Raw genomic sequence first — 72,089 nt, 5'->3', positions numbered from 1 at the left:
ACGGCTCTTATCATGAACCAAAATTAGTTTGGATCCTTATTTCCCACTCCCTTGAACACAGGTAACTTTATCGTGCTTGCCATATTGCCTCACGGTGGTGGCGAAGGTGGTACAGATGAAGACGGAGGTGAAGGCAATGAAGGTGGTTGTGGTGTGGGTGGGGGTGGTATTCATGGAATTCTTTGCCTTGTTATATGGATCGCACTTTGCGGCAAGACCTTCGTGGGTTCTTCCTTGTCCCCTAGTGGAGGTGAAATCAAGGGGCTAGTTTCTGGTCCCTTATTTCCTTCATTCCTGTATGTTTTTCCACTTCGCGTAGCCCCAAACATCAAGGTAATTGCATAACCCTCTTTTCACACAATAACATTTTTATCTAAGTATTCAGGGACTTTACATACTTACCTCACGGTCCCTTGAGAAAGCATCGCTCTGCTTCACTATAACGGACCGAAGTATCTACCGCGAACTCAGTAATGAACCCTCCTATAATCCGATTGAGCCAGTGATCAAAAACATGCATGATCTAATCCTCCGATGCTTTCAATCTACGAACCAACTCTAGGGTTCACACAATAGGACCATCGAGCTTCCATCTTCCTTGGCTATCTTCTAGCTTCGCAATCCACTCATACAACTTAGTAGGGAAAGATGCAAAAAAAGATCTTGTGGATTTCTGTGTACAGGTAGCAGTCTAACCACTCTTCTTTTGTTAGTTGCAGATTCATGTTCTCCTGTGATGTGAACTCATGAATCCTCCCGTCCAACCAAACTTCAATTTCCTTCTTAGTTGGATTCCAATGATACGACATGAGACATCTCTATGCAAATTCTGGTCCCGGCAATGGAACCATTTTTTGGCTTGATGGGGCTTGACCCAGGTTTGGAGTTAATTATCCAAACAAATCCCTACACTACTGGCCCTTTCCGCATCATCCTGCGGTGAACGGATTGAACTCTCACCCGAAGCAGTATGGGGGAATGCTAGAACCAAGTTTTCGCACCCTGGAGATGTTTGAGGGGTAGATTTAGTCCAACTATGCCTACCTTCATGCAGGTTACTTCATGCACTATTCTGACTTGTGAGACCTTCGCAATTTGTTATAATCACCTGTGCATAGCCCTAAAAAAGAGCTGAGGGGCTTTTGTGCTGCTATGGTAGCGATCTGCGTTATTTCCCCAGATTACACTACGTATCTTACTTATCTTCTTACATATGTTAGTTAACTTCGCATAAATAGATAATTTATCTCACATTTACTTAATCAACACAATCATATATGTTTGTGCATCATATAAACAATAGAAATGTAATTCATACCCAATACATTCAATGCAGAAAATAGTAAATGGATACGTAGGAATGGTATAAAACTTCTCTTTATTAATGCTTCAACGATTACAGACTCAACCTACCATGCGCACTCAGCTGCAGGGGTCCGTGCACTCTGCTGTGGACTACTAGCCCTCTACGCACTCAGCGGCAGGGGTCTGTGCACTCTGCTGTGGACTACTAGCCCTCTGCGCACTCAAATGTAGAGCCTTATCCTAATCTACGACCCAAAGACTTGACTCTACACTTAGATCTTCCACTATCCTTCTATTCCATCATCATTCTAATTCTATTATTAATTGATTTAGATCTTAGAGCCTCACTCTATTTATACAATCCCATGGTTCGTGGACCATGGGTAGATCTCTAAAGTTGACATTACATTACAAAATTGAGAGCGGGCAACCCTATGACTCATTTACAACTTCGCGCTACGCGCCCATCAAATGCAGAGTCTTTATATCAGATTTACACTTTTTAGCCAAAATCTTGGCTTTTAGCCCCAACTTCCCTTGGGGGATCCTGTGCCCAACAGGGGGGGAGAGAGACAGTGACAAGGTTGGAGGGCAGAGAGAAAGAGGAAGATGGGGGGAGAGGGAGGTAGGAGAGAAAGGGAGAGAGGGGAAGGACCAGAAAGAGGAATTGAGAGGGAGGGACATAGAGATGGAGTTGGAGGGGGAGAGAGGGAGTGAAGAAGAAAGACATAAAGAGATAAAAGTGGAGAGAGAGAGAGAGAGAGAGAGAGAGAGAGAGAGAGAGAGAGAGAGAGAGAAGAGATAGTGTGTATGTTTTGTGGTGAGATAGACAGCCAAAGAAGGAGAGATGGAAGGAATGGGCGAGAGAAGGAGAGAGAGAGGGAGATAGTGACAAAGTTGGAGGTTGAAGAGGGAGAGGGGGGCAGAGATAGAGTGAGGTGGGAGAGAAAGGGACAAAGAGGAAAGAAGAGAGAGAGGACATGATAGAGAGGAGAGAGGGAGGGAGAGAGAGGGAGTGGGAGGGGTAGAGAGAGGTAGGTAAGAAGAAATACATAGAGAGAGAAATGTGGATAGAGAGAGAGAGAGAGAGAGAGGGAGAGGGGAGAGGAGGAGGGAAGATAGATAGAAGGGGGGAGAGGGATAGGGGAGAGGAGGAGGGAAGAGAAATAGAAGGGGGGGAGAGGGAGAGGTAGAGGGAGCGATAGATAGAGATGGAGAAAGAGTTTGTATGCTTTGGGGATGATATAGAGAGATAAAGGAGAGGCTTAGGGAGATAGAGATATAGACGAGAGGTGAAGAGAGGGAAGAAGAGAGAGATAGAGAGAGGGAGGGATGGAAGGAGAGGGAGATATATATGGAGAGAGAGAGCGTGTGAGTTTGGGGGGGTGGTATAGAGAGACAAAGAAGGATAAATGAAGGGAAATATAGATATAGATATAGATGGATGGGGGAGAAAGGGAAGAATATATTTGCACAAGATGCATTGATTTCAATGTAGATGATGATTTATAATCCTATTTGATTGCTTGCACTAGATGCATTGATTTTTGTGTAGATGTTTATTTGTAATTATATTTTATTTTTTGCACTAGATTCATTGATTTTAATGTAGATGCTTATTTCTAGGCCTATTTGATTGCTTGCTCTAGATGCATTGATTTCAGTGTAGATGGTGATTTCTAATCCTATTTGATTGATTGCACTAGATGCATTGATTTCATTGTAGATGTTGTTTTCTAGTTATATTTAATTGCTTGCACTAGATGCATTAATTTCATTGTAGATGTTGATTTCTAATTTTATTTGATTTCTTGCATCAGACACATTAATTTTAGTGTAGATGTTGTTTTCTAATCCTATTTGATTGCTCGCATTAGATGGATTGGATGTTGTCAATCTTGAGACTGTAAATTATTAAAAATATTTTTCAAGATTTGATGGAGGGTAGAGAGAGGGAATAATATTTATTGCACTATATGCACTGATTTCAGTGTAGATGATGTTTTCTTAGAATTCTATTCAATTGCTTTCACTAGATGCCTTGATTTGAGTGTAGATGGTGATTTCTAATCCTCTTCGATTGCTTTCTCTAGATGCATTGATTTCTGTGTAGATGTTGATTTTTAATCATATTTGATTTCTTGCACTAGATTCATTTATTTCAATGTAGATTTGGATTTCTAATCCTATTTGATTTCTTTCAATGGGCACATTGATTTCAATGTACATGTTGATTTCTATTCTAATTTGATTGATTGCATGAGATGCATTGATTTCAGTGTAGATATTATTTTCTAATATTATTTAATTGCTTGCATTAGATGCATTAGATTTTATTAATGTTGACGTTGTAAATTATTAAGAAAACATATTTTCAATACATATTTAGTAAATACCTAAAAGGATACTATTAAGAATTAATTAGCTATCAAAAATTGTGATACCTAGAATTAAAAGGAAATAGATGTGCATATTCAATCCTCCTGCAAAGTGTAAATTAATCTTTGATAAGATTATCTCCCTTCAACATCACCACATAATTACTAATATACAATTAAATATATTCAAAATTATTAATAGATAATTGCATAGAATAATGTATTCATAATATTTATAGGAGGAAAATATATATTTATAAACATTCAAAACAAATCAGAATATTCTTGAAGGAGATGTGATAATTGTTTGGAGAAACAAATAATGTAAAGATTTTATAATTCTAGCTAGTCATAAAAAATGAAATTCAAAAATACATTTTTTCTTGACTTTGTTGAATAGACTATAGATAAAAAATCATCAAAATATTCTTGAAGGAAATAAATTATTTCAAACATTAGCAAAGAAAAAAATATTTCAAGTGTAATCTTGATGCAATAAATGATTAAAACTACTCTTCAAGATATATTTAGTAATACCAGGAGGGACACTATTGAGAATGAATTAGATGTCAGAAGTTATATACCCAAAATTAAATGAATTAGATGTGCATTATCAATACTCCTATAAACTATTGGAAAGATTGTCTCCCTTCGTGATCACCAACTAATTACTAATAGATAATTACATACACATATAAAAATATAACACAACAGTTGTAACATTCAAAATAATTATCATCCAAATTCAAACATATAAACACACAAACCACTCAAAGCATCCAAACATAGATATATAAAGCATTCAAGGAAAGAAACACGGACTGAATTAAAGAAGAGAATGATATGGTCATGCCAAGCAATGAAAATGTAATGTCAATTTTGATGTTAATCTCAAACATATACATAATAATGATAATCTAAAAATGTGACATTGTTTTCCTCAACTAGAACTAGCTTAGATCTATCTCTCACTATATCTCTCATGTGCCGAGAGGGATCAAATACATCGAGGTGCAAACCTTTCCTCAAATTCTATGCTCCAAAAAGAGGGCTAACACCTCAAGGGATTTGATCCCTCTCATCGCATGATAGATCGAGTGTTAGATGGATCTAAGATGGTATTTATAGTTTTAGTGGAGAATATAGTTTAAGATTCCTTGTAGTCCAAGTACAATATTAGGTTCAATTACTACAAATAAGACTTTCACTTCTTTTACTAAAGTGAATTACAAAATAGAAGTAATTTTCCAAATTTAGAATTAATTTTTAAAAATATCCCAAATTACCTCTCACATGTTCACACTAAACAGATGTGGAAGTTCCTATCTAAGCTAAAATCCTCAACATCCCCTCTTAGTAACGAACACATTCTACACCAATCTAGTTTTACCTCTGAATGCTTAAAATATCCCTTTTGCTAATGGATTTTTCAAAGTATCAACAACCTGCTAATCTATGGGTACATACTAGAGCTTCAATACTCCCTTTTGAATCTTATATCAAATGAAGTGATACCTAATCTCTATGTGATGGATTTTGTCATGGAACACTAGATTTTGAGAGAGTTTGATACAATTTTGATTACCATAGTAGATTACCATGGGATCCAACTCCTGATCAAATAAACCTGCAAGTAACTTATGTAGCCAAATGGCCTCATAAGATGCCTTACTAGATGTCATATACTCTACCTCTACTAAGCTAAGTGGCATCAAAGTCTACTTCTTATTGAACCAAGATATTGATGATGATCCCAAATTAAAACAAAAACCTTAGGTCCTCTCCATGTCTGGTACACTACCTGGCTAATTTAAGTCTATATACCCCTTTAACTTCACCCCACGATCAACAATATATCATGGACCATACTTCATGTTGGAGGCCAAATTTCATTTTGAATTTTTTGTTAAGTGTTATGCAGGTGACTACATAAAGGATAGAGTTGTGTGAGAGAGAAGTAGTTGGTGTGCAACAGTGAGAGCTGGGGCAAAAGGAAGAAACACAGCCCCGGGAGGCACCATGCATGAAGTAGATGACAAAGTTTAGTGAGAGGGGATGTGTATGAATGGATTTTGAAGTTAGGATTTTGAGGATGACATAAAATAGGAGGGATGTCGTGGCAGGATATGTTGGAGATATTTACAGAAAGGAGGAAGTTGGTGAAGTGGTGATGAGTAGGTAAAATATATTTCTAGTAGATGGTTAAGAGGCATGGGATAGCTAGAGAATAGATGTCAAAAAATATCCCAATAGCTAGCCAGTAGGGAGGATAGATGGAAGATTGGAGAAGGTTGAAGGAGATCAAGAAACTACAAGAAATTAATATAAGGACTTGTCCTAGACAAATCGAGGGTTGGATGATTAGAACATGGCACATAAAATAAGAAAATATTTCTACGACTATGTTTCTTGGTGTTAGAGTGGTTCTAGATGCTAGTTTCTCTAATTGTAGCTACTATGGAAGATAATTGTAAAGGAAATAGCCTATAGTGAAGTATGTATGGTTTTGCATTGTATTAGTTGTCCCATTGTACTCTAAGCAAGTAATGAAGGCTGGTGAGTTGAGTATGCATGGTTTATGTTTTATCCAAGTGGATATTGGTGGCCACCCTCTTACTCCACTTAGATACCCAACATTGTTTCCTTTCAATTTCCTATTTTCCATCATACTTTCCATTTTAGCATTTCTTTTGGGTCCTAAGCTTCTAGAGTAATTTTGAGGCCCTAAATGATACTTTTTGGGGAAATGGAAAATCAAAGGCTTGTTGTTTGTAGTTGAAAATTGGTGTCCTTTGATACACCTTTCTAATGGGATATCGTGCATGCCAAATGAATATCGTATGCAAACATTATGACCCCGGGAAGTTGACGTTCCAACTAACCTGATCGAGGCCCATAAAATTTTGGTGCTTCATCTCCTAGGGTTAGCTTTTAAATTTTTAGGGTTTCTCATTGCTTCTTCATGATAAAAATGCATCAGATCTGCATTGTAACTCATTTTAGAAGGCATGTAGTTGTCACATCTTTTCTAAAAGATAAGCTACCATCACCCAAGCTAGTTTGTTTCTTTTCTGCATGTAAACAATTTTCACTAGTTGTTATTTATTAATTGAAGTTATGTTTCATTATATCTTTGTTTTTATCTAAATTTGCATTTCATTTTGTTCCTTCATATATCCAAATGAATATTGTTGCGCCTTACTCCTCTTTTCATTTTATGTTGAAGTATAAGAAAGACTGATGGGTTACCTCTTTTATATTGGTGTATGAATGTGTATGTTTCTATTAATATGGTATGTTCACTAATCATTTGCTTAACCATCTCATACCAAGCTGAATTTCCTTGAATGTGTCACATGAATGAGCGAATTGATAGTTTGATAGTTTAATATGTTAAGAAATTCTTGTGGTGAATGATATCTCACTTTGTGTATGTTGATAAGAGTGGTGAGAGGAATACTACACATTGGCCATAGTCTTATTATAGACCATGAACACTAAATAGTGGGTGCAAGATCCAATGGAGTCATGCATAGTGTACAATCCCAAAATGATTGTTGGTTTTTTTTTTGTATAGGTGTTTGAGTCTTGCATCGTAAGTCAAAGTTCTAGTGCCTTAGGTTTCTAACAATCCCATCAAAATGTAAAAACCTGATTCCAATAGTTCCCCATCAACATCTTGGGTGAGACTTCATCCACTCTGTGGGTGATGCCAAAAGGGTCAATGTTGAGGGGTTTTTTTGGCCAACTATGAAGCAAATCTTAGGTCTGATAGAATCCCACATGCCAACAAATGGTTCCATTACCAGGACAAAGATAACTATATGATGGGATTGTTTGGTGGTATACATGTGGAAGCCATGGAACCCCATCAAGGAAGAGATTACTCGATGGTTTAAGCCAAAGGAGGAAAAGTTTGCAGGGAAAGATATCAAGAATAAAATATAGAGAACAAAGAATTGGTTGCAAAAGTACATATTTAATGAACTTTATGAGATATTCTTTCGAGAATTTTTTAACGTTCTGACATAGTGGGTTCAACTGTTGAAGGAAAACAATATGACATATCGCCATGATGGATAAAGGCAGCGGACTCTAGAAGAGGTACTCAAATTTCAAGTAGTTAGTAACAAAGTTTCACATGCTATAGACTTTTGGTTTGAGAGTGTCTTGGAAGGGTATATTGTTGAATTTGTGGTAGAAGGGGTACTATATTATAGTGTAGTACAAAAGACATTTCTAAAGGGGTCACGAGGCTAGTTTATACAGTTAATACTATTATCCATTAAGATGTTACTGTCTGACCATGGAGTTATACCCCTCGAATCAGACAACATGAACAACTAAACCACCCCCATGCTAGGGGAGATGGGGGAGAACCACTATAGTGGGTTCTGCTATTGAAGGACAACAATCTGACATATCACCATGATGGATAAAGGCAATGGACTCTAGAAGAGGTACTACAATTTCAAGCAGTTTGTAACAAAGTTTCACATGCTATATATTTTTGGTTTGAGAGTGTGTTGGAAGGTTATATTGTTGAATTTCTGATAGAAGGTGTAGTATCTTATAGTGTAGTAGAAAGGAAACTTTTAAAGGGGCCACGAGGCTAGTTTATATGGTCATGAGGCTGGTTTATACTCAAGGAGGTGTTAGAGCTGGAGCGGATGTTGCAAAGCTAAGAACTTTACAACCATAGTGGTTGAGAAGGGAACTTAAAACTCCTCCAAAGCTTTATTGTGTCTGGGAGAAAGAAACCTACAAGGAGGTGCATAAGGAGATAGTTCCTGCAGAATGGGACATACTAGAGAATGCTTGTGAAGTAGCCATACTAGCTATCTATGATGATACTGTATGTTGGGAGTTTGTGACAGAAATAGATATGGTATGGAACATACTTCAAAGTTGTTTTGATCTAGTGAAGGATGCACATGCATTGGAGAAATTTAGAAAGATCTTGGAACAATGTGCGAAGGAAGCTGCTGTAGCTACCACGCAAGCATATCTATGTGTTCTAAATCAGGTAGCCCATAGGAAGAGAACAAGAAAGGAATTCAGATTTAGCACATAGGTCTAAGAATATCAAATGGACAATATCATATTAGACTTGGGGTCTAATGTAAATTATGCCAAATAGCACTTGAAAGATGATGGGAAAACCAAAGTTAACCTAGTCTACTATTTAGTTAAGGTTAGCTAATCAACACCATATCTCTGCTATTGGTAGATTGAGGAAAGTACTAGTAGATATTGATGGAGCTGTGAGTAATGTTGACTTTGAAGTTATATAGATAATTGATGTCACCTATCAAGACCCACCTATGTTGGGGATTAATTGGACATTCAACAATCAAACGATTATTAATTTGAAGAGGAGGTAGATGGTTTTTGAAGATGGGCACATTCAAGAGATAACGCCCCTAAATCCATGGGAGGGAGACCGTTATATTTTACCAGCTAAAGGTGAATTGAGTAGGGAAGAGCTGGATAATATCTATAATGTGACAACTTACCAAGAGTATTATGTGAATCCTATAGTTTATGGCATGCTGAGTTGGCGTAGTTTCAGTTCATGTACATCTGATTAAGAAAAAGCACTGGAGAATTGGCACAACAAATTGCATGAGGTCAACACTCATAGGTGTTCACACATCACCAAGGTAGTGCATTAGATAGGCACGAAGGTACATAATTCACTTCACTTTGATCAATGTGAAAGTAGCTATTTTTATGAAAGAGGTCAAGGATTCGATACCTGAGCATATGACGATTCCCAGGTTGGATGTTACTTTGCGCACAACCCCAACCAGATGGTGGAATGTGCAAAAGGAACAATTTGTGGGATGGAAACATTGCAAACAGTTGATGTGCATCAGGTTTGGACCAATTCTAGGGTCCCTAGGGAGAAGTATTCAACATGAGTGTCCAATGACACACTTAAAATGGTTTTTCGCAATGTGGAAGAGATAGTGTGTGCCAAAGAATGAGTGTTTACACTGGTTTTTACATGCATTAGCCATTATTACTACAAATTGGTATATTGAGTTGGAGGTGCGCAAAGGAACAAAAGATTGGAATGATATGGCACACAGTTTTAAAGATACATTTCATTTTGTAGTGGAAGACCTAGCCCTTAGTGAGGCTTTGAAAGCACTATGATAGAGAATTTTCACCATTGAACAACTGACAATACTGGAAAGTATACTATTGTGTCTTGTACACAAGCATTCGATGCAGATACGAGAGTTAATGGAGTACTATACAATAGAAGAGCACCACAAGGATGATGATGATCCCAGGAATATACAATTTTGAAAGGTTGAAGGGGAGCGTGTAGTAGGTGGACCAGAGTTGCAATCCACTAAGTATGTGATGTTATCACTCCTCCAGATCTCCAAGGCTGAGGAAGAGTCCAGTTGAGGTAACCACTGACCAACCTTTTGACTTAGTAGCTAGCCCTACCAAGCTGGAGATGGTTCTCTCCAAAGAATCGCATCCAAGAGGGTTGGATAGATTAGGATTTTAGGCTAGTTATAGTAGCTCAGGGCTTGTTTGATTTGATTTGGTTGGGGTAGTCACTGGATGAGTGAATTAGGTCAAAGAGCGAACTAGGTCAGGGCAAAAGAGAATCAAAATTGCAGACATTTGATGGGGCAAGGTAGGTAAGTTAATTTAACACTTTGTAATATAGTGATGAAATGGTTTAGATTGGCGAGGTTCTAAAAAGAGCATGAAAATCATGAATTCTTTTTAAATTGAAGAAATAAAACAAATTATGATGATTTTCCTAAAACAGAGCATAGAAGATGTATTCTGCTTATCACACCTTGAAAATCAAACATATTTAGAAGTAAAAAAGATCATGAAAGGTACAAAACATTCATAAACATGCAACTGAAGAAGAAACAACATCAAAATACCATGCCACAGGAATCCACCAAAATAGCTGCAACTCATCCAATATATTTCATGCCAGAGTATGAAAGACTAATACAACATCCAATAGAGTCCAACCAGTAGAATGAATGAGAACGTACATGATATAGGCCTAAAACAAACTCCTCCCATGCATCAGGGGTCAAATCCATGAGAGGAGGAGAAGTTCCACCAAAATATGAATTGATAGCTAGAGTATGGGGTGGTCAAAGTGACTCATCCCTAATTACAATGAACTGATTCATTACACCTCATAGAGTCTATTTACCCTAGGTAATAGTAAAAATACCATAATTACATTTACATGATCAATTACATCAGTAAAAAGTTGATTTCTCAACAAGAAAATCAAATCTACAGAAAAACAATGAAAAATTAGGCCAATGGTCAAATGTGTAGCGCCAGTGTCAAATGCGCAGCACCTTCTTCATACCCACGTTTTACTACCTTCCTGGGGTCCAAATTGAACCCAGGATATCTTGTTGGAAATCTTATCCTGTTTAGGTTCCAGATCTACCTCTATTTTGCAAAATGGACGTGATTTGACCCTTCCAAAATGGATTCTCCCATGACCATTCAAAAAGTGCAAAATGAGGGTACAAAAATGAAGTGTTATCTTCCAGGTCTTCCTTAACTCACAATTTATCTCATGATATCTAATTGGAAATATCTTTCTGTCTCATTATCATTTGATGCATCAAGCAAGTCATTGGGACAATCTAGCTAGGAGAAAAAAATATTTTTCCCAAGGTCACTCCATAAGTGTAGCAACTCTCTTGTAGCAACTGTATTTTTGACATTTATCCAAAATAGTAACACATGTGTAAAACCGGAAGGAGGTTTTTCATCCTTGAACTATCATGGATACAAACCTCTCTCACTTTTTTAAAATTCATCTCTGTTTGGTTGGAAACATACTTTGAAGCAAAACTGGCCCTTTGTGTGGCAAATCATTTGTTCCTTTGAATGACTTCTTGAAAAATGATGGAGACATGATTTTTATGAGTTATAATGGCCTAATACTTTCTTAATTTACCTCCCTTAGGCCTCCTTTGCTCAAATGTCTCTTATTCCATAGCCAAACCTAGCTCAGTGGGAGAGGAAATTAGGGTTTAGTGTAGGCAAAACAAGGGATTTGGGAAATTTATGGGAATGAAGGGAAATAAAGGGGATAACGAGCTTCTAAATTCTTAGGAAAATTTGGGGAGGTAGGGAGGGATTTTACGAAGTAAGGGAAACTATAATTTTAAGGATTGAGTGAGGGGAAGGGGTCCAAAAGGGCGAAACACAGGCCTAGTCTAGAAAAGTGTCAAAAGCATAGCAATAGGCTAGGGTTTGTAGAAAAATGATGATTTTGAGGGATAGGAGTGATGGGAAGTGTTTAGGAAGGTATATTAAGGATAGGGGAAGGCATAAGAGCATTAGGATATAAGTTTTGTTGATGATTTAACCATGGAGGTCATGAAACCAAGAAAAATGTCCTCAAAACCCTAGGAGAGGGAAATGAGAGGAATGGGCATGGGAAAAGGTCAAGGGAGGTAGATGGAGTGTAGGTGAGTGACGTTTTTTGACTAGGGCTACCATCAGTGAGTAAATTTTTGAATGAGGACCTAGGTGGAATGACAAAAATTTCTAAGCGAGACCCTAATATGAATATGAAAAGAGGAGTTTTGATCACTGATGGCAGTATGAAAATACTGACACTAACATGTGCAACCTATCAAAACTAGGAATCTAAACATTGGCATAGAGGAAATTCTCAAGAATTCTTCCAATGTGGATTACCTGGAAAATTAAATAGTAGAGAAGGTTGCAGACGTGTTGCATGAATACCAAAACTTATTTCCAAATAAATCAGAGGAAATGAAAGGGATTGTCAACGAATTGAGCAAGATGACAATTTCGATGAAGCTTGATGATAAGCTTGTGAAACAGTGACCCTATTGGTTGAATCCAATCTACAAGGAGAAGGTTAGGTAAGAGTTGGCTAAGGGGCTATAAGCGAGAATTATTGAAACCAAGGAAGAGTTTTATTGGATAAGTCTGATGATGGTCTAGAATAACAAGAAGGGGGGAATCGTAAATTGCCTAGACTTCAATGTGGGAAATGGTGCAAGCATGAAACGATGGAATTAGCGCTACCATTTTGTATATAAATACGGTGTGTTGTTTATAAATTGAAGTTAATATTACACTTTTTGTTAGAGATTAGGATCATAGGTAGTTTTATTAAGTTTTCTAATAAAAGTTATTGGAGGAGTGCTATATAAGATATCAATGCATGCCGAAAGAGTAGTAATGTGCACTATACGGAATTTTGTACAATGGTATTATCATAATAGAAAGGGAAAAATGATGGGGTCCATCCTTATTCAAAAAAGTGTGCAGGTGGAAGGGAAGTGATGGTGGAACAATGAAGGTTAGCATGATCCTTAGCATAATATTCAATATGTATCACAGTCAGGGTCACATCAATGGGAAGTGGAAGATAACTAGATGATCGACGAACTTATAAATAATTGGTAGAATTGAGCGTGATTGATATGAAATCTGACATATAGGTGTCAAAGATATGTACAGTGGTGAGTCCACAATTATTAGGAAAGATAAGTACTCATTGTGGAAATTGCCATAGTCAAGTTGTGATCACAGTTGTAAATGTTCTGGTACAACCCACCTACAATGTGAGGACACCAGCGTGAGTGGAAGATTGTCTCAAATTATGGCACCAAGGAGAAGTGATGGTTTAGGAGTGGTATAATGATGAATATGGGCATAAGAACGGAAATTGCATGCATGTGACATATTTATGGAGGCGGAGAGTTCAGAGGAATAAGTTGAGAGAGAGCGCACAAGGTAGCGTTAATGGTTGAGGAGAATTACATGTATAAGAATTGAGAACCAAGAGTAGTTGTTACTGAGCAATGGGAAAAGAAAGAAGAACCTCGGGGGAATGGAAGCCTTGGACCAATAAACTTTTGTTCCCTCATAAATTTGAGGTTAAGGACTCACAGAAGAACCTTGTATTGCTAACTTCGCATCACAAAGAATGGTGTTGGCCCTCGAACACCTCCCCTACAATTTGAATCAAAATGTAGGGGTCCCCATTATAATTTTTTGAAAATTCCCCTTCTTTACTGGCACATTGGGCGGTTGATGGATCTTCCTATCCTTATTGCTTGTATTTTGATCTTTTTGGTTATTCAAGATCTTATCATGTCATGACATATTTGTCGTTATGATTCTTGGGGTGGTTCTTTAGGTTGCTTGATATATATTGGTTTCACGCATCATTTATGATTACCTTACATATCAAAGAACTCTCCATTAATTTATGTTGGGCTTAGTTTCAATGCTTGACTCTATCTTCTTGAATTCCCTTCGTCACTTTGAGAATATGGTTTTCCTCCATGTAAACTTGGAAACATGTATATTAACCTAAATTTTTTAAATTCGACATTGTATATACACTCATTATGATAAATACATTTTGTAATTATATATTAATTTAATATAATAAAAAAAATTGACTATCTAAATTTTAATTTGTATAAATATGTTAATAATATAATGAACATATTATAATTATACATAATAATAATACATTGTGAATACAACATAAAGGTGACTATTATATATATCAACTAAACCTTGTATCTTAATGCAGTTTTTATTAAAATGATATGTAAAATAAAACATCATATAATAATAATAATAAATTATATTACAATATTTGCATTTCATTAAAGCCCACATTAATAGGCTTTTGTAACATATATAATCAGCATTGTATATGTGTTGAAAAAAAAACAACATAATTAATTATATATGTAGGCATGACAAATTGATGAATTAGAATCTGTTTTCCCACTTAACATAAGTTTGTGCCATAGTCATTAAGTTCAGCTGTATTGGTTAAAAAAATACGGAAATACGGTTTGGTTTGGTTATTAATTCGAGTAAATTCGAATTCAGTGCGATGAGTCAACGCCATCCACTCACTCCCGTGTGCTCTCTCTTCCACCATTCGCTGCCTAGTGTGCTTCTTGCCACACTGAAGGTTTGGTGAGGCCATTGTGCTTCCTGCCACAGTGAAGGTTTGGTCAGGCCAATAAGAAAACAACGCTTCGGTAGGCGAGATGATAAGTTTGTGGAAGTTATGTGGATTGTATTGGGTCTCAACCATCACAAGATCGCCCTCGCCAGGGCATTTTTAAGGACCAAAAAATTGAACCGGACGCTCCTCTTGCCCAATCTTAGCACCTCACTCTTCTACAAAGAGACCGACCTTTTGGAGTCCCTCCATTTTGATCAGCTCTTCTGCTTCCGCCATTTCAACTTTCTCTGCGATGACTTCGTTCGCATAAGAAACATGAATTCAGATAAGTTTTGGTTGTGGCTAAGGGGAATGGGCGGCCGTGGATGGCGAAAAGGGATATGGCACAACTGAAATAATGGGACGCCCCTGAGATCGATCGATATATTGCTATTAGGTTGGAGGGTAAGCAACTTTTTTTTGGAAGTCATGCTGGTTTATATCAATCACGAAGACTCATCCTCTTTTTTTTTTTTTTCCGAAGGTGGTAAAACCTATCAACTCAGGGGTCAAACCAACAGTGAGGACAGCCATGGCTGCTATCCGCGAATGCTAGGTTTGACTCATCACTGTTAAATAGGAAAACCACGCCACCTGGCATAACCCTGCTGGTGGTCCGTAATCGGGAGCAGGCTCTCACTCCTGCCAGATGCCTCTGGGTCTTGGGCCGTTAACCTGTTTCCTTACGTCCGAGGAAGACGAGCTCTTAGCCAAGCAGAAGCAGTTTTACGGCATACTCCAGGCCGCGAAGACTCATCCTCTTATCCAACTGTTTGTAAGCTTTTATAAATTTTATTTCTATAAAAAAGTTATTAAAAATAATAATTTATATATTAAAAAAATTATGAAATGGTAAATTGGACGTATTGTAGTTGTAAATGAGTGTGTACCACAAAAGCAAATTTAAAAATACGTAACTTTCTTATTAAAAAAATTATAAAATAAAAAATTTTAATATAAAACAAATATAAAAAAATTATAATTTTTATATTAGAGAAAACTATAAAAAACATATTTTTATATAAAAGAATATAAAATCAAATTATAATTTTTATATTAGAGAAAACTATAAAAAACATATTTTTATATAAAAAAATAAAAAACAGTAACTTTCTTATATTCAAAAAAATAAAAAAATAATTAAATTTTTTAAAATATAAAAATGGTTTATTTAAATTTCTACTAAAAATTGAATTAAAAAAAAAAGATATCTAAATATTTGATATCGTTTTGGGATTCAACTCCGTTAAGTAAGTCATTCACGTATGACCATTTCCATGAGAGCTAGTCGTAACTCACTAATTTCTCATGATTTCTAAATATTTGATATCGTTTTGGGATTCAACTGCGTTAAGTAAGTCATTCACGTATGACCATTTCCATGAGAGCTAGTCGTAACTCACTAATTTTTCATGATTTTTGAATTGTTTACATAGCACTCATTGCATCGGGTGATGCTCACAGGGGTGAAGAAGTGGGATTGAAACTAGTGAAATGAATCACATAGCGTCAATCATCACTTCTGGGGCTTGCACCTGGTAACTAGGACTTCCGAGGAGGTCACCCATCCCAGATCACCTCTAGCTCAAGCGTGCTTAACTGTGGAGTTTTCCCCCCAATCAAGCCCACTTAGCTTGCTACCTCATTTGCAAAACCCTAGCAAGTATTGTGCCTCATGAACCATTCCAGTAGAGATCCCTTCACTCTTTTTGAATTTAAGTGTTAGGGGGTTTACCCAGTGTATTATATTAGATATCATTTTGGGGTTCAACTGCATTAAGTAAGTCATTCACCTATAACCATTTCCATTGCACTGGGTGATGCTCACAGGGGTGAAGAAGTGGGATTCAAACTAGTGAAATGAATCACATATCGTCAATCATCACTTTCGGGGCTTGCACCTGCTAACCAGGACTTCCCAAGAGGTCACCCATCCCAGATTGGCACTTAACTGTGGAGTTTTCCCCACAATCAAGCCCACTTAGCTTGCTACCCCATTTGCAAAACCCTAGCAAGTATTGTGCCTCATGAACCATTCCAGTAGAGATCCCTTCACTCTTTTTGAATTTAAGTATTAGGGGGTTTACCCAGTGCATTATATTAGATATCATTTTGGGATTCAACTGCATTAAGTAAGTCATTCAGGTATAACCATTTCCATTGCATTGGGTGATGCTCACTGGGGTGAAGAAGTGGGATTCAAACTAGTGAAATGAATCACATAGCTTCAATTATCACTTCCGGGGCCTGCACCCGCTAACCAGGACTTCCCAAGAGGTCACCCATCCCAGATTGCCTCTGGCTCAAGCTCACTTAACTGTGGAGTTTTCCTCACAATAAGGCCCACTTAGCTTGCTACCCCATTTGCAAAACCTTAGCAAGTATTGTGCCTCATGAACCATTCAAGTAGAGATCCCTTCACTCTTTTTGAATTTAAGCATTAGGGGGTTTACGTAGTGCATTATATTAGATATCATTTTAGGATTCAACTGTGTTAAGTAAGTCATTCACCTATGACCATTTCCATGGGAGCCAGTCGTAACTGACTACTTTTTCATGATTTTTGAATAGTTCACTTAGCACTCATTGCATCACGTGATGCTCACAGGGGTGAAGAAGTGGGATTGAAACTAGTGAAATGAATCACATAGTGTCAATCATCACTTCCGGGGCTTGCACCCGCTAACAAGGACTTCCTAGGAGGTCACCCATCCCAGATCGCCTTTGGCTTAAGCGCGCTTAACTGTGGAGCTTTCCCCACAATCAAGCCCACTTAGCTTGCTACCCCATTTGCAAAACCTTAGCAAGTATTATGCCTCATGAACCATTCAAGTAGAGATCCCTTCACTCTTTTTGAATTTAAATATTAGGGGGTTTACGTAGTGCATTATATTAGATATCATTTTAGGATTCAACTGTGTTAAGTAAGTCATTCACGTATGACCATTTCCATGGGAGCTAATCGTAACTCACTAATTTCTCATGATTTTTGAATAGTTTACTTAGCACTCATTGCATCGGGTGATGCTCACAGGGGTGAAGAAGTGGGATTGAAACTAGTGAAATGAATCACATAGCATCAATCATCACTTCCAGGGCTTGCACCCTGTAACCAGGGCTTCTCGAGAGGTCACCCATCCCAGATTGCCTCTAGCTCAAGCGCGCTTAACTGTGGAGTTTTCCCCACAATCAAGCCCACTTAGCTTGCTACCCTATTTGCAAAACCTTAGCAAGTATTGTGCCTCATGAACCATTCAAGTAGATATCCCTTCACTCTTTTTGAATTTAAGTATTAGAGGGTTTATGCGATGCACTATATTAGATATCATTTTGGGATTCAGCTACGTTAAGTAAGTCATTCATGTATGACCATTTCCATTGCATCGGGTGATGCTCACAGGGGTGAAGAAGTGGGATTGAAACTAGTGAAATGAATCACATAGCGTCAATCATCACTTCCGAGGCTTGCACCTGGTAACCAGGACTTCCCAGGAGATCACCCATCCTAGACCATCTCTGGCTCAAGCGCGCTTAATTGTGAAATTTTCCCCACAATCAAGCAAATATTTGTAAAATGTATACTTTCGAATTTTATCCATATTAAATTTATACACTCAAATTTTTTCCCTATTGAATTTAGTAGTAACTATGGTATTGAATTTAGTAGTAACTATGGTTTGTGCATCATTATTTTATGCAATCGAAATTTTTTTCCGTGTCATAATGTTTTAGCGATTTATATTTAAAATTAAACACCTACCGTAGATAATGAGAATGTCAAAAAGACAAAGAAAGCAATTGATTGATTAATGGTACTTTTTCGCAACCACAATGATGGAATTTCAATCAAACTCCACAGAGGTTGTTCACGTCCGTCACATCGGAGAGAATACACTAGCTCGTAATAACTTGGATCCATTAACTAATCCACGGTGAAGTTAACAAAGCCATTTAAACAAACGAATACATAAGTCATGTGATTAAATGGACATAAAACGTAACGAAAAAAATTTATTAAACGACAAGATAATTTTTTATAATGTTTTTGTTACGTGTTATTTTTGCAGGTTTATACAACGCTCACCATGTGCAATATATACGTCGTAATAACGTTTCTTATTATAATATATGTGTCTGTTTCACAGTTTTGAATGACAACCCAAATCAAACATAAGAATTTGGCCAAGAACACAAACCAATCAGAAAACATTATAACGGTTCCGAACTAAGAGCAATATACAACCATTGAAATAAATGTAGATACTCACCATTGGAAGCATTTTATGTTAACAAATAATCCTATATCACGAAGCAAACCAAATTAGGTGTGGTCATTCCATGGATCAAGCGCAATTGTTTCAAAAATATGTTATCAAAACCAAATACTATGGACCATAAAATGAGCCGAGAAATGAGGGCATAGAAAAACAATCCCCAACAATCATCAACTCCTTCCACATCTAATCGGGAAGGGCTATTGTTTATTCCTAATAACCATATTTTTTGTGATTGTGTGAGTAATGCTTCATTTCCCTCAATTTTTCATCCTCTATTATTGCCCCATACTAACCTTAATATGTAAGTCGAATTGTTTTATACTGATACTTGTTCTTTTTTCCACTTCCAATTTTAAACCAGACGAGCTATGACTTCATAATTGTGATATTTGAGTAATTATTCTTTTAGAATTTGTTCAAGGGGCTGCAAATGCCGGAGGGGGGAATATCTGTACCATTTCTTGTTTCAAGTTATTGAAATTAGAGTACTACAAAACCACAGACTGTGTAGTCACTCTTGTTATTTGATTACAATCCCTTTTATAGATAATTGTTGTGATTCTAATGTAAAATATGGATTCCCTCCTTCACAGGATTGGACCCCTGCAACTGCAACTAGTAATAATAGCATGTAGTAGGGCAACAAAATAATGTTTTCAACCTTTCAATCTGGATTTGCAATACCTCAGATTGGGAGACAATCTCTACTAATGGTTATTTCTGAAACAACATATCATCCTTAGTTAATTTTGGGGCAACAAATCAAATATGGGATTTTTTTGTAATTATATGTAACCAAGGGGGGCAAGACTCTATGTACAAAAGAGAATATAATTCTTGTGGATGGTATCAGTGACTACTATAGTAGGAGTGGAACGATTGATAACATAGACTGTGCACATTAAAGGAGAAAAGAAAGTATGGATATGTAACGACTGTGGAGACTCTTTGTAAAAAAGAATTGTTGTGATTTTATTCAATTAATATAAACTTGTGAATTTTTCTTCCATGGTGATTTTTAATATTGTATTCTTTTAAGTTTTTTGTAATTTTATTTCTTAAAATTTCTTGAAGGCAACTTACTCATGTTCTTTTATTTTATTTCGTGGAAAGACAATATGCATTCGTGCAATTCCTTTTGATATTCTTAATTCAATTTTAATGGTTTATATCAATCATATTATCATTTAGTGATTTGAATCCAAAGGATGATACTGACTCGGGAATTACTTCAATCCAAGTCCTCATGATTTCATTATGGGATTTTGATTGTAAATGATGTAATTTTTCTTTAAATCAAATTGACAGTAATAGTATTTAATAGTTTATTGATTGATTTGATTCATTAATGGTTTATTTAAGTATCTTGTAAACATCAAAAGTCATTGCATTTCTTTTTCTTTTCAGCTAAAACTAACAGTACTTGCATTTGATGAAATTTCTTGATGTATAAATATAAAATCCAATCCATTTTAATATGATCTCATTTATAAAAGTCTGGAGACTTACGTTTATGTGATTTTCATCTTTATTTTCTTATCAATAATTGTCACTATTTTATAACAATTATTACATATTTAGTTAGTATCTTTATTCATTCTTTATTCTTTATATATAACATAATATTCATTTATATCTCACTTAAATAAAATCGGTTTCTAGTCGTGATTAATTATATATATGTATATAGCGTGTTGTCATAATATATTGTTGTTAGCTTATATTAATTACTAATTTTAGTTCCATTGTATATACACCATTGCAGATATTTAGGATAGTTTTAGTGTAGGATTTCTATCGTCTTTTTTTTTTTATTAAGGAAGAGGCAGAACTCCAACAAATCCTTTAAACATGTCAAGAATGCCCACACCAAACAACTAGGTATATTTAAAGAGATATGGTCTGGATCATTCCTCCCTTGTTGACTATGGTGCACAAAACCCACATCAAAAGAATTGTGCTAGAAGGAGGACCAGAGGAAAAATAAGTTATTTAAGTCATTAATTCATCAACCTTTATTTTCATATATTTTCCTTCTTCTCTGTGTCATTTCACATATACTTGAAGCCATGATAGAAGGAAAACTAACCTATTTGAAGTCATTGTCTTTATTATTGCAACTAATCAATGGCTATTTCCCAAACCTCTATTTTGAGGATGCATTTAGTTTCACATTACTAGATATTCCTCATGAGACAACTCGTATCTTGTCCAAAGTCCAATTCGACGATGAAGGAAGTATACCTGCAATGAAACATTTAAATACATTTTGGTGTAAATGGATAAGCATATGATTACCAATTTAAATGTTTTATGGAGTTTATTGTCCTTCACAATCAAGAATTGGTTTGATACCTTTTCACCACATTCTATCTTTACTTGATTTCAATTTGTAGAGTAATTATTAAACGTTTTTGAAACCTATGATCAAAATAAGATATGGGAGGAGTTAATCGATTTACTAACCGATAATGATTCATCTTTAAAGAGATTTTCAAAAGCTTTAATCTTGTTCTTGTTAAATTTCATATTAATGACTTGTCTATTTTATTAGATATCATTATTGATACTTTTTCCCCTTTCATTGATCTAGATTTTATTTCATTTGGTAGACTAGATAAGTATCGTAACACCAAATCGCAACTTGAATCTTATTTACAAACACAAATGGATTGTTTAGAAACTTTACATTCTCAAAATTCCATTGATCAAGTACTAGGGGTAGATTTAATTGAGCACAATTTAATTGATAAGAAAACTAATTTCTCTATGGAACAACCTTCTACTAAAGAAATATAGGAGGATATTTTAATATTGATCAAGTTGTATCTTTACTTAATTCTCACCCTAATATGTTGCTACATCCATTTTACAATGGAAAATTAGATTATGATATTTATTGTTCTAATTTCTTAATAGAACAAATTAAGGATGTTGAAACTTCTTTTGAAAAGAAATCCATAAATCTAGATCAAGAAATCAGATTTCATTTCCAAGGAAGACAAGAACCTTTCCATAAAGTTGTTCTTGAAACGTTTGACTTGTTGAACATATGAGAGGGAAATATTAATAATAATTTAAATGATAATTCATCACCTAATCATAATCAACATGATAGGGAAAATAAAGAGGTATCTTTTGAAATTATCTTTGATTATAATTATTGTGATTCAAGGGAAACTTTTTATTTCCTCATATCTAGTTCTTTTTAAATCTTATATCCCAATCTGTTTTCAAATGTTGTTACACATTTCCCTCTTTATAATTCATCTTTCATGGATTAATTACAATCTAACTCGATTAACATGATAAGTATAGGTCATGTAATTATCAAACATGATGTTTATGAACAAGAACATGATCCTCCTTCTTTCACAAGGAAGAGATATATGTTATTTGATGACTTTATTCCATTAATATTTGAACATACACCTTCTCTAGTTGAATTTGAAGGTTCCACACTCCCTAATCATCCTTCAATTCAGTTTAATCTTCATTGTTCATCATCTATTTTTCAATCATTTGATTTAATTGATGCGAAGGATCGAACCTGTATTTTCATTTCTCTAATAAATCCTCAAAACATACACTTGTCATTTGCAAATTTATTTCATTTAGGAAATATTTTGCATCCTTAGTGTCATGACGGGACTGCGAAATGTTTCGAGGATTCATATTTTGAAAAAAATGTGAAAATGGCAAGATCAGACTTGCTTTCTTTCCAAATAAATATCATAAAAGTAAGTATGGATTATTTACTTTCGATTCTGAAATGCTACAATTCATTTTGCTAATTTGGAACTTCTTTGTCTTTGTGGGATTAGAGTTTGTGTGATGGTTACATAGGAAATATGACTTTACTTGATGTTGTAACCATTGATTAGTTTAGAATAGGTTAATTAGGTTAGGGTTGTTGTTTTATTAGATTGTTTTCTTTTTCTTGCTTGAACCATGCAGATATGGAAAGCATGACCTCGAAAGAAGCCACCATCACGATACTATTAAGGTTTTTACTTAACCTGTTTCTTTTGCTTTCTATATTCTCATCCATTATGTTTAATGAGATTTCAATATTAATATTATCGAACAAGAATATATTTAGTGAAATAATAATTTATAAACTTCTATTTCATTTTCATGGCTATAATTAGATTTAAAATTAACATCATAACTACACATCCACTTCTCATTTGTATAGCGCTCGATTTATTTTGTTTGTAATAAAAGGTTAAATCACCAAACATCTTGCACAATGCCTAATTTTTGAAGCCAAGTACATATAAAGGGGATAAAATATTAAAGGGGTAAAATATGTAAGGTTTGAAAATTTCATATTTTCCTTATACTTGATTCTTTTAATCATTCTTGGCTTGCGGATTGATTAATACATTGGTGGGTGCTCATTATTTTTGTCCTATTTTCATGCTTTTTCTTTGTTCTTCTTTGACATCTATAAGTTTCCCTGATCTTTCTCTCATTGGTTTGAATGGGGATAGATTTTAACATTTATGGTTTCTCCTTCGCATGATAATTGAGCAAACAATTTATCCTCTATTTCACATAAACAAAATCTTATCTTTAAGGAAATGTTTTATGCAAAGATGTTTTCCTTGTGCTGGCACTCAACTCTCCTGATAAGTTAAGTTTCTAATCTTGTAAACTTTTTATTAGACTATACTTAATGCTTGTATTAATATTTCCACATTTGTTCAAAATATTTGTCATAAACCCAAGAGAAATATCTTCACATGATGATTTTGCTTAATAAATTCGTGAGGCTTTGGGTTAGGAAGATCGACAATTAAAGATTAGGAATTTAAAACTTTTAATGCCAACCCTTTCTGTTAAGAAGAAGATTTTCCTCCCCGTATATTAAGTAATCCATTAAAGGTTAATTATAATAAGAGTTTACTTTAGCATAAAAGAATTAACTGAGGGATAGGAGGTCTAATTATGAGTTGACCTAACATGATCATGGGTTCTAACAAAAGTGACATGACCACTATTTCTCACCAAGAAAGGGTAATTTCTTTTGGCCATCAGTGTGAAAGAAAAGAGGTATAATCATGAACCAACTTGCTCACTCTTTTTAGTTCTTGTGTGGAACTATTATTAGCTGGTTACCAAGCCAGGAAAACAACCTTCAGTTGACTTTTAAGAAAATTCACAAGTTTTATGCTCTCATGACTCTGAATCTAAATATGATAGATGGGATTATGGCATTTCATTAGGTTAAAATACATCCCTGTTGAGGCTACAGGTGCCTATTGGTAGCTGAGTCATGCATGTGGTATTAAAGTTGATCTAACAACTATGATTTGCTTGGTTGCCTTGTCTTTCCTTAAACTATTTTTTTATGAAACTTATTGATTACATTTTGGGATTTATATGAAACAAGCTTTGAATTATGGTGGAAATTATTTCAATATATTGTAAATTTCCAACTCTTGTTCATACAAATCAGAGATGAAACTTTACATCTTACTTTAGGACCAAGATCTCACAACATCTAATTATTAATCCTTGATTTTTATAGTTTTTTAATATGTTAACTAGAGATAATTGGTTGACCCAGTATGTCATTATTTGTTGGCACACCAACAACTCCCCTACATTTTGACACAAAATGAAGGGTCCCCATTATAAATTTTTGCAAATTACCCTTCTTTACTGGCACATTGGGCATTGATGGATTACCCTATGCTTATTACTTTGCTTTTGAGCTTTCTAGTTATTTAGAATTTGATCATGTCACGACATATTTGTCGTTATGATTCTTGGGGTGGTTCTTTAGGTTTCTTGATTTAGATTGGTTTCACATGTCATTTATGATTTCCTTGCTTTCCTTGAATCATCAAGAACTCTCCATTGATTTATGATGTCCTTAGTTTCGATGCCTAACTCTATCTACTTGGATTCTCTTGTTTACTTTGGCAATGTGGTTTTCCTCCATGTAAACATGAAAACATGTATATTAAACTAATTTATTTAAATTAAGCATTATATATACAATCATTATGATAAATACATTTTGTAATTATATATTAATCTAATATAAAATATATTAAGTATATAAATTTTAATTTGTATAAATATTCTAATAATATAGTGAACCCATTATAATTATATATAATAATAATTTGCCTTGTAAATCCAATATAAAGGTAAGTATTATATATATATATATATATATATATATATATATATTATCTATATATAATACTTATTACATATATCTATCTATATATATATATATATATATATATATATATATATATATATATATATATATATATATATATCAATTAAACATGATATCTTAGCGCACATTTATTGAAGTGATATATAAAATAAAGCATTAATGTGTCGAGAAGCACATTCTATAGCCCAGTATGACCCCGATGTGTAAGTATGTCACGTCCTCAAAAAATAATAAAAATATTTTTTATTAATATCAGTGAAAACATGAGCTTGAACCTTAAATTATATATAACTTGAATCTTTCGATTATATATAACATTTTAATCTTATTAATTGATTAATATTAATTATTAAAATACAACTATGTATTATTTTATATAATTTGAATAGATAGTAAATTATCTCGTGTGTTTAATAGTTCCTTTTATCATATATGTGAATTTATCAAAGGAAATATGTTAATTCAACACAAAGAATTAGAGATCTTGCAACCAAATATTTTAATATTTCCTTTAATTAAATATTTGTGAAATGAACCTTTAAAGGGAAGAACCATATCCTGTGGATATATTGAAGGCTTTAAATACATAAATATTTCCACATCAAAGTTCTAATATTTGAAAATATTAATTTGATGTAGTTTCATTATAAATTTTGTTATCATGCCATAAAAAACATTAATAAATCTAATATTAATATTATTAAGTTTAATAACTTTGGATTAATACAAGATTAGATTTAATATGATATTAAAGTTGTTATATTATAATATATCATGATATATATTAATTCTAGATATATATATGGAGGGAAGAACAAAGACATAAAGGGATAGAGGTGGAGATATAGAGGGAATGACAAGGGAGATATGGAGATAAAATAAAGGAGAGGGGGGAGGAGAAATGAAGAGAGACAGAGTGAGTAAGAGAGGAGGGAGAGAGGGAGAGAAGGGTAAGAGAGAGAGGGAGAGACAGATATGGAGAGAAGAGAGAGAGCAAGAGAGAGATGGGGGGAGAGAGAGGGAGTTAGGATAAAAGAGGAGAGAGGGGAAGGACTTGAGAGAGAGGCAGAGAGTGGTAAGAACAGAGAAGGAGGGACATAGATATGGAGCTGAAGGGGGAGAGAGGGAGTGAATAAGAAACACATAGAGAGATTAAAATGGAGAGAGAGAGAGAAATAGAGAGAGGGTGTGACAAGGGAGAGATGGACAAAGAGTGTCTATGTTTTGGGGTGAGATAGAGAAACAAATAAGGAGAGATGGAAGGAAGGGGGAAGAGAAGGAGAGAGAATGAGAGAGGTAGTGAGACAGTGACAAAGTTGGAGGGTGAACAGAGAGAGAGGGAGGAGAGAGATAGATGGAAGTGAGAAAGAAAGGGAGAGAGAGGAAGTAAGATAGAGAGAATTTGAGAGAGAGGAGAGAGGGAGGGAAGGAGAGATAGAGTTAGAGGGAAAGAGAGAGAGGGAGGGAGGGAGAGATAGAGTTAGAGGGAAAGAGAGAGAGGGAGGGAGGGAGAGATAGAGTTAGAGGGAAAGAGAGAGAGGCAGGTAAGAATAAATACATAGAGAGAGAAAGGTGCAGAGAGAGAGAGGGGGAGAGAGAGAGAGAGTGAAGGGGAAGAGAGATGGAGAGGAAGAGGGACGGATATATATATATATATATATATATATATATATATATATATATATATGGAGAGAGAGTTTGTTTGGGGGGGTGAGATAGAGAGAAAAAGAATGAGATAGATAATGTTTGCATTAGATGCATTACATGTTTTACTTGCATTAGAGACAAAGAATGAGATAGAGAGTTTGTTTGTGCATTGATTTTAATTTGGCTGGCAATGTTTTGTGATTACTTTCATTAGATGCATTAGATGTTAATCTCGAGGCTATAGATTATTTTAAAAAATATTTTTCAATATATATTTAGTAATAGGTATAGGGACACTATGAAGAAATAACTGGCTCTCAAAAGTTGCGATACCTAGAATTAAAATGAAAAGGATGTGCAGAATCAATCCTCCTACAAAGTGCAAATTAATCCTTGACAAGATCATCTCCCTTCTTCATCACCAACTAATTACTAATAGGAAATTACATATATTCAAAATATACTCAAAATTACATATATTTAAAATACAAATAAAGTAATTACATGCAACAATGTATTCAAAATATTTAAACGAGGAAAATGTATAGTTATAAACATCAAAATAAATAAAATTATTCTCTAAGGAGATGTGATAATTGTTTGGAGAAACAAATAATGTAAATATTTTACAAATATGGCCACTCACTAAAACAAATTCAAAAATACGTTATTTCTTGACTTTGCAAAATAGGCTATAGATAAAAAAAAAAAATCATCAAAATATTCTCGAAGGAAATAAATTATTTCAAACATAAACAAAGAAACAAATTATTTCAAGAGTAATCTTGACACAATAAATTATTAAAACTACTCTTCAAGATTTTTTTTGTAATATTTGGAGGAACACTATTTAGAATTACTTAGTTGTCAAAATTTGTGGTACCGAAAGTTAAATGAAATAGATGTGCAATATCAATCTTCCTGCAAACTATTGACAACATTGTTTCTCTTCTTCATCACCTACTAATTACTAATAAACAATTACATACACATATAAAAATATAACACAACAACTGTAATGTTCACAAACATTGCCAACCAAATTAAAACACATAAACACACAAACCACTCAAAGCACCCAAACACAGACATACAAATCATTCAAGGAAAGAAACACATACCAAAATAAAGAATAGAATGATATGGTCATGTCAAGCAAAGAAGACATAATGTGAATTTTGAATTTTATCTCAAGCATATACATAATAATGATAATCTAAAAAAGTGACATTATTTCCCTTGCTTAGATCTATCTAACATCGGATCTATCATGCACCAAGAGGGATCCAATCCCTTGAGGTGCAAACTTTTCCACAGGTTCTACACACCAAAAAGAATGTTTGCACCTAGAGGAATTTGATCCCTCTCGGCGCATGATAAATCTGGTGTTAAATGGATATAAGCTGGTATAATAATAAAATTTTGTATATTATAATAATCGCATTTCATTAAAACCCACGTTATTAATCTTTTATAATATATATAATAAGTGTTGTATATGTGTTGAAAAAACAAAATAACAAAATTGATTATATGGAGGCATAACAAAATGATGAGTTAGAATCTCTCGTTCCAGTTAAAATAATTTTGTGTGATACATAATGCTTTTGTGATTTATATTTAAGGTTAAACACATACAATACATATTGACAATGACGAAAAAACAATTGATCGATTCAAGTTTTTTGCAACCACAATGATATCATTTTAATCAAACTCCACATAGGTTGTTCACATGGGTCAGATCGAAGAGAATACACCACCTAGTACTGAGTTGGCTCCACTAATTAAGTCATGATTAAGTTAACAAAGGCATTTAAATAAATGAATACACAAGTCTTGTGATTAAATGGATACCAAATGTAACGGTTTTTTTTTGTTAAACTACAAGAGAATTTTTTATCATGTTTTCGTATGTGTTATTTTTGTAGGTTTTCAGAGCTTTCACTATGGGAAAGATATATGTCATGTCATAATATGTTTTATGTCTTATTTTGAAGGCGAAGTGAAAACTGCGAAATCATGCACCAAATATCAAACTTTCACCTATAATAATGTTTGTAACAAGGTTTCTTATTATAATATATGTGTTTGTTTTGCAGGTTGGAATGAAAATCAACATAGAATGTAAGACTTTGGTGGAGGACAGTAACCAATCGAAAAACATTATAACAGTTCCAAACTAAGAGCAACATACAACCATTGAAGTAAATGTAGGCACTCACCATTGGAAGATTTTCATGTTGACCAATCATCCTATATCACGAAGCAAACCAAATTAGGGGTGGTCATTCGATGGATCGAGTGCAACTGTTTCAAAAAATATGTTATCAAAACCGCATACAACTAGAATTATGGACCATACAACGACCTGAGAAATGTGGAATGCACCAGATCACATCAGTATGGAAATGACAAAGAATTTTTTCATATCACTGGTCATACGATTCAAATATATCCCACCAAAATTGTGCATCGACATGTTGATGAATCTATTAAAATATTTATAGTCGCCAATGTTAGTTCAGAGCATACATCACACACAACAGATTTATACTTAGAGACTTAGACGGAACTAGCAAAGAATAATTTCAAAGACTGACAAATGGAGAAACAATAAGATTACTCAATAAAAAAAAACGGAATAGATAAAACAATCACTAGAGAACATAAATCACTTTGTATTACGTAACCGGCCTGGACCTTAGCTTTCTTTCCTTGGCCAGAGAAATTACAAATATATAGAGGCTAAAGAAGGATCTAGAATCCTGCATGTGATTTAGATGGAGATCTAGAAACTAATGGTGGTGCAAAAGGATCTAGAATCCTGCATGTGATTTAGATGGAGATCTAGAAACTTATGGCGATGTAGAAGGATCTAGAATCCTGCATGAATTTGGCTTCACACTTAACATTCTCCCACTTGAAGCCATATAAGAGTCATGAATCAAGTCATACCGAGTCCTGCCATGCCTCTACATAACTCATGTTTATTTCATGGTAGAATCTTAGTGAGCATATCAGCAGGGTTCCTATCTGTATGGATCTTTTCCAAGGATAACTGTTCTTCCTCCAACACATGCTGGATCCAATGGTACCTTAAGTCAATGTGCTTGGTTTTTGAATAAAATGCTGGGTTTTTCACCAAGTGAATGGGACTCTGACTATCACGATATAACACATACTTGTCCTGCTTTATTCCTATCTCTCCTAGGAATTGCTGCATCCACAACATCTTTTTACAAGCTTCTATTGCAGCTATGTACTCTGCTTCTATTGCAGCTATGTAATCTACTTCTATTGTAGAGAGGGCTACTATTCTTTGTAGCCTTAACACCCAAGATACTGTTGCACCTGCAAATGTATACAAATAACCTGTAGTGGAATTTCTGGTGTCCATATCTCCAGCCATATCCGCATCTATAAATCATTCAAGCACAGTCTCATCATGACCAAAACATAAACAATAATGACTAGTACGCTTGAGATACCTCAAAATCCATTTTACTACTTGCCAATGTTGTTTTCCTGGATTTGCAAGGAACCTGCTCACTACTCCCACTGAATATGCAATATCTGTCGTGTGGATACCATGGCATACATCAAATTGCCAACTGCTAAAGCATAAGGAATCTTGCTCATCTCTTCTTTCTCCTTATCATCACTACGACATAATTTAGTACTCAACTTGAAGTGGGCTGCAAGGGGTGTACCAATTGGCTTGGCATCCTTCATATTAAACCTGTTAAGCACCTTCTTGATATATTTTTCTTGTGACAGCCACAACCTTTTGTTTTTCCTGTCACACATAATCTGCATGCCCAATATCTATTATGCTGGTCCCAAATCCTTCATTGCAAATTTGCTACCCAAATCTTTCTTCAACCTATTGATCTTATTATTATCATGCCAAACAATCAACATGCCATCCACATATAACAATAATACGATATACTTTCCTTGATCATACCTCTTGATATAGACACAATGGTCAGCTTCCAACCACTAAAAACCATGTTCCAACATGAATGAATCAAATTTATTGTACCATTGTCGAAGTGCCTATTTCAACCCATAAAGACTCTTCTTCAACCTACAAACAAGGCCTTCTTTGCATTTTTCTATGAAGCCTTCTGGCTGCTCCATATGAATTTCTTCCTCCAATTCACCATGAAGGAAAGCAGTTTTTACATCTAACTGTTAACATTCTAAGTCTAAAGTAGCAAGTAAACCAAGAATGACTCTAATGGATGACATTTTAACAACAGGTGAGAAAATTTTAGTGAAGTCAATACCTTCTTTTCGGGAAAAACCTTTCACCACTAGCCTTGCTTTATACCTCTCCTTCTTTTCGTCACCTTCATGCTTAATCTTGTAAACCCATTTGTTTTGTAGAGCCTTTCTACCTTTTGGGAGGTTTACCAACTCCCAAGTTTTATTTTCCAACAAAGAGTTCATTTCTTTTTCCATTGCTTTCTTCCATTCTTCACTGTGCTCAACTTTACAGGCTTCTTGAAAGCAATTAGGCTCACTTTCATTAGTCAACAAAATATAGTTTGAAGGAGGATACCTTTGTGAAGGCTTATGAAGCCTAGAAGATCTGGGAACCAACTGTGGTGATGCATTATCAGGTTGAATCTCCTGTAAACGTTCTTGCAAGATTCCTTCGTCTTATTTTTCATCATTTTCCACTTGTTGTTCTTCATGCTCCTGAATTTGTTGTTCATTTTCTTGTATTGGTGGTATGTTTTCCTGTAGCTCTTCAAACCTATCAATAACCTTCTTGACCTCCAACTCACCTACAGTCCTCTTGAACATTTCTGACTCATTAAATATAACATCCCTGCTTCTAATAATTTTATGTTTGACTGGATCCCATAGACGATAACCAAAATCTTCATCTGCATATCCCAAAAAAATGCATTTCATAGATTTATCATCTAGCTTAGTTCTATTTTCTTTGGGAATATGTACGAATGCTTCACATCCAAATATTTTCAAGTGAGAATAATTCAAATTCTTACCAGTCCAAACTTCTTCAAGGATACCGCCATCCAAGGTTGTAGTTGGAGATCTATTTATGAGGTAGCAAGTGGTCCTGACTGCTTCAGCCCAAAAATTCTTCTCCAAACCGGAATTGGACAACGTACTTCGCACCTTTTCCATCATGGTGTGATTCATCCTTTTTGTGACACCATTTTGTTGAGCAGTACCAGACACTGTCTTCTCATGATTTATGCCAAACCTGTTACAATATTCCTTAAATGCATTTGAGAAATATTCTCCACCATTATATGTTCTTAAACACTTGAGCAATTTGTTAGTCTCCCTTTCAACAACACCATGAAAATTTTGAAATATTCCAAACACTTCACTTTTACTTTTCATAGGATATGCCCAAACCTTCCTGGATGCATCATCTATAAATGTTACAAAATATGATGCTCCTCCTAATGATTTGATGTTAACAGGCCCAAACGCATCTGAGTGTACCAATTCTAACACATTTTTCTTTCTGTCATGGCCATCTCTAAGGAATGAAACCCTTCTTTGTCTACCATATATACAATGCTCACAAACATCAAGATTGTAGGATTTCAAACCCGGTAATAAATTTTTACCAAAGAGGATTTTTTAGCCCTTCTCGATCATGTGACCCAAATGCTTATGCCACAAATCCGCTGAATTTCCTTCTTTTGTGACAACAACCAAATCTGATTTTCCTATTAGTGTCTTCAATGTGTATAATGTTCCTATATTGGGTCCTTTTTCCACGACCAATGCTCCAGGTTTGCTAATTTTCCAGCCTCCTTTTCCAAAGCTTGTGGAATAGCCTTCATCATCCAGTCGTCCCATAGAGATTAAACTCATGCGTATTTTTGGTACCTGCCTAACCTGTTTCAACAATATATCTTGTCCATCTTTCATCTTGATCTGGACATCTCCCACTCCAACAATAATGAAAAAATGATTATTCCCCAAATGCACTCTACCATAATCACCATGATTATATGAAACAAAACTATCTTTTCATGGGGTTACATGGTTAGATGCCCCAAAGTCAAGGATCCAATCAAAGCTACTACTAGATGTATATACACATGCATCCTCTACTAAAACAATAAACAACACATCACCATCTGTGGCTACACCAGTAGTCTCGCCTTCATTTGTGCTGGATGACTTGTGACTTGTTTTAGATGGTCTTTGATCCTTTTGTCCTTTCTTCCAAAATTGACATTCTTTCTTCATGTGCCCGGGTTTGCTAGAATGAAAGTAGATGATCCTTCCTCTCCTTGATTTTTATCGGCCTCTCGATCTTGATCGCCCTTGCCGGCCTCGATCCATTCTCCTACCATGATCAGCTAGAGCTAGAGCTTCTCCTCCCTGGTTTTAAGCAATTGACTTGCATCGCAATTCCTCATTCATTAAACTGCTACTGACATCATCAAACTTCAGGGTCCCTGTAGTTGTTGAAATGCTCATAGCTACAATTAAATTTTCCCAGCTATCTGGCATAGAGCACATTAGCAAAATGGCTCTAATTTCATCATCTAAAATGATTTTAACAGAGGCAAGCTGATTAGTAATAATATTAAATGCATTCAAGTGCTCAGCAACTGAAGAACCCTCATACATTTTGAGATTATAAATCTTATTCATCAGGAACACTTTGTTTGATGTCATGTTCTTCTCATATAGATCATGGAACTTCTTCCATAATCCTTCAGCCGTCTTTTCTCCGGACACATTGAAATACACATTCTTTTCTAGATATTGGTGGATTGTTGCAATCGCCTTTCTATCTAGCTTATTCCATTCTTCATTTGTCGTCGATGAGGGTTTCTTTGTTGTGCCCTCAATCGGGAAATACAGATCCTTCAAAATTAGTATATCCTCCATCTATGATTTCCATAGGGCAAAATTAGCCCCGCTCAACTTCTCCATATCTGTAACTGTTGTCTCCATTTTCAATATATTGATGCCCAAAAACAAAAAATCCACTTAAAAATAAAACTTTAATTATTACTCTTTAAAATTTAGTAATAATGACCTTCCTCCTTTTAAAATACCCTTTTCAAAATTCCTGCTCCTTTTTAAAATATACTTTTAAAAATTCCAACATATAATTATGTAAATATAAAAACATATATAATGTTTTAACCTTTTCACATTTCACACATACATATGTTGGTTTGTATACATGCAAGCTTGATAAAAATAAAAGTACGAACTCCACGTAAAGTACTTACGCACTCCACGTTTTAGGCTTCATTGCACATTTCACCATATGCATGCGACCTTTTTATTTCTTGCAATAACTATCTTAACGTTCCTCAGCTAGTTCCTCAGCTATTTCCTGAACAGATCCTTTTCCTGGACTCTCTTCTTTGCAGTGATTTCTGATTTCCTGGACAGATCCTTCAACATCTCCAGAAGTAACAGCCAACGTTTTAATGAATGCTGCCAAAGTAAGGCAATGGCACTAAGCGGTTTGCACAGTGGATATTCAACCCTAGCTATGATACTAGTTGTTAGTTTAGAGCATACATCACACACAACCGATTTATACTTAGAGACTTAGATGGCAATAGCAAAGAATAATTTTAGAGATAGACAAATGGAGAAACAACAAGATTACTCAATCAGAAACAGCGGAATAGATAAAACAATCACTGGAGAACAAAAATCACTTTGCATTATGTAACATGCTTGGACCTTGGCTTGCTTTGCTTGGCCAGAGAAATTACAAATTTATAGAGGCCGAAGAAGGATCTAGAATCATGCATGTGATTTAGATGGAGATCTAGAAACTAATGGTGATGTAGAAGGATATATAATCCTGCATGTGGTTTAGATGGAGATCTAGAAACTAATGGCGGTGTCGAAGGATCTCGAATCGTGCATGAATTTGGCTTCACACTTAACATATGCATAGAAATAAATCCCTAACAACCATCAACTCCTTCCGCATCTAATTTTTCCAGTTCCATTTTTAAACCAGACGTGCTATGTCTTTGTTATCCTAATATTTGATTAACGTTTTCTTAGAGTTTGTTCCAAACCCTACAAACATTGGAGGGGGAATATCTGTACAATTTATTGTTTCAAGTTATTGAAAATAGAGTAACTACATAGTCAAACATTTTGAAGTCACTCTTGTTATTTGATTATGATCCCTTTTATAGATTGTTGTTGTAATTCTAACGTAAAATCTTGATTGTCTTCTTCGTAGGATTGGAACTCGACAGGTGGAACTAGTAATCATAGCATGCAACATGTGACAAACCGATGGTTTCAATATTTCGATCTGGATTTGCAATACCTCAGATTGGCAGAAAACCTCAACTAATGGCTATTTTTGAAACAATATATCATCCTCAATTAATTTTGGGGCAAGCCTCTGCATATAAAAGAGCATTAATTTTTTTGGATGGTACCAATGAGTAGTATAGTAGGACGGGATCTATCTGTGGAGATTACCAGTAAGGGAGAAAGGAATCATTTCATATGTAATGACTGTGGAGGCTGTTTATAAGAAACTATTATTCTGATTTTATTTGATTAATATAAGCTTATGAATTTTGATTCCCTGGTCATTTTAATATTGTCTTGTTTAAGCTTTTTGTAATTTTATTTCTGAAGGTTTATTGAATGCATCTTAGTGGTGTTCTATGATTTGATTCAATAGATAGATGGTAAGAATTCCCACTTTCCTTTTTATTGTTAATTTAATGTTAATGGTTTATATCAATCATATCATCCTTTAGTGATTTGAATCCTAAAGATGATATTAATTAGGGCATTACTTCAATCCAAGTCCTCATGATTTGATTTGATTCTGGGATTTCCATTGCAAAGGATGTAATTTTTCTTTAAAATTGAATTGACAATTTCATTGTAATAGTTTCAGATGTTTCATTTTGTTTCATGGTTTATTGATTTATTTGATTCATTAATGGATTATTGAAATATCTTGTCAATTTGAGAAATCATTGCAGTTCTCCTTCTTCTCCACTCAAACTTACAATAGTTGCATTTGATGACATTTGTTTATGTACTAATATATAAGTGAATATAGTTTAAAATAATCTCATTTATAAAAGGCTGAAGACTTAAATTTTTTTGGTTTTAAGCTTTATTTTCTTATCTAGAATGGCCACTATTTTAGATTAATTATTGCATCTTTATCACTAGTTATATATAAAAATATATTCATTTATAGCTCATGACCAGTTACATCAGTTTATGGCCATGATTCCTTGTATATATGTATATATTGTGTAGTTGTAATATAATGTTGTTAGCTTAGATTAATTACTAATTGTATTTCCATTGTACATACATCATTACATATATTTACCATAGTTTTAATGTAGGATTTCTATTGTATTTTTTTTTTTTTAGGGAAGAGGAAGAAGTCCAACTAAGCCTCTAAACTTGCCAAGAATGACCACACCAAACAACTAGGGCTATCTGAAGAGCTCTGGTGTGGCTTGTTTCTTCGTTGTTGACGACAAAATGGCACTAGAAGGAGGGCATAAAGAAAAATAAGTTATTTACATCATAATTTCTCAGCTTCTATTTCTAAATATTTTCCTTCTTCTTTGTATTGTTTCACTTCTACTTCAAGGCATGATAGAAGGAAAGCTAAGCTATTTGGAGTCAGTATCTTTATTGTTGCAACTAATCAATGGATCTTGCCCAAAGCTCTCTGTGTGAGGACACATTTAGTTTCACATCACCATATATTCCTCACGAGACAACTCATCTCTTGTCCAAACACTAGTTCAATGGTGAAGGAAGCATACATGCATTGAAACATTTAGATAAATTTTCATGTAAATGTATCAAAGACAAGATTATTATTTTAAATTTTTTATGCAAGTTATTTTCCTTCAGATTCAGGGGAAGAATCAAGTATTGGTTTGAAAACCTTCCACCACATCCTATCTTTAACTGGTTTCAATTTGTAGAAGAAATTTTAGATGCTTTTGAAACCTATGATGAAATTAGATATGGGAGGAATTAATGTTTTGACTAATTGATAATGATTAATCTTTAGAGAGATTTGCAACAAACATTAATCATGTTCTTTTTAAATTTCATATTAATGATTTGTATCTTTTATTAGATATCATTACTGATACATTTTCCCCTTTCATTGATCTAGATTTGGTTGTGTTTGGTATATTAAATAAGTATCATAACACAAAAATCACAACATGAATCCTCTTTAGAAACATAAATGGATTCTTTAGAAAATTTACATCCTCAAACTTCCATTGAACAGAACAGTTAGATTATGACCTTTGATTTTTCTAATGTCTTAATAGAGCAAGTCAAGGATGTTAAAACTTATTTTGAAAATAAATCCATAAATCTAGATCAACAAATCACATTTCATTCTCAAGTAAAACTAGTACCTTGCCATGGACTTGTTCTTGAATCTTTTGGCTTGTTGAACATACGAGAGAAAAATATTAATAATCATTTAAATGATAATTCGTCACCTAATCATAATCAACATGATAGGATAAATAAAGAGGTATCCTTGGAAATTATCTTTGATTATAATTATTATGATTCACAGGAACCTTTTCATTTCTTCATCTCCAATTTTTTTTTACAAGTTACATCCCAATCTATTTTCAAATGTTGGTACACATTTCCCTCTTTCTAATTCATCTTACATGGTACCATCAAAATCTAACTCGATCAATATTATAAGTATAGGTTATGTGATTATCAAACATGATGCTTAAGAAGTAGAACATGATCCTCCTTTCACAAGGAAGAGATATATGTTATATGATGTCTTTGTTCCATTAATCTCTGACCATAGACCTTCTTTGGTTGAATTTGAAGGTCCCACACCCCCTAATCATCCTTTGATTGAACCTAATATTCATGCTTAAACATGTAATTTTCAATCATTTTAATTAATCAATGGGAAGGATAAAACCATCATTTTCATTTCCCTAATAAATACTCAAAACATACACATTTCATTCCCACATTTAATCCATTTAGGAAATAATTTGCATTTTTTGTTTCATGAAAATATTGTGAAATGTCTCGAGGATTCAAATTTTAATTTTTTTGGGGAAAATGATAAGATCACACTTTCATTTTTTCAACTGTGGTTCATGGTCATTGAGTGGCTACTACGTCCATGGGTAATAATCCTAGCAGATCCACCCAAAGGGATCTATTTGTTGGCCTAATATGTCGGGCCTAACCCTAAGGGCATCAAGGAGATTTGACCTTGTGACCTCCCAATTAGCAAGGTACTTAGCAATGAGAACTCGACCAACTGAGCTATCCCTTGGGGCTTAAGATCATACTTGCATTGTTTCCAAATAAATACATTAAAAGTAAGTATGGTTTATTTATTTTCAGTTATGAAATGCTCCAATTCATTTTACTAATCTGGAAATTCTTTGTCTTTGTAGGATTAGATATTATGTGATAGTTACATTTGAAATATGAATTTACTTGATCTTATAACCATTGATTATTTTAGAATATGTTAATTACGTTAGTGTTGTTGTTTTATTAGATTGTTTTATTTCACTTGCTTGAATAATGCAGGTAAAAAATGTTTGAGATGGACACAAGAAACCATCGTGATACTATTAGGGGAGTTTACTTAACCTTGTTTCTTTCGATTTTTGTATTCTCGTTCATTATGTTTAATGATATTTTTATCTTAATATTGTCAAACAAGAATGCATTTAGTGAAATAATATTTAATAATCTTTTCATTCATTTTCATGGTTCTCTTTAGATTTGAAATTGACATCATAACTGCACATTTTTTTTTAATAGCGCTTGATTTGTTTAGTGTGTAATAAAAGGTTAAATCACCAAACATCGTACACAATGTCTAACTTTTAAAGCCAAGTACATACTTATAAAGGGGATCAAATATTAAACCATTAAAATATGTGAGTTTTCAAACTTTCATATTATTGCTATAATTTGATCTTTTTTATCATTCTTGGCTTGTGATTTGATTAATATATTGGTGGATTCTCATTTTTTTTGGCTTATTTTTAGGATTGTGCTTTGCTTTCCTTTGGATTTTTTTAAGTTTTCCCAGTCCTTCTCTCCTTACTTTGAATGGGGGTAGATTTTAGCATTCCTGGGTTTTCCTTGGCATGATCATTGGGAAAATAGGTTATTGTTTGTTTCACATAGACAAAATCTTGTCTTTAAGGAAATATTTCTTGCAAAGAAGTTTTCCTTGTGCTAACACTCAACACTCCTAATAAGCTAAGTTTATGATCTTGTAAACTTTTTATTGTATTATATTTAACGCTTGTATTAACATTTCCACCATTGTTCAAAATATTTGTCTTAAAACAAAGAGAAAGTTCTTGACATGATGAGTTTACTTAATAAATTCATTAGAGTTTATGGTAGCAAGTTCGACCAGTAAATATTAGGTAATGAAAACTTTTAACACCATCCTTTGCTCTTATGGAGTATATTTTCCTCTTCATTTATTAAGTAATCCATTAAAGGTTAATTATAATCATATTTTATTTTAAAATAAAATGATTAAATAAGGGATAGGAGGTCTCATTATGGGACGACCTACCATGATCATGAGTTCTAACAAAAGTGATATTACAACTACTGGTCACCAAGCCAGGGTAATGGATTTTGGTCACAATAATGAAAGGCAAGAGGTTTCATCACGAGCTTACTTGCACACTTTTGTTAGGCCTTGTGAATGGAACTATCATTAGCTACTTATCAAGCCACGACAATGAACTTCAGTTGATTTCTAAGAAATATGACAAATAAAGTTGATGTTTTCATGACTCTGAATCTATATATGATAGATGGGATTATGACATTTCATTAGGTTAAAATGAATCATTGTTGAGATTAAAGAATTTTGTTGGGTGTAGTGGCGATGCCAGTGGTATTAAAGTTGACTTAACACCTATGATTTACTTGGTTGCCTTGTCTTTCCTCAAACTTATTTTTTATGAAACTTGTTGATTACATTTTTGGGTTTATACTAAACAAGCTTTGAATTTTGGTGGAAATGATTTTGACATATTGTAAAAATTCCACTCTTGTTCATACGAATCAGAGATGAAACTTCATAGGTTGCTTGAGCACCAACATCTCACACCATCTTATTATTATTCCTTGATATTTATAGGTTTTGAAACTCTTAACCAAAGATAACTGGTTCGCCTAACATGTCTGTATTTGTTGGTGGGTCAACAACTCCCCTGCATTTTAACTCAAAATGAAGGGGGTCCCATCATAAATTTATGAAAATTCACCTTCTTTACCAGCACACTAGGCGGTTGATTGATCCTCCTATCCTTATTTCTTTTTTTTCGGGGTTTTCTATTCAGGATCCTATCATGTCTTGACATATTTTCCATTATGATTCTTCGGGTGGTTCTTTAGGTTTCTTGATCCAGATTGGTTTCACACATCATTTATGATTGCCTTGTTTTCCATGCATCTGCAAGATTTCTCTAGTAATTTATGATGTGACGTAATTTCAATTTCTAGCTATCTCTGCTTGGATTCCCTTCTTCACTTTGATAATATGGTTGCCTCCATGTAAACCTAAAAACATATATATTAACCTAACTAGTTTAAATTAAACATTGTATATACACTCATTATGATACATTTTGTAATTATATATTAATCTAAAATACGTTAACTATATACGTTTTAATTTGTATAAATATTTTAATGATATAACGAACATATTGTAATTACACAATAATAATTGAATTTTAAATACAACATAAAGGTGAGTATTACATATAACAACTAAATCTTGTATCTTAATGAACTTTTTGAAGTGGTATTTAAAATAAAACATCATATACTAATGAAATTTTGTATTGTTTAGAAATCTTCGGCAAAATCACATAATCAATCTTTTGTCGATGCGTTTCGAACCAACCAGTGTGGTTCATCATCAGGACAAGTTGAAGAACTAATTTGGCTTAGCTTGATTAAATAGAGTGTGCAGAGACTCCAACGGCTATATTGCAACGGCTAATTTTGACCAGATGATCATAGTCAAACTAATAATTTTATTATTAATAGAAACATATTTAGTTAATTGAATAATATAATAAATTTATTGTTTAAATATAATGGTCATTATATCTACATATTTATTAAAAACTTATATTTATTATTATTCCTAAATTATTTAATTACAAATAAATAGTATTAAATTACTATTAATCTTAGAATGTATTTATTTAATAATAATTGTTTATATCTAAGGATCCAATGGTAAACTAGATCTAATGGTCATTAATAAATTATGGTAAATTAATAATGGTAAAGTAAATATAATGGTCATTAATAAATTATATCTTCATATAACCTATATTTATTCTTATTCCCAAATTATTTAAAAACAAATAAATAGTATTAAATTACTATTGTTCTTAGAATTTAGTTACAATAGGTAAAAGTTTAAATCCAATAAATCATTTCAATTTAATATTTAAATGTAAAGGCCCATTCGAAATTAAAATAATAAGTACTATACAATAATCTATATTTTCTTAATAATTTATAGTTCTAATATTATTAAAAAACAATAAATAGTATTCTCGTTAAATCATTAATATTCCTAGACTATAGTTACATTAGGTAAATACCATAATTAAAGTACATGTTTATTGATAATAGTATATCCATTAACTCAATGTTATTGGTATATCATATATTTCTAAATGAACACAAACCAATTTCGAATGGAAATCCAAATCGAATGTAAGACTTTGGTGGAGAACACAAACCAATTTGAAAACGTTATAATGGCTCTGAGCTAAGCACAACATACAACCATTGAAGTAAATGTAGGCAGTCACTGCTGGAACCCTTTCATGTTGACCAATCATCCTTTATCACGGAGAAAAGGTCATTCCATGGATGGAGTGCAACTGTTTCAAAAATATGTTATCAAAAATGTTAACCAATCATCCTTTATCACGGAGAAAACCAAATTAGGGGTGGTCATTCCATGGACAGAGTGCAACTGTTTCAAAAATATGTTATCAAAAATGCATACAACTAGAATTATGGACCATACAACGAGCTGAGAAATTCAGAATGCACTTGATTTCATCAGTATGGAAATGACATAGAATTTTTTCGTATTAAGAGTCATATGGTTCAAATATATCCCACCAAAATTGTGCATCGACACGTTGACAAATCCATTACATTATATTTAGAATCGCCGATGCATATAAGAAAAGAAATTCCTAACAACCATCCACTCCTTCCATCCACTCCTTCCACGTCTAATCGTGACGGGCTATTGTTTATTCCTAATAGCCATATTTTTTGTGACTGTCTCTGTAATGCCTAATTTCTCGGGAATTCTCATCCTCCATTATCGACCCACACTATTCTTAATTTGTTAGTCGAATTATTTTATACCGAGACTTGTTCGTTTTTCCAGTTCCAATTTTAAGCCAAATGTGTTATGACTTCGAAATCGTAATATTTGATTAAGGATTCTTTTAGGCTTTGCACCAGAGCCTGGAAACGACAGATCAGGTTATTTGTTGCAAGAGCATTGGGATTAGCCAGCAATGTGAAAACTTGTTTACATGTTGTGGCTAAACAAGCTGAAATTCATTCACTGTTGGGTCAAAACCGGTTTTTACTGAGAGAGTTGGATCTCTCTAGCAATTTGCTATAATTCATTATTGTAATAAGTTAGAGACTATCTTATTTTAGATTTAGAGATAGAGTTGTTAACATAGGTGTTGTTAGCGCTTGAGATTTCACCCTAGGCTGAGGAAGGTAAATCTTCAAGGCTACATCAAACCATTTCACCTCGTAGCTAGCCCTACGAGGTATGAGAAGGCTCTCTCGGGTCAGATTCGATAGATCTTTCAATAGGATTAGGCTGACCAATTAAGAATAAATATTTTAGGCTAGTAAATTGATAAGGGGTTTGATTTGATGATTTGTGGGGGTTTTGGTGGCAATTGGTGGACGTGCAATTCAAAGTGCGGGGATTGAGCATAGTTTTCACAGGGGGATCTAAGGGGCAAGGTAGGAATGAGTGCTGATGTCTTAATCTGAGATGGATGATCAGAGATGATAGAGGAGAAGCTAAAGAGGGAAAACACACAATTCGAATCCTCTCTAGACAGTAGAAAACATTAAAATTGAACAAACTAAAAAGCTGAGCATGTCAAAACATGAGTTCAAACTTTACCACTTCATCTGTCCAATTTAGAAGCATAAGAGAGATGTGAAACACATAAACAAACTTACAAGAACATGTAGAGAACACACCATCAACAATCAGATCCACAAGAATCCTCAAAGATGTCTGTAAAACCCTGGCTTTCCTTGCCTTGAATTGCAGAAATAGATGCACAATATACAATAAAGCTTCCTTACACAAGAGTCCAACCATGAAAATGAGAAGGAGAGAGCATAATATAGACCATCTAGACCATCTAACTCCTTTCCCCACCTCTAGGGGTCGAGCTCAGCTTCCTAGGAGCAGTTTGAACTAATTCTAAACTAAGAACTAGAAAATAGGCAGCCCAACAACTTGCCTCTATTACTTAGCTAACTCATCCATGCATTAATTTTTCACTTTTTACATCATGGAAGCTTCTAGAAGGGTAAAGAAAGATAAAATCTACCAAAGTGCCATGAAAATATTACATTTATCCATCATCTACAAGTAATAATAGTCAACCATAGTCAAAACAGTGTTTTTTGACCAAAAATGTGAATTCTGGCAAATCTGGAAGTTCTGGTCGCGCCCCTGGAAGTTCTGGTCGCGCACCTTCACATCTGTTTTTGAGTGGGTTCCACTGGTCCAAATCAGGTGCACGATGGCTCATTGGAAAGCTTGGCCTGTCTACTTTCCATCCCAAGTTGAATTTCTGAATTTGGTGTTGATATGACCCCTCGAAAGTTGATTCTCCCAAGGTCACTTTCTGCAACTCAAAAAGTGGGCAGAAAGTCATTTTTTTGATGTATTTTGAGCTTTTGGAGGCTCAAAACTCAAAATCAGGCTTCTCCCAAGTATTGGCAATTTTTCTTTTTGAATGCCCTTTCCAAAAATGCCAAGTTTTCAAAATTCCGAGCAGCCCTTCAAACTGGTCTCACCCGGGGTGAGACCAGTTCTTGGGAAAAACCTGTAAATTGCACAAAAAATTCACAAATGACAAAATTTTCTCCAAATTTCTTGAAATTTGGGCTAGTAGTCCCCAATCAAGTACCATGCTCAGTCAAAGAGGCTTTGGCCAAATTTTGGAGTGGATCGGGCGTTTTCCTTCGTTTTTGTGCTTTGGCCAACCGTCCTTGGAGCACCTTCGTTCTCGCCGGTATTTTTGACATTTCTCTCAAACCATGACACCTGTGTAAAAAGTGAAAGAGGTTTTTCTTCCTTGGCATGTTGTGGACAAACACCTCTCTCAGTTTTCCAAAATTCATCTTTGATTGCTCAGAAACAGCTTTTGAGTGAAACTTGTCCCGATGTGTGAAACAAGGGATTTTGTCGAAATGGAGCGAAATGAAGGGGATAGAGGGCTTCTAAATTCTTGGGGAAATTTTTGGGAGTGGGGAGGGATGTTAGGAAGTAGGGGAAAGTGGAATCTCAGAGATTGAGTGAGGGGAAGGGGTCGAAAAGGACAAAACACAGGTCAAACCTAGAAAATTGCCAGGTTGTAGCTAGAAACTAGGGTTTGTGGAAAAATGAGGAATTTGGTGGATCTGAGTGTTGGGAAGTGTTTGATAAGGTATTTTAAGGATAGGGGAGGGTGTATGAACATCAGGAAACAAGTTTTGCCGGTGACTTGACCATCCAAGAGAAATTGGCTTCAAAACCCTAGGAGAGGGAAATGAGCTTGCCTAGGCACAACTGAAGCATGAACATGGTGTAAAATGACCCATTAGACACTGACATGATGATGACAAACCTCTGAATGATGATAGGCTCAGCTGAATGATGACATGGACTGACATTTGGGCAAACTTTGAAAAGAGTGAAAGCAAACCCTAGACCTAATACCTAGTGACCAAATTTTGCTTGAAGACTCATTGAAATGACAAAATTTGACCTTGAGATTTCAAAATCACTATGTAAGAGCACATTTGATCACTGGAGGAAGGCTGTAAAGACTGACACTAACAGGTGTGAAGGAGAGCTAAGAAATAGAGGATTTGTTATTAGATCTCTTGAGAATAGAATATTGTTGTTAGATATTGTTAGAGGAATTATTTGAGTGATAAAAAGAGAAAGTGTAATAAGTGAGAGTGGAGAGAGGGCTTGGAGTGGAGCAAGAGCATAGAGCGGGTGTGGACTGCATTTATTTTGAATACAGAGGTCATTATTTGTGTATCTGGTCTCACGCCGAGACTGTAATGTATTTATGGTGAATAAATCAGTATTGCATGCATTATCATTTGAGTAGCCCGTGGAGGCTTTGAATGTTGACTTCCTTTCTTTTGGTTTAAACACTTTGATGTTGGTCCTGTGTTTTCATAGTTCATAGTGGAAATCCCCGCATTTAAGGTAGATTTGGTGTAGTTTGGGTCTGCAAGCGGAAATCCCATTTACACGGGAAATCACGCGAAACACTTAGTCGATTTGGCAACCCGGATGTGAAATAATATAAAGGTTGATTTTGGGACTCATCGGGTTCGGTAATTCATATATATATCGCATCGCTCAAACCATTCGGTGTGTGACAAGTCCTGTCCCCAACCCTTGGCGATATGCGATCACCGACATATCGCATCGACATTTCAGGAGTGGAATTCATAAAGTATTAGGAGGCCATTGTAAATCGCCGATAGTGATAGCGATATCGCATCGGACCAAAGGGAATTGCCGATATAAGAAGCCTTGTTGTTGATCGATCATCGATACTACGAGTGGATCCTGACTGTCCGATCGGTTAGATCCGGATCTATGGATAAAACCCGATATATATGTTTAAAAGGCGTTCAAACGTTGTTTTTCAACAGTTTAAAAGGGCATATCGGTCCCAAAAGGGACAACATTATTTTACGCCTATTCAAATGTTTTTGGGTTCCAATAGGAACAAGGGAAAATAAAGAAAAAGCGGTGTTTGCCGGGGTCATTGGTTGGGAAGGAAAAATCCATTGCAGGCTTTTATTAAACCATTGTTTCCGCTGCATCAAATTTTGGTATCAGAGCAGAAGGAAGAGGTGTTTGCAGCGAAGATGCCACCGAGGAGAGGAATTGGTTGAGGAAGACCAGAACCAAATGCAATTCTATTGGAAGAGGTGCGGAGTTTGCGTGCACAAATGGAGACAATGGAGACAGCCCAAAGGAGAGCGCCTTATGATGGAGCTAAGAGTTCTTTAGAAGAATCTGCTGCAGATGTGGGAGAAGTAGAAGAAGACAATGAAACTGCCAAAGTCCTCAAGATGCTGGCAAAAGTAGGAAGCAAACCCAAGATGGAGATCCCTATGTATGAAGGGAGTCTGAATGCGGAGGAGCTTATAGATTGGATCAGATCCATAGATCAGTACTTTGACTATGAAGAGGTTGAGGAGAATAATATGGTGAAGTTTGCAGTCACCAGATTGAAGGGTTATGCAGCCATCTGGTGGGATGAGGTACAAACATCAAGAATGAGGAAAGGAAAATCTAAGATCAAGCAATGGGATAAAATTGTGAGTAAACTGAAAGCCAAGTTTTTGCCAAAAGACTATCATTTGAATCTTTTTAAACAAGTGAAAATTTTGAAACAGAAAGGAATGTTTGTTAAGGAGTATACAGAAGAATTCTATAGATTAAGTATTAGAGCAGGCCATGTAGAAGATGATGTGGAAAAGATAGCTAGATATATAAATGGGTTAAGGTATGAGATACAAGATGAGATTAGCTTGTTAAGTTTGAAAACTGTTGAGGATGCCTATCAAGCAAGTTTGAAGGTAGAGGAGAAAATATTGAGGAAACAGAGTAAAAGGAACAGAGGAAAGAACTCAGTGAGAGGTAGAGGAGCTACCAAATCCAGAGGAACACAATTAGTATGAAGCAAGAAGCTCAAGTGGCAGATCACCACAAAGGGGTGAATCTAGTAGAGGAATATTCGCGCCCAAAGGAAGAGGGTGAGGAAGAGATGTTAGGTGTTATACCTGTGGAGAATGGGGACACATGCCATGGGACTATCCTCATAACAAATCAGCAAGCCATAGGGGTGCAAATGTGGTTGAGACAAAGCTAGAACCACCTTGACTTGAGGAGAAAGAAGAATCCCCTGAAGAAGGTGAATCACTGCTATTTAGAAGAACTTTGCTTAGAGCAGAGAAGGAAACTAGAGAACCTGAACAAAGGAAGAACTTGTTCAGAACCACCTGTAAATCAAAAGGTAAGTGTTGTAAGGTAATAATAGACAGTGGAAGCACTGATAACCTTGTGTCCACAGAGATGGTGGATAAGCTTGGGTTAGTAAGGACAGTACATCTTGCACCCTACAAAGTGTCTTGGTTATAGAAGGGCCATCAAGTCATTGTGACAGAGCAATGTAATGTGGAAATGCAGATCAGTACATACAAAGACGTGATTCTATATGACATAATTCCCATGGATGTCTGTCATATACTATTGGGGAGACCATGGAAATTTGACCGGAAAGTGATTCATGACGGGAGAAGGAACACCTATACCATAGAGAAGGATGGAAATAAGCACATGTTATTGCCATTGAAGAATGATGTTGATAAAGGATTTCCTGAACATAGTATCACGTTGATAAGTGGTAAAGAATTGCTACAGGAGGTCGACAAAAGCGAGGATTTGTACTTCGCTATTGTAGGGAGGCCCAAGGTAATCTTAACATCCACGAATTTAAATGATTTGCCTGAAGAAATTAAAGCTGTGTTAGATAATTTTATGGATATCATTGTGGATGAATTACTGAATGTATTACCATCGGTTAGAACTATGAGCCACCATATTGACTTAATACTAGGGGCAAGTCTACCTAATAAAGTTGCATATAGACTAACTCCTCAGGAAAACATAGAGGTTACAAGGCAAGTACAGGAATTGACAGACAAGGTGTTGATCAGAGAGAGTCTGAGCCCATGTATTGTGCCAATAGTACTTAGTCCAAAGTAGGGAGGAGAATGGCACATGGGCACAGATTCCAGAGCTATCAACAAGATAACGATCAGGTACAAATTTCCTTTGCCCAGAATGGATGATTTAATGGATATTTAAGTGGATCTAGATACTTTACTAAGATAGATTTGAAGAGCGGGTATCATCAAATAAGGATTCGAGAAGGCTATGAGTGGAAAACTGCCTTCAAAACAAATAGTGGACTGTATGAGTGGTTAGTGATTCCTTTTGGGCTCACTAATGCACCTAGCACGTTCATGAGACTAATGAACGAAGTCTTGAAGGAGTATGTAGGTAAATTTTTCATTGTTTACCTTGATGATAGTCCGAGTTTTAGAAAAAGTAAAGAGGAGCATTTAGAACATCTTAAGTTGGTCTTGAGAACTCTACAGAAGGAGAAACTACTAATCAATTTGAAGAAGTGTAATTTCATGAAGGAGGAGTTGGTGTACTTAGGCTTTGTAGTTTCCAAAGAGGGCTTGAACATGGATCTGGAGAAGGTATAGGCAATCCGGAACTGGCCTACTCTCAGAAGCGTATTTGAGGTAAGAAGCTTCCATGGTCTTGCTAGTTTTTACAGAAAGTTTATAAGAGGGTTTAGTCAAGTTTGTGCACCAATCCTTGAGACAATCAAGGAGGTTAATCAACCATTTTGATGGATAGAAGCAGCGGACAGAAACTTTAATTTGCTGAAGAAGAAGATAACAGAAGAGCCAATCCTAGCATTCCCTAATTTTGAGAAAGTCTTTCAAGTAGAAACAAATGCAAGTGGAGTAGTAGTTGGTGTGGTACTAAGTCAGGAGCAAAGGCCAATAGCATATTTCAGCAAGAAACTAAATGATGCAAAGAAGAAATATTGTTCTTATGGAAAGGAGTTTTATGCTATTGTGTAGGCATTGAAAAAGTGGAGGCATTACTTGCTGCCTAAAGGATTCATCTTATATTCAGACAATCATGCTTTACAGTTTATTAATAACCAGCCAAAGCTAAATCAGAAGCATGCCAAATGGGTAGAATTTCTCCAAAGTTTCACTTTTGTAATAAAGCATAAGAGTGGTAAGTCTAATAAAGTAGCAGATGCATTGAGTAGGGTAAGTTTTATTTTGCAAGAGTTTAAAGTGGGTCTTGTAGTTTTTGAGGAAATGATAGAAATGTACAAGGATGATGACGATTTTAAAGACATCTACACAACAGTTCAGAATCCAGTGAGCCATAACAGAAGTTAGTGGATGGACTACCTCATTCAAGGAGGCCTATTATTTAAAAGCAACAAGTTATGTATTCCCAAATGTTCCATGAGGGAGAACATAATCAAGGAAAATCACACTAGAGGGTTATCTCATCATTTTGGACAAGATAAAACTTTCACTCAGGTGAATGCTTTTTGTTACTGGCATAAAATGCAAACTAATGTTAAAAAATTTGTTGAGAAATGCATGGTATGTTAGTATGCCAAAGGAAGGAGTCAGAATACAGGACTGTATCAGACATTTCCCATACCAGATCGACCGTGGGATGCAATTATCATGGACTTTGTTCTGGGGTTACCAAAAAATTAGAGAGGAAATTATTCTATTTATGTCATAGTAGATAAGTTCTCTAAGATGGCACATTTTATTGCTTGTAGGAAAACTAATGATGTAACACACATAGCTAATTTATTATTTTCAGAGATTGTAAGATTGCATGGTTTACCTGTAAGTATTGTATCAGATCATGATACCAAATTTGTGGGGCATTTCTAGAGGACACTTTGGAAGAAACTGGGAACTAACGTCAGTTTTAATTTAGCATACCATCATCAGATAGATGGACAAACTGAAGAAGTGAATAGGAGCTCGGGGAATATACTAAGGAGTTTAGTATATCAGAATCCCAAATAGTGGGATTTGGCATTAGCTCAAGCTAAATTTGCTTACAATCATACATCGAACCGAAGCACTGGAATGGGTCCATTTCAGATTGTCCTTGGAATGCATCTAAGAGGAGTATATGAACTTAGAGATTTGGGAAAACAGGAAGCCAGGAGTGCAAGTGCTGAAGATTTTGCCGAACAGATGCAGAGATTACAAGAAGAAGTCAAAGGTAAATTACAAGAGAACGACAACAAATACAAACAGAGAGCAGATCTATACAGAAGAGAAAAGGAGTTCCAAGTAGGAGATTTAGTCATGGCATATTTGAGGAAAGAGAGATTTCCTACTAAAAATTATAACAAACTGAAAATGAAGAAGATAGGACCTTGTAAAATTAAAAGGAAATTTTCAGCCAATGCATATGAGATTGAGTTACTAGAAGGGATTGGCATATCCCCCATTTTAATGTTGCAGACTTATATCCATTCATAGAGGCAGAAACATAGTTGCAGAAAGAAGAGACAAGCAATGAAGTTCAAATCATGAACTGGGAGGAACAGGTACCAAAAGTAGTGAAGAAAGAAGTTGAAGCTATCTTGGATCAAAAAATATCCAAGAAAACTAGAGGGCGGACATATTTCCAGTATCTAGTCAAGTGGAAGGAGCAGCCAGTGGAAGGTTTTAGTTGGTTGATAGTAGCTGAACTACAGAAATATGGAGTAAGTCCTGACAGCTTGAAGAACAAGTATTTTCTTCCCGAGGAGTCTGATGCAAGAGCATCAGGATTAGCTAGCAATGTGAAAACTTGTTCACAACAGGTTGAAATTCATTGATTGTTGGGTCAAAACTGGTTTTTACTGAGAGGGTTGGATCTCTCAAGCAATTTTCTATAATTTTTTATTGTAATAAGTTAGAGACTATCTTATTTTAGATTTAGAGATAGAGTTGTTAGCATAGGTGTGAAGGAGAGCTAAGAAATAGAGGATTTTCTGTTAGATCTCTTGAGAATAGAAGATTGTTGTTAGATATTATTAGAGGAATTATTTTAGTGATAAAAGGAGAAAATGTAATAAGCGAGAGAGAAGAGAGGGTTTGGAGTGGAGTGAGAGCATAGAGCGGGTGTGGATTGCATTTCTTTTGAAGAAAAAGGTCATTATGTGTGTATCTGGTCTCAGGCCGAGACTCTGTAATGTATTTATGATGAATAAATCGGTATTGCGTGCATTATCATTTGAGTATCCTGTGGAGGCTTTGAATGTTGACTTCCTTTCTCTGTGTTTAAACACTTTGATGCTGGTCCTGTGTTTTCATAGTTCATGGTGGAAATCCCTGTGTTTAAGGTAGATTTGGTGTAGTTTGGGTCCCTAAGCGGAAATCCCATTTACACAGGAAATCATGCGAAACACTTAGTCCATTCGGAAACCCGGATGTGAAATAATATAAAGGTTGATTTTCAGACTTATCGGGTCCAGTAATTCATATATATATCGTACCGCTCAAACCATTTGGTGCATGACAAGCCCTGTCCCCAACCCTTGGCGATATGCGATCGCCAACATATCACATCGGCATTTCAAGAGTGGAATTCATAAAGTATTAGGCGGCCATTGTAAATCGCCGATAGCGATAGCGATATCGTAGTGGACCAAAAGGAATCACTGATATAAGAAGCCTTATGGTTGACCAATTGCCAATACTGTGAGTGGATCCTGAACATCCAATCAGTCAGATTTGGATCTGCAGATAAAACCCCATATATGTGTTTAAAAGGTGTTCAAACAATGCTTTTCAACAGTTTAAAAGGGCATATTGGTCCCAAAAGGGAAGAGCATTATTTTACACCTATTCAAAGGTTTTTGGGTTTCGATAGGAACAAGGGAAAATAAAGAAAAAGGGGTGTTTGGTGGGGTGATTAGCTGGGAAGGAAAAATCCATTGCGAGCTTTTATTAAACCATTGTTTTCGCTGCATCATTATTGAAATTAAAGTAACTACAAAATCAAAGATTATGTAGTCACTCTTGTTATTTTATTATGATCCCTTTTATAGATAAAATTTTTGATTCTAAAGTAAAATCTAGATTATCTCCTTCATAGGGTTAGACCTCAGCAAGTGCAACTAGTAATCTTACCATGTAGAGGGTGAAAGCGCGAGGGTTTCAATCTTTCGATTTGGATATGGAATACCTCATATGAGCAAATGATCTCAACTAATGGTTATTTCTGAAACAATGTATCATCCTAAGTTAATTTTGGGACAACAAATCAAATCTAAGATTTTTTTTTTTGTAATTATTGTAATGAAGAAGGGCTAGCCTTTTCATATAAAATGGGATGAAATTATTTTGGATGGTACAAGTGAGTAGAATAGTAGGAGGGAATCAATCAATAGCATAGAGGGCGGACCTCTAAGGAGAAAGGAAACGTTGCGTATGCGATGCCTGTGAAGACTGTTTGCAAGCAAGTGTTATTCTAATTTTATTAGATTAATATAAGCTTATGAATTTTGATTCCATGGTCCTTTTAATATTGTCTTCTTTAAGCTTTTTGTAATTTTATTTCAGAAATTTTCTTGAAGGTGACTTATTGGTGTTCTGTGATTTGATTCATTGGATAGACAATAGGCATTCTGCATTTCCTTTTGAAGTTGTTGATTCAGTTTTAATGGTTTATATCAATCCTATCATCCTTTAGTGATTGAATCTTAAGAATGATAATGATTAGGGAATTACTTCAATCCAAGTCCTGGTGACTTAATTCCAGGTTTTCAATGGTAAAGAATGCCATTTTTTTCAAATCAAATTGACAATAATAGTATAATTGTTTTTGATGTGTTTTCTTATTTCATCTTTTATTGATTGATTTCATTCATTAATGGATTATTGAAATATCTTGTAAACTTTAGAAATCATTGAAGTTCTCCTTCTTTTAAGCTAAATTATGATATTTTCGATGTATTAATATATAAGTGAATCCAGCTTAATCTCATCTCATTTATAAAAGGCTGAAGAATTACTTTTTTATTGATTTCATCTTTATTTTCTTATCAATAATTGTCATTATTTTAGATTAATTGTTGCATATTTAGTCATTATCCTTATTCATTATTCACTCTTTATACATAACAAAATATCCATTTACATCACACTCCAATTACATCACTTTCTGGTCAAGTTCTTTGTATATATGTATATAGTGTGTCATCCTAATATAGTGTCATTAACTTATATTAATTACTAATTGTATTTCCATCGTATATACATTTCATATATTTAGGATAGTTTTAGTGTAGGATTTCTCTTTGCTTTCCTTTCATTAAGGAAGAGGTAGAAGAGCAATGAAGCCTCCAAACCCATCCAGAATGACCACACCAAATAACTAGGGTTGTCTAAAGAGCTCCAGCTTGGGTCATTTCTACCTTGCTGACTAAGATGCACAAAACCTATGTAAAGAGATGGAAGACTCTAGAACGTGAAGAGAATGCTAATGTTGGGCCAAGCTCTAAGAGTATATGACTAGGCAGGATGATAGGTTACACTGCAGCCTCAGGATGTACCTATTGATAGTGCTAGAAATACATCAACTAGGGGGATATCCCTGATTTGAAGTCCCAATTAGACCTCACACCATTTGGACTAGGAGCCCCAACCGAAAATATGGTCGATTTCCATAATTGTGGTCCTAAAGATATGTCTTGGCTGCAATAAATGTACAAGTAGATATACACATAGCTTTAATGATAACGGGGTAAATATAGTGTAATATTAGTTCTAATGCATAAGAGGTTCTTTCATGCAAAGAGAAATGAGTACCCCTCTAGAAGAAAATTAATAGTACTATCCTAAAAGAGCCACACGAACATATAAAGAATCACAAGTTAGATTGCAAAATAGTTCACAAGATAACAACAATCATGAAATAAAATACAACACACATCCAACAAGAAACATACTAAAGTTAACGAAATAGTTCATTAACATTAGCATTAATGAAATAACATATATTGTGAACATCTAAAGAGTATCCTTACAAAATTCACCATACATACATGAAAGTGTGTTGGCTCTGAGAGCTCTTGATCATTAAGTGAAAGCTCAAAGTATACAATTACAATGATATCAAACTAGCCTTAGTAGTGGAACATGAAACTACCACTTGGTTCTCCAAACAATGATACTCACTCCTATGCTAGACTAGAGAAGCCAAGGCTACAAATATCAAGTTCCAAGCCCTTTGTCTTAATTATAAGGGCTTGTTTATAAAAAATGGGATGACCTTTCATCTCCCCTTGTGACTTTTGAGTTTCCCTTATGACTCTTTGACTAATTTTGTCTTTATTCTAACTAATGACTCTTCATATACCACATTTGAATCTTGGACATCCACTTACATTTACACATTATTCTCTAAATACAATAAGACAAAAATATTCCCAAAGGAAAAAATGTGGCTAGAGCCTAATAAGACAAAAAATTATACATTATGCTTGAGTTTGAGGAAACTCTAACGAGGTAAATTCTACTTAGAGTTCTGTTGTAACATATTGGTACCAAGATTTATATTGTTGTTCTATGTCCTCAAACTTAGATGTAAGATGTGGCTTATATATGACTATTGCCTCCATAACATCTAGATAGATATTTTTGGAACCATATTGAGCTTCATCGCATAATAAGAACAACTTCATGTTTACTTATGAAGTTATAACTACAAATATTTGCATGTTCTCCCTTGTGATATCCAAATCTTCTTTAGTGGTAACCTACCTCAAATTGTTCAATTATTCTTGGATTTCCTTCTTAATAACATTTTTCCCCTTTTTTCTCCAATTTCTCTTATAGAAGAAATATTGTGTGCTTTAAACAAGGATTCCAAACTATGATACAATCACGCATAGATAGTTATAATGTTAGCCACATATGTACCAAGCTTCTTGTTACTTTGTCTTCAACCTTTTCCAATTCTGCTTCATGTCTTATCTTTATGGCCAATTCTAATGATGCATTCCCTTACTTAGTGCCCCATTCCTAGATCGTGTTGATGGTTGCATGAATCACCTTCTGTACTTTCATGTTTTCCCATGATCTCTTTTGCATGTCATCTAATGGCACCACTACCTTATCCAAAGTCATCATTTCTCAGTAAAGATATATCATGGTGTCTCCCAATGATCGGATTTCATCATGTATCACTACTCATAGCTCCTCCAAGTGAGAATCCGTGGAAGACAATATTTGGTTCTCAACTTGGAGATGATCATTCTGTTGCCTTGAAACAACTAGATCCTTTTCCATTTTCTTATTAGCCCCCATCAAGAAATCTGTCTTTACTTATATAGTAGTTGCAAAGGCCAAATTTTCTATTGCAACCATCTTCAGATTCTTCCTAGTGTTGAGCACAAACAACCTATCTATATGAATTTAAACAGAATCAACCAAGTCATTAGGAAAATATTTTCACCTTTCATCCACAATTCTATTCTTTATTTGATCAAAGGTCAGGTTGGAAATATCTGTGACCATATCATCATCTCGAGAAGATATTCCCATTTCACTGAATGAGATGTGGCCACAAGTAAGATGAGTTGAAGGTTGATTATGACTGGTTCATCAATGGGAATAATCTCAGCCTCTTGATTATCCTCTTCCCACTCAACCTCCATGTCTTCCGTTTGTATCTTCTCCTCAATTTCTTATGCAAACTCTTCATCCAACTTTTTTGTGCTTTCTTCATATTCCAATTGTTTGAGTTTTTATTCCTCAAGTTATTTTTTTCTATCCTCTTCTTCTTCATCATTTCTCAGTTCTTCTTATACCTACATATCTTATCTTTCTTTCCTTTCTTTCTCCTCTTTCGGTATCCATTCCTCCTCTTTCTTTTGTTCTTTCTTCTGCCTCTTCTCTTCTTCCTACAACTTCCTATTCAATTCTTCTGATTTTTTTCTCATGTTATCTACTACAATGGTTTCTCTCAAAGTAATAGGATATGATCTAAACTTTCGGCTTTGCTCCACTCCAGGTTATGCACAACTTTCCTTTAATACTTAATACTAATTAGAGTGGGAACTTCCTACTTGTTTCCTTCCTGAACAAATTCCTTATCTTCTCTTCCTCTATTTTACTATAAGATTCATAAGCCCAGAAAAAATGTAACTTGGCACAATATTTTTTGCATACTCCCTTTGGATCATACATGTGAAATATCGTCTCATTGGGATTAAGGTGGGTAAGTTCTTCAACTTCTTCTTCTGTAGCCTTTAACCTCTTGAGCTCATAGGATCGTACTTGCAAAGCAAAGGAAGGTCAAGGTACCTTCTTCTTATTCTACAAAAACCAAGATAGAATTGTGCTGAGATGATAAGAAATCTCCCTCATGACCACTTTATTTGTCGCATACCTTGAAAAAATATGTGGTGGTTTCTGAGAACAAAATACTCTAAAGTATGCACCATTGGGTGAGGAAAACCAATCTACCATTTCTATTACTACCTTCGTTTCCCCATGTGACATGTAAGGAGCCTATTCCTAAAATATTATCTTATACAGAAATTTGAGGAAGTGCTCAACATGTTTCTCATGCAATCCCATATAAATGTACTCTGAAAACAATTTGCAATACACATGGAAATGGATCTCTCCAGACCTCGAATCTGGACCTGGGAATTCATGGCAAACACATATTCCATCGAGTAAGGAGGCAAACATGTAAAATTATAGTTTCTTACCTTGAGGTGTATTTTTCACCTTATTCAAATTGATGTGCAATTATTGGGATAATAGATGTCACTAATTGAATATATTCCCTTTTGTGATGATTAGGTACAACATGTAGATCTATCCTTGAGGGAAAGATTTCATATTATTTCGTCCATATATCCAACAACACATAGCCATCAAGTAATGATAAACTATTCTGAGAGACTTGGTTTTGTAAGTATTGTTAGGCTTCTGGAAAAATTTTGCTAGTCCCCACCACCATGTCTTGGTTACTTATTTGGTATTGAAATAACTTCAAGCTTCATAGAATCAAGAATCTAAGTGTTTCTTAAGCTCGACAAGTTGTAATATAATTGAATGTAATGTGGCTTATAAGAGGAAAGTTGTTTCCCATTGACGCTATTCAACACCATGTTCTTAGTGTATAGGACGTTTAATATCCACTTGATAACATCAACACATAGTATCACAAGATACCTGCAGGTGGCTTTGTCGAACCCTGATCTCTTGATTTTTTCATAGACTTCCCTATCCTCTATATCTATTGTGAACTCTTTTTAAGTGAATATATCTTTGATAGTGATCAACATGACAACGAAATCCATTTCAATGAAGCATTGGGAATTTGAGAAAATAGGAACTCCTGTCAAGGTATTTTCAATGGCCTCCTGAGTACTTCTCTTTGCGGCCTCCTTTGGTGATCGTTTCTTTGGAGGCATGCTTTTGTTGGAATATGAAAGAATGATATTTCTTTTACCTACAACACCTGGTGAACATGATGCACTTATGGCGATAGCAAGTTAGTTCTGCAAGAGATCAACTAGGAAATCAATTTACAAGAAGAAGACAATCACTGAGAAAAGTGATTACGCAATATTCGGCACTAAAGGGGTAGAATAAGCACTACAAATGTGTGCTATGCACCTTCTGAAAGAGTATTGCACAATTCTTGTTTGCAGGGGAGCTCACTGTGTACTGGATATGTGTAACGTGTAAGTTTTTCTAGGAGAGAGAGTCTAGATTGTGTAGTTCCTAGTTGTAACTCGAATTGAGACCTCACTGTTGTTTGTTATTTCACCATTCATAGTTGGACAGGCAAGTTATTTTGTAGTGTGGAGTCGCTTCTGGTAAGAAGGGGCCTCTACTTGAAGGGATTGTGTAATGCACAATTCAGGAGGCAAGAAAGGCTTGAATATTTCACAGTTTTCTCCAGTAGAAGGGAAGACTCTAGATCTAATGACTAAGGAGAGGAAGGGTATGGACTAGCCTAAGAATCATTCAAACAGTCATTAACATGAATCAAACAGGATAGTTAAAAGGTAAGGACATGCGTGCATAAATACTCCAAGCAACAATAATTACTGGTAGGCGAAAAGACAAGGAATACAATGTGACACTTTAAAAGAAGCTAAAAAAACTAAAATGACACTTGTTAAAGTTAATAATAATAGAAACACCACTTTTTAGAAGAAAAAAGAAGGAAAATGACACTTGCAAAAGCAAAAGTGACTATAGTAAAACCAAAAGCAGCAAACACAACACTTGAGAAACTTACCTGGAAAAATAATGCAAATAGAATCTAATGCTCCTTTTGCTCATGAAAATTGCTAGATATCCAATGGAAAGTGTGATAATGGGCTATATGAACCTTTCTTATATATATTACCTCTCATTATATTAGGGTTAGGGTTTCAGGTTCAAATGCCTAAAATCAAGGAAAAACCTCTTGTTAACTAACACATGTTGGTAGATGAAATTAGAAACTTGTGCCATACTACTTCATAGAAATGCACACTTCCTATTTTCTAGGAGTGTGCAGCTCACTAATTCTAGGGATTGTGCAATTAACTAGCCAAATGGATTTCACAGTTAAGATTCACAGTGAATTGAACACTTTTCTCTCATATAAGGATTGCACAGTTTTCTTTCATAGTTGATTGCACAGATGCCTGGCTCGAACAAGGAGTTACACATTTTCTAGTGACAAAGATTTGTGCAATTCCTCAAGGAAAGGCATATAATCAATACTAATCAAGGCAATACTTAGGTTGTGTTGAAGAAGTTTTTCACTTCTCTTCAAAATTTGAGTAACTAATGTCGACAAGGCCTAACTATCATAAAAGAAGCATAGTCAAGACATCACACGCCAAATATGAAAAAATAAGTCATTGCAACACTTAATAAATAAGAATAACACTTGAAGGCAATTAAAATGATAGTTGTTATGGGTAGAGGGAGGCTCCAAAATCAATGCATATAAAAAAATTTGGAGGGGGGATTGTACCAACTACAACATTTCTTGACACATTGGAAGAACTCCAACTTCTTTTCTTGGGTATAACTTGACGCAACGAGTCTAGTCTTTCAGGAAGTATTTATTCATCATGTGGATTATCTTGGATTCCCCATTTATCCGGATTATGGATGTATTCTCTTTCGTCCCTTTCCTAAGCCAAACACATTAACAAGGCTTACCATATCACAATTATTTCGATATGGGAGAAGGGTAAAATAGAGTCATCAGTTTGATATGATCAAAGGTTTTGCTACATCTCTGGTGTCAATCCGCTGATAGTACGCTTGTTCAATACCCCAACAGAGTCACTACATGAATAAAATTATTTCTTCCCTCCCAACGAACCTATTCAGTGCCCCGGTGAAGTTACTTGCTTCAACTCTCTATGTAGGAATCCTTTTTCTTTTCTCACCCGCCATTTTTTTTTCAATATGCTTATTATTACTATTTTATTGGAATTGATAATGCCAAGGTGAAACAACACTCAAATCCAAGTTCATATTCTTAGGAAATAGCCGGTCAAAGTTCTGGTCAAACTAGGCCAAGTGGCAGTCACTAACAAGGAAAAAATTTGGCAAAAGGAAGACACGCAGAAAACAAAGGTCATAAAGGCAAGAATTTTCACCTATTTAATTTTCCTAGTGACTCTTAAAAATTGAATTTGTAATTTTAACCATTATTTTATAAAATATTAAAAAATAAATATATTTTAGGGTGGCAGGCTACCACCCCTTCCATCTCCCCAACAGTCCCAATGACATTCAAATATATATATTGAATATGAGAAGGTGGGCAGGCTATCACCCCCTCCAGCCCCCCAATGGTCCCAACGACATTCAAATATATAAATTGAATATAAAATGGTGGGCGAGCCACCCATCAATGGACCAACCCAACCCGTTAACACAACAATGGCACATATGGAGGAGAAGAAGGAAGTCGAACCTACCTGGCCCAGGTGGGTCAGCCCGCCAATGAGCAGCTCCAAATTGAAACCAAATAATAAAGTGTCAACAAAAAAGAATAACCACCATATGATAATATTTAACCACCACACAATACATCATAACGACGCACCAAAAATAGACTGGGAGAGGCTCATGAGTTGGAACCCGGGACCTCTGCCTACTAATCTTAGACTGCCACCAATGGCCCACACGAGCGATTTTTGAAAAATTTTCTTGCCATCACATATAAAAACCACATTTTGCATTTGAATGCGAAGGAGGTGGCAGGACCATGATCTGAAAATGAGTTTTTGCAGGTGGAACTAGGAGTGTAAAAGCCATAACTGTACCTAGGCAGTCACAAAAACTAAGAAAGATTATGAAGGAATCTTGGTTGAATATTCTTGCATAAACTCTTGAGGGAATCTAAATATTCCTTGGATCTCTAGAGGTTGCTTTCTTAGAATATTGTCATGTTTATAGTCATTTGACACAATTTCACACCACGAATCCATGGTGATATTTGTTTATGCATCTGAGCTTTGCATTTTTCATCCATGACAAAATATGTTGGTATAAGGGTCATTGATGTAAAGTTGATTCTAATTATTTTTGTTGGCATTTAATGAAATAGGCCTCCCAATTTTTAGTAGTGACATAGCTCACATTGGGTGAACTCCGTAATCAAATTGTTTGGGTTTCCTTGATCTCATGGTTTCTTTTTGATTTTGGCTCTTTTTCCATATGTTTAAGCTACATGCTTAGCATGCTCTTTTATATGCAATTCTATATGCATCCTTGAAGTTAAAATATCTAGATCACAAGGAAACAAGATTCTAAATAGATATGAGTATCATGGTTTTGCTCAAATCTCTCTGTTCAAATGCATCATATTTTCCATTCAGACATCATGTAATATTAACATATAATGCTCAGACAAATTATGGAATCAACAATTAACCAAGTGTTAATAATTTTACAATGTCCTCTTTAAACTTTGCCATTCTTTCTCACAACCAAATCCCATATATTTCATACAAAGCTTATTACAAAATAAAGTCGCAAAACAAAAGACCAAAAATCAAAACAAATAAGTAAGAAACTAAACTAAACCTATTCCTAAACTAACAAATGAGGGGTCAGGCTCATGTGAAATGAAATTTCCAATGCAACCACTAAAGAATTTCCTGACCTGTACAAGTGAGGGAATGAGTGGTAAGAAATATCATCAAGCAAAGGGAAAAAAGATAAAGATAAATTGATATATCACCAAGGAAAATTTTAAGGATGATGGAAGTTTATCTTAAATTTTAGAAACAATGCCAAATCTTACTAGTCTGTAATATGAAAATTGTAAAATGTTTGGTAATATTTTTGTAAAAATATTTAGATTCCTAATAATTTTATATTAGTCTATATAACCATTTGGCGCTTTTTAATATAAAATAATTTTATACTATAAAATATGGGCGAATCGTTTGAAAAAAAATAGAAATTGACAATTTTTTTTTAAAAAACATGGAAAATTGGCCCATTTGCGAATATTAGTCCCTATAATTTTCCTTGTATATCACTCTCCAAGACTCAAAGGCTATAAATGTTGATAGAAAAGTATAATAAGAAAGTGTGTGCTAAACAATCTGCCAGTGTGTCTTGATGGATATACACATCTCGACAGCTCCTCAGAGAAGTACATTCATTCAGACTTTTAATCTTGGAAAACATAAAAAAGGATCGAAGCTCGTTAGTAGTAAATGGGCTTTCTAAGTAAGACTTTTCTAACCATTCAGTAATTGGGTGATGAGAATAAGGTTAAGAAACTTGAGGTGAAAAGAAGAATTCATTTTCAATATGACCAGTCAATTCATGAAGATTTTGTCATGGTAAATAATTGACTTGATTGTGTTTGGAGCACTTACCAAGACTGCGATATCCTTACATAACCATCAATGAAGGCTAAAGTTCCTTGAATTCTTCACAAGTTTTCAAACTATCAAACAATGAATCATCAAACCTAGGTGCCTTGTAAATATAAACAGATGAATATGCATAATCATCACTAGTTATATGGCTGAACACATTAAGAAATCCACTATTTGGATAAGATTTAACATTCGAGTCCAGAGACTCTTCATGATTACATGAATGAAAATAAAGATTTTCTTGAGAACAAGGAGTTGCAAACTCCGATTCTTCATATGTTAAAGGTGAGGAATGAGACAAATCATTAATAGTGGACTCAATCCTTTATTCTTTCAATTGAAAATGAACATCTGACCACTCCTTAATGCAATCCATATCATTAAGATCAAAATCATTAAGAGAAATAATTGGTGTAACAGATTCATTAAATATGTCAGGAAAGTGAGTCAATGGTGAATAAGAAAATGGAAGATCAAATGGGAAATCATCTTCAATTACCAATTGTTTTTCACAATTTCAAGCCCATACATAATCATCATAAATGATATCACGAATATCTTGTTCTTCAATAGTATCTTTTTGAAATTGATGTAAGAGGTTGATAAATTTTAAGTCCATATACTACTAGTGTAACCCCTTATTATTATTAGTTCAACCCCCTTATTGTATTATTGTGCCCATATAGTCCCCATGTTGTTATTATTATGCCCCATAGAAGCTCACTATTGTTATTGTTGTTCCCCTACAATATTATTGTTATGTAGGCTCTAATTGTATTGGGGCCCCTTAGACTCATATATATAGAAAGGAGGTCTTGTCATTTGTATCATCCATTTTTTTTTCATTTGTGTAATGTAAAGGAGGTTGCCCCCTCAAAGAGGCTGATTTTTAATTTGTTCATCTATATTTTCTTTCTTGTTGTGAGCTCATTTCATAACATTTGGTATGAGAGCTCTGGATTCTAGGGTTTCACTGCTCCAAACACCTCATCATGGAATTTTCACTAAAAAAAAACCCATTTGAGTCTAAATCGTTCTTAACCTCATATATGAATTTCAGATCTTGTCTCGCTATATTTTTTGACCAATGATCTTAGGAATTTAGGGTTTTTTCAAGCTCCAAAATTTCATCTCAAACAAGTCATCGTGGAATTTTGGATATAATGTTTTTTCTACAAAGTTTCATACTCGAAAATTAAAACCCGTTTGAGCTGAAATCTTGATGAAGCTTGAGCCCGCATTTTAGATCCTGTTTCACTAAATTTTCGGAGATATGGTCCAAGAAATTTAGTGTTTTCGGAGGCTCCCGAATTACATCCCAAATAGGTGACATTGGGAAAATCGTCATAACTTTCTCTCTAAGCATCAGATTGAAATTTTGTAAGAATTTACAGAAAGAGGATGGAATGTACTTCCCCATCTATTGGTTGTAGGTCCTAAGGTTGAAACAGTGACACCTATAACTTCATACAAGTTTGATATACTGAAAAAGTATATATTCAAGTCATCTTCAGAGATTGGGTATAACTCTTTCTTGGAGAATCCAATTTTGATTAGACATATGGCATTGGAAGGAGGATGCAGAGGGCTACCACAGATCGCAATTCCAAATCTTGGAGATCAAAATTTCAGAGATATAATAGATTCAATATTGAGATGCTAAAATCAAGAAAATGAATGACTCTAATCAAGAAAATAGAAACACCTAGTAATCAAAATTGGAGGGATGATTTGAAGAATGCAATCGAATCTAAGATAAATACTTTTATCTATGCCATGGAAGTTGATATTGATGGTATGGAAACATATTGGAAGAAAGGCATGGAATATTTGAAGATAGACATGGAAGGTTTGAAGGAAGGTGGGACAAAGCCACTACAAGAAATGCCTTCTAATGGCGAAAAGGTAGTAGAGGAAACTCATGATGAGAAAAAAAGTAATCTTAATCATTATTTCATAGAATGTAACATTGGAATGAGGACCCAACATATTCCAGAGATAGATATGAGGATGTTTTATGGCAAGGATCTTGTAACATGGATACTACAGATGGAGAAATATTTTGATCTATATAATGTACAAAACACACAAAAGGTATGTATTTGATCTTTACATTTAGAACCAAATCAGTTTGTATGGTATAAAAGGATTTTTTATCGTAAACAACTTGTCACCAAGTCAATTTTCACAGAGGAAATGATAGCACATTATGAGGATACAAAGAGAAACACTTTCTCTAGCCAATTGATAAATTTCAAGCAAAAGGGTTCAATGGCAGAGCACAATGAGGACTTCCAAAAATTGAATATAATGGTAAATTATATTCTAGAGAAGCATAAGATTGAATTCTTCATATGGACTTTAAATGATAACACCCAGCATGAGATTCACATTTGTGAACCTGATTCATTGGAGAAGGCATAGAGGTTGGAAAAGAAAAACTAAAAGAAAAATTATGGAAACAAGGAAGCCTACCACTCATAACTATAAATATGGAATTGTTGTTGCTCCTAGCATTTCACCACCTACATGTTTGACACCAAAACAATTGGAAGGAAAAGAATTAGAAGGGATTTGTGACAATTGTGATAGAAAATACACTAAAGGTCATAAGTGTGTTGAGAAGAAATTAATTTACATAGATGGGGAAGAGGATAAAGAAAATGAACAATAAATGTCAAAAGAAGAGGATATACACAAGGAACCAATCCCAGAGAAAGAAGAAATAAATCTGACCATATCTTGTAATTCATTGACATGAATTACCACTCCTCAAACTTTCAAGATAGAAGGGAATATGAAGAAGAAAAAGGTAATAGTGTTGATTGATTCGAGTAGTACCCATAATTTTATTCATTATAAGACAACTGAGGAATTGAATTTCTTCCTATATCCAGCACTAGAGTGTCAAGTAATGGTTACAAATGGAGGAATAATAAATTTCTCTAGAAAGTGCCATAATATCAATCTATCCATGGGAGAAAATGTCTTGAATATTCCAATGCTTTCCATCCCAATGGGTGGTGCATATGTTGTAATAAGAGTCTAATGGCTACAATATTTGGGTATCATAACTTTTAATTTTCAAGAAATTTTCTTGAAATTTTTTTGGGAAGGAAAGGAAGTTGAATTAAGGGGTATCTCAAGGAAACTGGGAAAGATAATCAGCTGTAACAAAATGAAAAAACTTCTAAAGAAAGAACAATATGGGGTAATTGAACAATTATGTTCACTAGAGGTTCCCACATCGAAATCATCTATTTCTCCAGATCTCCAGAACGTTTTGGAAAATCATTCCAAGGTATTTGAGACTCGCAAAGGCCTCCCACCTATTCGTGATCATGATCATGCTATTCATTTCATTCCAGGAAGTGTTCCTCAAAATGTCAGGCCTTACATATATCCATATTCCCAAAAGAGTGAAATTAAACATATGTTTGCAAAAATGCTAGAGGTTGGTATAATTCAACCTAGTCAAAGTTCTTTCTCTACTCCAATGGCATTGGTACATAAGAAGAATGGATCATAGTGCATGTGTCAAGATTATAGGGATCTCAACAAGCTTACTATCAAAGATAAATTTCCCATTCCTATCATTGATGAATTATTGGATGAATTACATGGAGTAATTTACTTTACCAAGGCAGATCTTCATTGAAGATATCATCAAATCAGAATGAATACTGAAGAAATTCCAAAAACAACATTTAGAAATCATGAGGGTCATTATGAATTTTTGTTCATGCCTTTTGGCCTTACCAATGCACCTTCTACATTTCAAGGTTTGATGAATTCCATTTTCAAACCCTTCCTTAGAAAATTTGTGTTAGTATTTTTTGGTGATATACTAATCTAAAACATGTCTTGGAAGGATCATGTTCAACATGTTGACAGGGTGCTCAAACTATTGGAGGAGAAGCAATTATATGAAAAAATATCCAAATGTTTCTTTGAAGTACAAGAGGTGGAATATCTGGTTACTCAGTTAGCTCATAGCTCATCTTATCATCCTCAATTTGATGGAAAAACTAAGGCAGTGAAAAAATGTTTGGAAGGATATCTTTGTTACCTTGTATCTAATAAACAGACACAATGGGTCAAGTGGTTGCCTCTGGCTGAATGGTGGTATAACACTTCCTTCCATACTGCATCAAAAATGACCCCATTTATGGAACTTTATGGATATCATCCACTGTCCATCACATCATCTTTAAAAGAAAATTCTAAGGTTCAAGCAGCGGAAGATCACATCGAGCATAAACAACAATTTCTAAAACTCTTAAAGGATAACCTCACTTTGGCACAAAATAGAATGAAACAATAGGCAGATAAACATCGCACCAAAAGAAGTTTTGATGTAGGTGACTGGGTATTTCTACGACTAAAACCATACAAACAAATTTCCCTCAAGCAAGCTAAGAAGGATAATAAATATCACCAAAGTATTATGGTTCATACAAGGTGTTACAAAAGATTGGTACTATGGCATACAAATTGGAGCTTCTTGCATCTTCCTGAGTGCACCCAGTTTTCCATGTTTCATGCTTGAAGAAGGTTATAGCTGAGAAGATCCACGTTCAAATAATACTACCAGCACTTGACGAGGAAGGAAAAATCACATAGGAATTGGAAGAAGTCACAAAAACAAGAAATCAACAACTACAAAATCGATCAATTTTAGAGTATCTCATCAAGTGGAAGAACTTACCTGCTAAATATTCCACATGGGAGGATGCGAATTTATACAAAATAATCTAGAACTACTCAAGCATTGAGGACAACACCTTTTGAAGGAGAGGGGCATGTTAGGTCCCTATAGTACTAGTGTAACCCCTTATTGTTATTAATGCAACCCCCTTATTGTATTATTGTTCCCATATAGTCCCCATGTTGTTATTATTATGCCTCATATAAGCCCACTATTGTTATTGTTGTGCCCCTACAATATTATTATTATGTAGGCTCTGATTGTGTTGTGACCCCTTAGACTCCTATGTATAGAAAGGACGTCATGTCATTTGTATCATCCAAGAATTTTTTATTTGTGTAATGTAAAGGAGGTTGCCCCCTCGAAGAGGCTGACTTTTAAGTCGTTGATCTAGATTAATTGGGTGAATCAACATAATGAGGACCAAAGCGAGTAGCTAATGGAGAGAATGCGATATATATTGAAGAAATAATATCATTAATCAAATCAAATTCGAGATTCAAACACAACTCTAAATTTTGATTATGAGGGGAAGATGAACATGGGATTTGATCAATGATATAATCTTCAATATTTTCAACATCAACATTGGTGCATGATGTTGCTTCATTTTACAAGGACATGAGAGAAGAAGAATAGTCACATGAAAGTTCAAATTCTTACTTTGAAACTTTAAGTTCTCCATGACCAAGAAATGTTGCAAGACTTGGAAGAGATTTAGATTTAAGAGGATTCAAAGAAATTTGAATGACATATTGAAACTTATATTTCATAAAATCCCAATCTATTCCTTCCTCAGAAAATTCATAACAAAAGTGAAGGAAGAAATCAAGAAAATCTTCCAAGGATTCATCAGATTTCATTCTAAGGTGAATAATCTTCTTAAATACACTTTGATAATCATACCTGTCAAAGTCTTGGTGAAGCTCCATGACAAGTTGTTCAACAGAGTGAATAGAAGTAGTCGACAATGTATAACAACATTATTTAACAAGGCCTTCAAGAGTGATAATGAAAAAACTACGAGAAACATCCTCACAATTAACCTCAAAGGAATCACAAAATTCAAGAAAGTGGAAGGTGTGGTCAAGAATGGCTCTTTCACCCTCGCCATCAAAATTAAAATTTGACAAGTTTTGTATTATTTGCATGGAAAGTTTCATATTTGAAACAATAGAAAAACATACAAGGGTTATGATTTTGGAGGAATCCATTCAAGATGAAAAATTGAAACTAGAATTCATGGGCTGAGCTTGTCATCTGGCTCTTCTTCTAGCTCCAACTATTGATGGTGTTGGAAATATGTTAACCAAGGGGATCTCCTTGATGTGAAGTACCAATTATACCTCACACCATTTGGAATAGGAGCCCCTACTGGAAATACAACTGATTTCCATAACTTTGATCATAAAGATGTGCCTTGGCCATAATAAACACATAAGAATATATACACATCACTTTGGTGATAGAAAGTAAGTAAGCTTTTTGTAATGTTAGTTGTAATGCATAAGAGGTTCTTTCACACAAAGCGAAAAGAGTGAGCCTCTAAAATAAAAGAAAGAGTACCATCCTAAAAGAGGCAGGAACATATAAAGAATCATTAGTCAGCATGAAAAATAGTTCACAAGATACCAATGACCATGAAAGCAAATACAACACACATCCAACAAGAAACATACTAAAGTTAATGAAATAGTTCATTGACATTAGCATGAATGAAATAACATATATTGTAAACATTTAAAGAGTAGTCTTACAACAATCACGGTACATGCATGAAATTTTGTTGGCCCTGAGTGCTTCTGGTCATTAAGTGAAAGTTCCAAGTATACAATTACAATGATACGACACTAGCCCCAATAATGGAACATGAAGCTACCACTTTCTTCTCCAAAGAATGATACTCACTCCTATACTAGATTAGAGAAGCCAAGGATATAAATATTAAGTTACAATATCTTTTTTTGAGTTACGAAAAATTATTTATACAAATGGGATGACCTTTCATCATCCCTTGTGACTTTTGAGTTTCCCTCATGACTCTTGGACTTATTTTTTCTTTATTCTAACTAATGATTTTTTCAAATCCCACATTTGAATCTTTGGATTCCACTTACATTTACACTATTATTATTTTCTAAATACAATAAGACAAAAATCTTCACATAGGACAAAATGTGGCTCGAGCCTAATAAGAAAAAACATTATTCGTTATGCTTGAGTTTGAGGAAACTCTAACTCGGAAACTTTTACTTAAAATTTTTTTGTAACATACTGGCACCAAGATTTATATTCTGCTGTTATCTCCTCAAACTTAAATGGAATATCTATATTATATTTTACTCGTTCTTCCATAGCATCTAGATATATAGCTTTGGAACTAGAATGAGCTTCATTCATAATAACAAAAAAATCATGTTTACCTTAGCAGGTTCAGCTACAAATACTTGCATGTTCTTCCTTACAATCTCTAAATATTCTTTAGTGGTAACCTACCTCAAGGTGTTGAATTATTCTTGTATTTCCTACTTCATAACATTTTTTCCCTTTGTTTTGGAAAATGCTCAAATAGAAGGAACTTTGTGCACTCTCACCAAGGAGTCCAAACTATGACACAACCATGCACAGGCAATTATAATTTTGGCGACATACATACCAAGATGCTTGCTACTCTATAAATTCATTATAACTTCATCCTTTTTCAACTCTTCTTCCTCTCTTGTCTTTCTAGCCAATTTTGATGGTGCATTTTTGTACTTAGTTCCCCTTGTATCGTGTTGATGGTTGTGTGAATCACCTTCTAGACTTTCACATTTTCCCACAATTTCTTGTGCATGTCATGTAAGGGCGCCACAGTCTTATGCAAAGTGTTCATCTCTTAATAAAGTTGTCTCATAGTGTCTCCCAAAGATTGGATTTCATCATGTATCGTTCCTCATATCTCCTCCAACTAAGAATCAATGGAACACAATATTTGGTTCTCAGCTTGGAAATGATCAATTTTTTATATTGCAATAGCTAAATCCTTTTCCAATTTGTTATTCTCCTCCTTCAAGAAATTTGTATTTACTTTTGTAATTGTTGCAAAAGAAAAAATTGTTGCTGCAACCATCTTCAAATTCTTCCTAGTGTTCGGCACAATCACCCTCTTTGTATGAACTGAAACATGATGAACTATTCCATTAGGAAAATATTTATGCCTTTCCTGCAAAATTCTATTCTTTAGTTGATGAAATATCAGGTTAGAAATATCCATGACCATATCATCATCTGGAGGAGATATTCCCATTTCACTAAATGGGGTGTGGCCAATAGTAACAGGAGGTGAAGGATGACTACTAACTTGTTCTGCAATGGGCACAATGTCTTCCCTTTGATTATCCTCATCCTCCTCAACCTCCATGTTTTGGGCCTATATCTTCTCCTCAATTTCTTTTGTAAATGTTGGCATTATGATTCAGGTGTTGTCCTTGATGGCAACCCATTCAGGTGATAGATCACTATTCTTGATGATCAACTCTCTATTTTTAAGAAGGACGCAGGCAATCTGTTCAGAAAGTGCGTCCCCACAGGTATACCATGCAGAACCCGCGTCCAGGGACGCAGGCCAGCCGTTCAGGGGGTGCGTCCACCCAGTGCACACATTTCAAGACAGAGAAAAGCACGTGGGGGTTTCTTGTGTGGTTTCTAGCCGACGGTTTTGTGTTTCTATGGTGTCGGCTCGTGGTATTGTTCCATGTTTTGGGGAGGAGCTTGCCTATATAAAGCAAAGGAGTTCATTTGGATTAATCATGTTTTTGGTTGAACATCTTATGAGGGTAAGATCTGGTCTAGATCTAAACAAGGCGAATCTGATGGACCGAGATCTCTTCGACTCTTGCTCGGATCTGTGATCTGACTGTCTGGGTTATTTCTAAAGTCTTGAAATTCTCTTTGCCCAGAAGGACGCAGGTGCAGTAAGGGTTCAGGTGCGTCCGAGACGCAGGAGCGAAGCGTTTCAGGTGCGTCTGACGCAGGTGCAGTAAGGGTTCAGGTGCGCCGGGACGCAGGCAGTTCAATAGACTCAGTGCGAGGGACGCAGGCTAGCAGTTGAGCAGGGTGCGTCCGGGACGCAGGCTAGCAGTTGAACAGGGTGCGTCCAGGGACTCAGGTCAGCAGTTGAGCAGGGTGAGTCCAGGGACTCAGGCTAGCAGTTGAGCAGGGTGAGTCCGGACTCAGGTTGGCAGTTGAGCAGGGTGCTTCCTTCTCTTAAAATCTTTGTTTATCATTGTTCTGGTTACTACAGTTGATTGGGTGATACTCTTACACTTGATGATCAATTGATGCTTATGGATTTATGAAAAATGGTCCTTGTATGAAAAGAAGTAGGGGGTTGTAGCTCCCTTCCAGGAGAGACTGGAAAACGAGAGAGAGTTGTAGCTCTCTGCAGGTTGCAGCCTGCGTACTGGTAAAGGACTGCACCAGTACAAAATCATTGTAAAAGAATTTCTAAATTGAAAGAAGATAGAGACATATTGCAGCAGGTGGTTTTCTCCCACATTGGGTTTCCACCTTACATCTTGTGTTCTTTGGTGTGACTGTCTATTTTCTTTGTTCATGCTCATTATTTTATGGTACTGATATGCAAGAATAATTCAAAAGATCAAATAAGGAAGATTTGTTAAATTGCTAGATAATACTGATTCACCCCCCCTCTCAGTATTATTTCCAACAATTGGTATCAGAGCAGGTCCTTCAGAAAAGCTTGACCGCTTGAAGGTAGATCGTTCATCATGAGCAACTACGAGAGAGAAGCATCAATCAGGCCACCGGTTTTTGATGGGACAAACTTCAATTATTGGAAGGTAAGAGTTACTGCATATCTTCAATCTCTTGGTACAGAAGTTTGGGACATTGTAGAAACAGGCTATGCTTTTCCTTCAGCTACTCCTACAGATCCAGCTGAGAAAAAGAAGTATGAAACAAATGCAAAAGCAGTTAGTACTCTATTAGGAAGTATATCCCAAACAGAATTCATGAAGGTAATGCACTTCAAATCAGCAAAAGAAATATGGGACAAAATGATCACGAGCTATGAAGGAGATGAACAGGTAAAACAAGCTAAACTTCAAACTCTCAGGATTCAATATGAGACTCTCAAGATGTATAATGATGAAAGTGTGGCTAATTATTTTCTTCGGGTAGATGAGATTGTTAATTGTATGAAAAATTTGGATGAAGAAATAAAAGAGTCTATAGTAGTTCAAAAGATTCTAAGATCATTATCCCCCAAGTTTGAATCTAAAGTATCTGCAATAGAAGAAAAAGAAAATCTCCGTGTTCTCACTATGTCTCAGCTACATGGAATTCTAACTGCTTATGAAATGAGAAAGGGAGGTCCATCAGACAGAAGGGAGGCTGCTTTTAAGGCATCAGGCAAAGAAGATCACTATGAAGCAAGCTATGTTCCAGAAGAAGAGGAAGAAGAATCAAATTTTGTCAGAAATCTTCAAAGGGGTTCTGGAAGGTTCAGAGGTAAGCTACCTTTCAAATGCTTTGCTTGTGGAAGAGTAGGTCATTATGCTGCAAAATGTCCTTATAAGGATAAAGGAAAGGAACCAGCCAGATGGAACAAGAAACAAAGTGCAAATAAGAAAAGCTACTACACCCATGAA

This window comes from Pinus tabuliformis, chromosome 5_1 (genome assembly GCF_031772625.1).
Source record: "Pinus tabuliformis cultivar Carrire ecotype Pingquan chromosome 5_1, CPIR1, whole genome shotgun sequence".
Taxonomy (NCBI): Eukaryota; Viridiplantae; Streptophyta; class Pinopsida; order Pinales; family Pinaceae; genus Pinus; species Pinus tabuliformis.
This window is presented reverse-complemented; position numbering follows the sequence as displayed.